We start from the raw sequence: 54,603 nt of genomic DNA on the forward strand, positions 1-54,603 counted from the left end.
TAGCCTGAGTCTGGGTCTGCACATTCTAGCCTTCTCGAGTAAGAGGTAGAAGGTTATGCTCTATCGTCTGATGCCTTATCGTCTGATCCTGCTCCAGCATTAGAAGACTTCACCTACACATGAACTTTCTCCTTGCCCCTTTCAGAATCCTTGCACATCATAGCCATTCAAGTCTCATCGAATGTGACATCCCTACTAATAAAGCACCTAGCTTCACCAGGTTCCAACCTCCACAACTTATACCCCTTCACTCCTTCAGTGTATCCAATGAAGATACACTTCTCTGCTCGTGCCTCCAACTTATCCTTCTTGGCATGTGCGAATGCCAAAGTGCCAAATATCCTCAGATTTGCATAATTTGCTGGCTTCTTACTCCACATCTCCATGGGAGTCTTAAAATTCAGAGCAAATGATGGAGTCCTGTTTATCAAATAAACTGCAGTGTTTGCAGCTTCTCCCCAGAAAGACTTAGGCAACCCAGCTCCCAGTAACATGCACCTCACTCTTTTCAAAATGGTTCCATTCATCCTCTCAGCCAGACCATTCTGCTGTGGTGTACCTAGAACTCTACAAAACTTATTGAATTGTTCAGAGATGAACTCTAGCCCATTATCCGTCCTCAGCACCTTCAATTTGGTTTCCAATTGATTACCTACCATGGTGTGCCACTCCTTAAATCTCTGAAAAGTTTCATCCTTGCTTTTCAGAACATAAATCCACACTCGCTGTGAGTAATCATCTATGATAGAGAGGAAGTAAGGCGCTCCTCCATGAGTCTTTGTTCTTGTTGGACCCTACAAGTCCGCGTGAGCATACTCAAATGGTCTACTGGATGCATGCTTACCGGTCTCAAACTTCAATCTATGAGACTTACCCAGTATGCAATGATCACAGAACTCCAGCTCTTCCATTCTATCATCTCCAAGCAGCTTCTGCTTGTTCAACTCCACCAAATCTCTCTCGCTTATATGTCCCAGCCTCAAATGCCACAGTTTCGTCTTGTCTTGCATCGTCTGGCTAGCAACAGATGTATGCGCGATTATTGTAGATCCCTCTAATAGGTACAGGCCATTCTTCTTTACCTCTTTGGCAACTGTAGACGCTCCCTTCTGAATCTTCACCACTCCTTGTTCGATCTTGGTTGTCAAACCTATGAGATCAAACATACCCATAGACAAAAGATTTCTTTTGAGTTCTGGAACATACCTCACTTCTTGTAACAACATCTCCCAGTTATCAAACATTTTTAGTCTAATCGTCCCCATGCCTTACACCTTACAGGCTTTATTGTTCCCAAGGAGAACTATTCCTCCTTCCTTCAGCTCCAAGGTCTCGAAGAACTCCTTTACTGGGCACATATGATAGGTGCACCCTGAGTCCATGACCCAACTCCTTTGTGTATCAGACGCAGATGCCACCAACACTCTAGCAGACTCATAATTTTCAGATGCTACAACAACATCAGCAGTTTCCTTCTTACCACGGGATCTCTCACCCCATTCTTTCTTCGGCTCTGGACAATCGGCAATGAAGTGACCCTTCTTGTGACAATTAAAGCATTTGTTGTTTGCTTTATCATCAGATGGTTGCTTCAACTTCTTCCCCTTATCTTTCTTTTTCTTTTTATCCCTCAACTTTGATACATTAAGACTCAACCCACTATCTTCTCCCTTCGACTCTTGAATTTTCTGCAACTCCTTAGTCCGTATTGAGGTTTGAACCTCCTCCAGGGTAATGGTTTGTTCCTTCCCAAACAGCAAATTGTCCTTGAAATGCTCAAACGTCTTGGGCAAGGCGTTGAGAAGAAGTAAAGCCTTGTCTTCATCCTCAAGCTTTACCTCGATATTCTCCAAATCATCCAGAATCTTGTTGAAATCTGCTAGCTGCTCCACCATCGTTCTTGATTCATTCATCTTGAACGAGTACAATTGTTGTTTCACTATGTGCCAGAGATTTTTTCATATATAATAATGACTCTAATTTCAACCACGTCGATGCGGCGGTCTTCTCCTTAGCGACTTCCCTAAGTGCCTTATCTCCAAGACACAGGATTATGGCGCTCCTGGCTTTGTTGATCATGTCCGTCTTCTCATTCTGAGACAGAGATGCAGGCATGTTCGACTCACCCTTCAAAGCTTCGGCACACCCTTGCTGTATCAAGATAGTCTCCATCTTGATCTTCCATAATCCGAAGTTATTATCGCCAAAAAATTTCTTAATGTCAAACTTGGTGGCCATCGGTAAAACTTACAAGTCTTTCTTTCGTTCTTGTTTCCCACAGACGACGCCAATTGTTAGGTTCGACGTTTAACAGTAACTCAGAAAAACGTAAAAGAATAAGAACTAAAAGAAACTTGCTTGTATTTACTCGAGAGAGAATCCCACTCATTCTATTTCCTTCTCTACATATTTATAAGCTCTATAGAATAGAGCAACTGAATGTACAACAAAATATATTAACAGAAAAAACTGTTTTAAGTAGTTACAACTAAAAGTATGATTTAAGAGTCTAAACATCACATATTTGTTGTCTCCTTGGACATTGCTAGATGATGCAAAGGCAACACCAGCGATGAGCACTGCCACAGCTGAGTAAGATTCGGTTATGTCCTTTATCCACGCAGCACTCTTGTTAACAAGTTCTACATGTTTTTCCTCGAAGATTTCCTCTGCAATTTTACCATCTTTGTTGGTTCTAAATTTGAAATGCAACGGCACCAGTTGTTCGATGTACTGTTTCATGATATGATTGAAAGGATCAAGCTATGTGTAAGTTATAAATATGTTATAATGACAGTAATTAGTTTATTAGCTGCTATATGTGTACTGTGTTCATGAGGGATGCATAGGGATAGGCATTTTACTTTTCAAATGAATGAGTTTATAAAAAAGATAGAGATGAATGAGTTTTTGAAAAGGTAAAATTACAAGGTATTAATTTAATATTATTTTTTTAAATGCCTGTTCAGAAGTTTGTTAAAAATGATTTTAAGCTTCAAATCCTTTGTTGTATTCTGTTCAAACATTTCATCCAAATAAAATGAAATGTATTATGAGCTTATTTGGAAGAATTCATAAAAATCATTTGTTGTATCCTTGCCACCAGTTTTCAGCTTCTCTGTCCAACATGAAAACTGCATATGTAACCCGTTGGTTGTCATTGCAATTCATTGCCAAGAAAATCTTCTCCAGTTTCTAGATCCACAATTCAGCACCATCAGGATCAAAGCCACCTTTGAAAGAAGGAGGGTTATTCTTTTGGAAATCTGCCAATCCTTGTGCAACATCATTTCTTATAGTAGCGTTGTTACGCAACTCCTGCAAGACTTGAGCAGTCGCATCAGCCATGTCTCGCATAGCCCCAATGGCAGCATTAATATTCAGTCTTCCAGCCATAACTTACTGCATACACACCAAAAAATCAATCCAATCTATACGTAAAGTAAGACTAGGCAAACTAAGAATTACTTTACGCACTAAATTTTGTATCACCAATTTCTTTCGAAAATAGTAACACAAGAGCACACAGACAAACATAATATACCTTTCCCAGGCCTATGGAAAGAACCGCTCTGATACCACTTAATGTGACACCCTTACTACTTACTAAGCAATAAATATAAATACAATCATAAAATAACTAAGCAGTAAGAACATCACATGCATGGGTATATATATATTTATTCAGATATAGTGAAATTAAATACATTACCATTACTAGAAGTCTTCATTTCATACATACACGTCATCTGTTAATTTATACAATCATCCAGTTATCTAAATATATACATAACTGAATTACATACGAAATAAAGTGGGGTCACGATATCAGAGATGACAACCCAAAACGAAGACCTCACGAGCTTTCCCCTGGATCCATGATCACTAAAGTGCCCATTTCCTCCCAAAATTCAACAACGGTAAGGTTAGACTTCCTATATACCCTTTTTTCTTTTCAGTCAAAAATACTTACACCTACGTATATGTATAGATTATTCCTTACTCGACTCTATCCTACTCTCCTTTTCCACTAGATTCCTACTCAGAGGAGGTAAAATTAGGAAGGAGTCCTGTTTGAGAAGCAGTCCTCTTCCTTCCGATAGCAGTAGAGGTGTTTGAACAGTGAGAAGAATCAGGAGAGTCTGAAGAACTAGAGGAAGACGAAGAGGAAGTGGATGAGATAGAGATAGGTCTTGCTAAAAGTGTGTCAACTAAACTAGTCCGTTCAACAGGTGGTAAATATGGTATAGAAGGACGTAAAGGTCTAAGAAAACCTGGAGGTAATACCGGGGGTGATAATACAGGGACAGGAGGTGGGGTAGGGGGTCGCACAAACTGTACATCTGGAGGAAATGGAAAAGTAAGTCTCATGGGTACTCGGATGGGGATAGGGTAAGCTCGTGGGCCTGGCCCATTTCTATCTAACAAAAAGGTAATAGATCCAGTGTGGGTGAATCGTTGTTGCTCCAAGTCGTGCACCCATCTTCCCTCGGGATCATATCTGATCGAGATGCTGAATTGGTATGGTGGTCGAGCCATCAATGTTCTTACCTAATAAACATATTCACACACAACACACATAGCAATAAAAGGGTGAGACAATTCGATTCAATCTCCAGCAGCAAAAGACATATAAGGGTTTCAATCACACAATTAATTATCAACACCCATAATCTACCAAGCAAATGCATATGCCATGAATGAGAAATGATGCAAGTCTATTATTATAACTTAGTACATTTTGACACATGCATGTGGGCCCAGAACCATCAATCTGTTTCTTTTACTCAGGGAAGGATCAGGAGTTTCACTGTTACTTAACTGCCAACTTTATTAATCTCATAATACAGTAACAGCTCTACTAATACAAGAATCTCTCGGGACCAGTCAGGATAGTAAAGTTTTGCAGTGAGAGTCCACAGCACAAGATGGCGAGCCTTGGCCACTGTCAGATTCAATCACACGTCACTATCCCCAAGACTACCCTGGAGCCGCCCCTAGATTTCTTATACTTCCCTGTTCACTCATCACACTATCACATGTTCATGATGCATGTCTTCATTCCTAATTAATTTAATTAGAGAAAAAATTTAATTTTTTTTTTGTTAAGTACAATCCTTAACTTTTTCTTTTCTCAATGAAATTCGACAGAGTCTCCTCTGTAAATCAGATATTCCAAAATTTTCTTCTTCCTGTAAAACAACCAGAAAAAAATCCAGAATACTTCTAATTCATTAAATTCCACCTCCATCACCAGAAAATCGTATCTTTCCCTCTTTCTTTAAATATGTTTTCATGCTTAAAAATTGAGGACTTAATCATTTTAAAAAAAAAATGATTCAAGCCTTCCAAATATCCAATACTACTTTCTCAGTAATATAATTTATTTATTTATTTTTATTAAATCCATTTTTCAAAGAAGTCAAAAGATACTTGCACTATATATAAAATACATAATTATATATATATATATACCTTAAAAACATATTTTCTTCTCTCCAACAAGTCTGAATGGACATTTAGATTATGTCAATCCATATGCTCACATCACATAAAACTAAATTACTTCCAATCTTTACCATTATATGGCATTCATACCAACAAGAATATCTACACAAACACATAATGAGAATTCAACTAATTATAAAGAAATAATTCAATACAACACTTCAACCATAAATCATTCCAATACATTAATTTAAATACACAAAGGACCTTACATATAAGGGAGAGTCCTTGTTCAATCAATTTCCTGGTCTAAAGCAACCTTTCATACATGTCCAGTACTATAACAAAATCTACTAAAAATTATGGGTTAGCTCTAAAACAACCCAAATTCATTTTATTTGATTAGAACAATAGAGAATTATTCCCTTATGGTTCTTAATGCCACCTATTGAAATAAAATCATCCCACCTCTTACCTTACGGATGTTCTTTGATGAAGGTATGGATGATTTTTTTTTTTCTGATTCTTTAGAAAAACTCGAACAATCCAATCTTCGAAACGATCAACCTAATCAATTAATCATGCCTAAACATAATTAATACTAAGGAGATGCTAATTTTATACTCTTATATGTATATGTAAAAATTGAAATTTTCTAACTTTTGCTATAAAAGTCCGATTAACACAAAATTAGTTTCTATCATCTAACTAATATAAAAGGAATAAAATGGAAGTGAAAAACACTCACTTCACCTTCTCTAAAACCACATGGCAGCCAACCCTTGTGAGGGTTTAGTGCTTTTTAATCACATTTTTGAAAAACTAATTATGTAAACAATATAAGCCATGCATAGTCTACATATAGTACAAAAGAAAGCAAGTTTAAAACCAATAATTTTGAAGCAAAGTAAGACCCATTTTTACTGTTCATGACAGCCAAAAAAACATGGAAAAATTAAAATTTTAATCGGATGAAATGATAATTAACAAATAATTAAGCTTAATTAAGGATATATATTAAAAACATACCTTAAAACAAGCTTAAATGAGTGGAAGAAAATGAAAATGGTGAAAGGGAGAAGAAGGGGTTATGGACTTGGAGAAGAAGAAGGTTCACGTAAGAAAGTGGTCAATTTAGTCAAATAGGTAAAGAAATAATAATATAATAATCAATTATTTTGCTATTTTAATGTAATTAAATAAAATAATTATGAATAAAACTCAAAAATAAAAATAATTGATGTCAAACAATTAAAATAATTATAACATAATTTTTGACATCAATATCTCATTGGTTATCACTTAAAAAGAAAAAGAAAAAGAAAAAACTAATCACACACTTCCTGTTAACACATAAAACAGTATCAACCAAAATCTAAAAATAAGCAATAATTACCAAAATAATTATTTTTACACTCCAAATATTATTTCTAATTAAAAATATAAATTTTATTATTTAAAATAATTCTTCGTAATTAAAAATGCTATTTTTATCCTCATAGAGCAATTTTAACCGGTATAAATGAACAATTATTTTTATTTTTATTTTATTTTTATTTTTATTTTCCAAAAAATTGAAGAATTATAATCTAAATTATAATTATATTAACAAATTAACTGTTTAGAAAAACGAGGATGTTACAATGGACACCTGCAAATATACACAAATGCTTGTCAATAGTTGCACTATTCCTTTTATAAGATACTACATGATAAACGTCACCATTCTTCCTATCTCCATGCTTCGACTCATATTATCATTTTGCTTTCACAGCTCTAAATAAATTAAATACATAGCATTAAAAATACGAAGGCTTTTTATTCTAAAAAATAAAAACACTTTTTAACTTTTTGGTATACTAAGTTATTTCAATTAAAAATAATGTTCTTATACTAATATATTCGAATTCATAACTATAACTATGAGTTTTAATATATGAGATCTTATAACACTTATTAATGAGGCCTTATCAATTAGTATTATATAAAAAATATTATTATAAACACTAATATAATTAAATTTTGTCTTCATAAAATAATAAAAGACTAATCAACCAATTAGGTTTTGTTACAAACTGACGTACATGAAATGTATTTTTTGTGCTCATTATTAATATGTTTGTTTTCATTTCAATTCTTTGCAGCTAAATCTTTGTATTTAAGTCCCATCTTAATCAAAATTAGCCTCGATCAATTTGATTTATCTGTCAAAAGCCAATTTATCATATGTTCGCCCAAATAGAGTTTTATTAAATTGTTCGAGCATTACAACATAAATTATTCAACAATTTTGTCTAAATTCCGAAGACACACATCCAGTTTTCATGCCATGTTTTATATTTCTTCCAATTTAATCTTTTTTTAAGAACTTATATATAATAAAAATTTTATTTAAAATTATAAAATTTATGTCATTGATGTATTGATACTATTAAATATTATATATTTTTAATAATTTTATATTATTTTGTTCAATCATATTTATGAAAAATAATTACCTCTATTTTGTCCTATCTATAAGAAATAAATATCTAATTTTATATGTATTAATTGTTAAATTCTTTTTATGTCTTTATGATTGTGAGATTTATGTTAACAAAGCACTCATCTATTAGGTATATAAGGTAATTAATATATTTATTTATTTAATGTATGAATCATCAATTATATCATGAATATTTTGAAATATAATATAAAATTAATTATTTAAACTTTTCATCCTAATAAATTAGTTATTTTTTTTGACTAAAAAAGCTAAAACAAAAATTCTTATCCTATGTACTTTTTTCCTTGATTTTTAAAATCCTTCAATTAAATTATCGAATTAATGATCATATTAGGTAACCATGCACAAAAGTTTAAGTGATTTGTTGCGTACTTTCTAACTGTTGTTGGGTAATAAAGGTTTGTGCTACATTTTTGTCTTCATCTTCATCAAACTTCAGAAAAGGTTGACCTCCCGAAATTCCCATGTACGATTCATAAGGTGTTCTCATAAAAACATTCAAGAGCTGGCGACTCCATCTGTGCTTTTGCCTTGTCTTCTTTATATCTTCTAATTCTTGAAATGATTTAAGTACATGGAACGATCAAGTGCAAGCAATTAATCCAACTTGATTTATTATCAATGAAGTAAGCATTAATTAATACTGTAATTAAGAATTAATTAATGATTAGGAAGAGAGACCAACATACCCTTTGTAGAGACACCCAATCCTAAGAGACTAAGAACTCTGAATACAAACCAAACAGTGCTCCTTACAGATCGAACTTTGAGTTTAATCAAATTTTGTTCTTGAAGGGCTTCACTTTCTAATGATATTGTGACTGGAAATATACAAGTTCACTGAGTAAATGTAACAATACATATAATGTAATGAAATATCCTTAAATTCTTGAATATATATAAAGTAGTCAATTATAACTTACAACGTTTGAGATATGGAGTATACCTTTGTGTTCATGGTCCACATCAGATTTATCTATTTTCATCATATATGATTTTATTTCTTTTTCAGCGTCTAGAGGTTCTACCGGTACACCTTTGGCATGAAAATAATAGAAAGAAACTTAGAAAGTGTGTTATGGTGGCTTTTGACACAAATTAAATAATCCAAATTAAATAGGGGATCAAAATAACTGATTGTTTCAAAAATTAAGAATGAAATTAACAAATTATAACCTGAAAGAGTAATCAAATGGTTGTTAATTTTAAATTATGTGCTATAAATGTCAGGAGGTAACACTCACAGTAGTATAGAATTTGCTTCCACAATGAGAGATTTAATCCACTCTTGAAGGCCGAAGGCTTATGCGCAAGAACTTTGAGAGGGGTGACTCCCTCTTTGTTACGCGTGTCCATAAGTACAGGATAGCAATGGGTTATTATAAGTGCTAAATCTGTTCAATCATACACAACAATCATGACAAATTGCATTTATACAATTTTGATAAACAATGATTGAAAATATTTATTAAACCCAATGTTCAAGAAACTGGTCTGGTTATTGAACTGGTCAATGTACTGGTTCAAAGTTCAATGGTTAAACTTTTTGAATGAAATAATATATTTAGATAAATTATAAGTAATATATTAAATAAGATACAATTAAATAATACGAATAGTGGAAATATAAATATATTTCTAATCATACATAAAGTTTTTATTAGAAATTATTTGTATTAATTTTGGCAATTTTTTATTTCTTAAAAAGATTAACTACATAAGAACCTTCGTGCATAAGAAAAAATAAATCTAACTAATCATTTCCTTTATGGTAATACAATAAATTTTTATATATTTTTTTTATATATGCACAAAAATATTTCTGCGACGGATAATTACAGAGTGATCATTTTAAGGTATAAATATTACAAAAATAAGGTAGGCCTCATCCACTTTTAAGAAAGCATAAATAATGTGAAATCTTTTGTTGGAATGTTAGTAGGAATTTTCGAAAGCAAAGAAAGAGTGTGGGGGAGGACCTAAGGTGTAGTAAGACTAAAGAATGAGCACTCACTTGTTGAATGGAAATATTAAAAATTAAGGAGCACTTTGGTTTAGAAATTATTTTTGTTTATATTTTCTACTTTCAGTTTTATTTTTCACTTTATTTATTTTTATTTTTATAAGTTTGTATAAAATTATACAAAAAATATTTTTACTATTTTCTGTATAAATATTTAAAAATAGAATGAAAATAACGTAAGAATCTTGTAGTTAAAACTAAAATAAAACACACAAGATATTTCTCAAAACAAAACAGCTCATAATTTTTTTTTGGTATATATATATATATATATATATATATATATTATAATTCGATCATTATGAAAATATAAAGTATGCAAGGTGATATTATTTGAAAAAATATATATAATTATATCTATTATTTTTTATATTATTTTGGAAGTCTAACTTAATTTATCTGCTACTTTTGTCAGGTCCATCTCTGGACTTACCAACATGTAAAAATAGTTAAATTTGTATATATTAGTTATAAAAAAAAATAAAAAAAATCAACATAGAATGTACAGCAAGCTTACCTAACAATTCTCCCCAAATGGCACGGTGAAGGATGGTATCACCATCACTGTTTGTCAGTGGAACTTCAATATCTTTGGAAACATGACGGAGATACACAAAGGTTTGTGTTTGGCAAGTGAGCACAGCCCTAAACAAAGGTGTCTCACCCTTATTGTTCATAGCCTTAATCAAATCCTTTCTTTCTCCATGTTCCCCTATGATGCATTTACACATACCAATGAACCCTCTTGAGGCAGCAAGATGCAAAGGTGTGTCCCCTCTCTCATTGGTTGATTTTAATGCACTATCACTCTTCAATCCTTCCCTTCCTTCATGTTCTATGATTGCACTTACAAGAGCATTGACAAGTTCAGCTTTTCCATCATTCACAGCCATGTGTAGTGCAGTTCCTCTACTTTCGTTTATTTTTATTTTGTGGAACACACTATTATTTTTATATGCTGGATATGCATAATCCCATCTTCCTTCCAACACGTTTACTAGGAACATTGATATTTGATCCCCAGAAACTTCCGCTCCTTCAATTGGCGTTGACATTGATCCTATGAAACATAGGTTGAAACGAAGGATCCATGTTTGAATGGAATCACAACATGTTGATAGCAAATGATCACTTAAATTGAAGTTAGGAAAATAATGGGTAAGGGAAATTTTGATAGAACATTATTAAATACTGTGAATCAACTGTGCCAAAAATTAAAATAATTAGGTGATGACACATTTCTGTGTATGGTTTTGTAAAAGTCAATAGTTTTGGGTCCTAGCACTTTAGGCTTGTTATATAATTTGAAAGAACATGTAGTCGCGTATCATGTGATGATGGGTAGAGTACCCTTTTATACTCAATTAATATTTTCGCTTAGTAAAAATAATAATTTCACATTACATCTTCTCAAGAACATCAAAGATCAAACACTAGCTGCCACAATTGGTTGTATAAGTAGATTGAGACTTTAATTAACATCATCATTAATCAATTATATATCCTACTCAAAAGCGTTTAACCTGCTAAATGATGACACGCTTTTTTTATTATTATTATTATCATATGTATCTCTAACTATAACAACAAAGAAAAAGTATGATAGAACACATTCAAAAGTTGGATGACAAGATGTTCAGGAAATTTCAACAAAATTTATAACAATCATAGTAACCTAAGCATAATTAAGGAAAATTTGGAAGTATTAGATAGTTGGTTTATGAATCTTATTATCTACATTCATATTGGACTTACCAGGTGCCCTCATTTTGCAAGGCTGAAACGAAGAATGAAAAGGGGAATGATAATAGACGTGAAATGTGAGGAACTGGGTTGAAAGCAATCCTTCCTAACAGCCCCTTAGTCCGAATCACACACTTTCCTATTTATTCTAATAATGATGAGGAAATGAGTGTCTATTACTCTTTTTCTTTTACGTATTATTATTCCTCCTAATTAATTTTTTAAGTATTTTATTGTTCTATTTATTTAATAATTGAGCAATGGCACTCTATTTTATTGTACCATTTATTAAACTGTTTTCTATATGTATTACTAGTTTCTTCTATATTCAACGTATAATATTACTTTTAATATATGTATACATTAAAAAGTAAGAATATTAAACAGAATTTTACTGCTGCTCATAAAAATACAGAATAGGATATATAAAATTATTAGATCACGAATGTGGGTGTTTAATTAATTAATTAAGTTCAACAGATAAGGCCGGTTTTGGGGGATCGGTATTCAGCTATTCTCTCTCACTTGTAGTGTAAAGATTCTTAAGAGTGTTTTTTAAGCTGTAAAGGAGAATAAAAGTTACATTACTAAAACAACAAAAGATTTATGCTCTACTTTAGCCAGAATGTTATAGTGTAGTGACACACAATTAAGGGTGTAATGTATTTATTAAGTAACAACATCATTTTTAAATTTTTTTTATATTAATATAAATTTAAAAACTCTTATACTTAATTTGAATATTTCGTTTAACAAGTTATAATTTATTATTTTACTAACAATTAGACGTAAATTAAATGAAAGACTTAAATCAAATGTGAGAATTTTTAAACTTATACTTATAAGAAGATTCTATTCCTTTTTTCTTTGTCTACTTTATTATATATATTATTAAATGTTATAAGTTTCTACTTTATTAGAGTTAGATAAAATTTTTAATTTATATAAGTAAATTTTAAAAATATTTTTAATTTAATCTAACTAATATTTTAAATTTACACTAATTACTTATACATCTTATACTTTATATGTAAAATATTTAAACCTTAAGAAAGTGTAAAGGTATTAATAAAAAAAAGTAATAAATATTTATTGAAAAATGACAAATAAGAAGGAACCAAAGCTTTTAGAAGTGGTAAAGAAGAGAATAGAAAAAGTATCTATTGAATGTTTTCTTTTTAGTCTTTATATAATATTTTTATGATTTTCAGATAGTAACTACTCATTTTTAATAAAAAAAAAATTATGTGTTTAACTTCCTAACATGTGCTTTGACACATATTAAAAAAATTGATTAGTGAATAAAAGGTGATTAAAAATAAAAATGCCAAAAAAAAGGTTACAAGTCACCAAATTGACCTAATTGTTAATGAATTAGAATTCAAGAAAAGACAAAAAAAAAAAAAGTATTTTACTACTCTAATTTCATTTTTTATATAAATTAATTTTATTGTGATTTTTTAACTCTCAAACGTCAAATATATATTTTTTCCTTTCACTACATTATCAAATAGAAAAGAAAGAAAAAAGATAAAGACAAGAACAACAACAGTAATTAAAAATAATAATAAAAATAATAATTGAACGAATAATATAATCAATAGAGAAAGACTTTAATTGACATTTAAAAATTAAAAAATAAAAAAAATAAAAATTAAAAGATCACATTGATAAAAAAAAATATAAAAAAATCAATGTAATATTTTCGTATCTTGCCATGTTTCTTGTGCTATTATTAGTACTTTCTTTATTTCATGCAATATGTGTTATAATTTGTTTCGACTCGTTATTCATTTTTAGTGCAATATGATTATTAAGGGCAGCAAAATTCATCCAAGTTATAATAACATGTGATTTATGTGGTACCTCTAAATTTAAAAAAATATTTTATATAATTCTTTTAATATCTTAAAAATAAAAGAATATTAATATCTTTTTTTAACTTAAATTCTTAACTCTATTATCTATAAATTTAAAATTAACTATTAAGATTGTTTTACACAAAAAAAGATAATAAATCTTCTTAATAGTAAAAGGTACTAGAGATTTAATCTTAATACAACTGCATTTTTAGGATATGGACTCAAAATTCTACTTAGGTTTGTAATAATTTTCTACCAATTGTAATTAATATACATGTTCTATGATAATTAAATGTTAAATATTAAAGTAATGCATTGATTTTTGTTGGGTAGTGTAAAGATTATTAAGAGTATTTTTATTTTTTTTTAGCTGTAAAAGGGAATAAAAGTTACATTACTCAAACAAGGAAAGATTGATGCTTCACTTGTTTTAGTGTAGAGACACACAAGTATGGCTTTAATGTACATATTAACATCATTTTTTCTTTGTCCACTTTATTGTATATTCTTTTTCTTTTATGGGTAGTCCATCTGCTTATATTCATGGTTGAGCAATACCATTATATTCATGGTTGCTACAAACAGCAAATTACACATCTCAGCCAAAATAACATGGAATTATAAACTACTTAGGGATGGGTTAAGAGAATAAGGAAAGAATTTGTCAAACTTATTTTGTATTTAATATTTCTTATATATTTTAAAATCGACCATTAAAACAAAAAATTAATAGCTAAGTTTAATTTACAAAAATTTTTAAGTTAAAAATTAATAAAATTTATTGAGTTAATTTTACTTCGATATATACTTTTTTTTTAAATATAAGTAAATTTGTTTAAAATTTTGTATGTATGAATGTTAAGGTAATTAGTATCTTTCAAATCAACTTATTAAATTCTTAGCCTAAGACTTTAATTTTAGTGCATTGTTAGTATAAATATTTTCAGTCAACTAATTAAAATACATTATAAATATGATTTTTATATTAATTATTACAGAAATCTATAAATCTTACTAAAATTGTAATATATAATTAGATGACAATGTAAAAAAATTATTACAATATTAGTTCTTTTAAATTAAATTTAATTCCTTATTTTAATTTTGTTTCACTATTTTACCCTGTCAATTAATTAGAATACATCATGGTTATCATTTTTATATCAATTATAACAAAAATAAATCTCAATATCGCAATTAATAATTGGATGACGGTTTAAAAGTTTATCCTATATCAATGTATTTAAATTAAGGCCAATTCTGAAGAATTTAATTTTACTACACTAGCAGTGTAAGAATTTCTATGCTATTAACTAAGAATATAATTTTTATATTAATTGTTATAGAAATCAATAATTATTGTTGATATGAAAATTTATTATTTGACAACTATGTAAAAAATATCACATCATCAGTGTATTTAAATCAAATTCAATTTTTAAGAGTTTAATTTTGATATGTGTAAACATTTTTTCACTATAAACTAATTAGAATACATGGTAAGTATGATTTTTATATTAATTAATACATAAATTAATAATTTTAGCTAAGATAAAAATTTATTATTATATGATAATGTAAAAACTGTAGATAAATTTAATTTAATTTAGTAATTAAAATTGTTAGTGTCACACATTTTACTTCATGAGATTTAAAATGTCTTTAATAATTTTTTGACATTTTCTCAGTCAAATAATTTAATCTTGGAGTCATATTATAATATATATTTTTATTTTATTTTAACTTTTATGAGTTTTAGTATAAATATTTTATTAAGATTTATTATTAGGGAGTGATTGTTAGTGATTGTTGCTCTTAATTAATTAATATTTATTTAAAATTTTCTTACTATTAATTTTAATATGATTGTAAGAAATAAAAGTGTATTTTAAATTAAAAAAATTACTTAAATAAAAGTGATAAGCACTTAGAGGAGACACATCCTCCTGATTATTTTTTCTGTAAGTATGTCTAAAAATTACTATCTATATCAATTCAACATCATATGGTTAACCTTACATATTGTCAAAGCTAGTAATAATATATACAAAACTTAAAGATAACAAAAAACAGATAAAATATGAATACTGTGTTCCAATGTTAACAAAGAAGACGTTATTCACGTACATATATGCCGAACTCATGAGTTTCAACTCAACCCTGTCAAGAAAATGAAGCAATAGAAGAAAGAAGAACTTCTACAAATGGTTGCTACTAATACTTGGTTGTGGCACTTTCTTGAAAATTGCTTTGACAAGATCAACATACAATGGAAATTGCACTACTGCATAGAGAGTCACAGGCAAGCAAGTGGCAACATAAACTGGGAAGAGTATGTGTTTGTATTTGTCCTTGAGCACAAAGAAATGAGCAGCACAAAAAGAAACAAGCATTGAAGCAATGGACACAAAGAGAGAACTTAAGCCAAAAAGAAGCTTCAGTGGCAAACTCTTGCGAAAATCTTCAGCTTGTTTTCGAGAAGTGAGTATAGCAAGGAACATTATTAGTGCAGTAACTGAGAAGCAAAGTCCAATTAGAGAAGCAATAGCAAATACATCAAATGTTGGTTGTCCTTCCAATGCAGGTTTACCTTTCTCAGTGCCACCAGGGACAGTGCTAGATGTTGCAAAGGAAACTCCAGCAATGAGAGCTGCAACAACTGAGCATGATTCTGATGTTTCCTTTAGCCATTCAGAACTCTCTTTCACAAGATCTTTGTGTTTTTGTTTGAAGATTTCTCCACCAGTTTTTTCATCTTTGTTGTTCCTAAAAATGAAATGCTCTGGCACTAGTTCTTTGATGTACTGCTCCATGGTAGAACCAAGGGATCAATATATATGTGTGTACATATATTGTATATGTTACATCAACTTAGTTTATCAACTGAATAATATATGTTTTGGTAACCAATGATTGATTCCTCACTTATTAAAAAATAGATATTGTCATATATTTAACAAATTATGTTAATTTAAATCGCGCTCATCTTTCTTCTAAGTGTATATTCAGCGAGCTGTTATGGCATGAGAGCTTATATCATATATTTGATTATAAAAGCTCATGAAACAAATTGAAAAGAGTTTATTCGGATAAGCTATATTGAATATACGATAAAAAAGCTTATAAGATTAATAAGCTATTTTCATTAGCTTTTCCAAACGGAGCTTAATAGATATTAACAAGTATGGTACCTATTTCATATTGAAAAAATGATTATTATACAGTCACTACGTGCATATACAGTTGGAGAGAAGAGAATGGAACCAGAAGAATGTAATACAAGTGATATGACAAGAAAAGAAAGATAGAAAAAATTCAAGAAAGGTTGAACATAATTTGTCACGTTAAAATTTAATTTGAGCTTTAAAAACGAAATATAGGCTTTAATTACTAAAATATTTAGTAGTGTTTGAAAGAAATTCATGGTACTAGAACAAATTGTAGTTTATGTAGCAAAGGCTCATGCTGATATTATAAATTTAAATACATACCTGATACCACTTGATGTCCCACATCATTTGCATGGCAGAACCAGCTATTTGCCAAGACTTTTCAATGTTGCTTGTTGTACCTGCGGCCAAGTGTAACACAGTGTTCTCCCTATTATCCACTTCTAAAATTAGGCTATCAAAGAGTTCCTTGTCCAAAACCTTCCTCAACACCTCCACAACCTGTGTTTGCCTATTCTTTACTGCAACAAGCAACACATTTTCATTGTTGGAGTTAGTCTCATGAACCGCACTTGGTATTGCAGATTGAATTGCATACACAATTTCAACTATGCCATTTTTTGCTGCTGCCAAAAATGCTGTCTCATGTTTGTCAATATGTTCTGCTGATTTGTATTTAATGTTCTCCATTGCTACAACCACTAAGCTTTCTTTGTCAGTGGTAGTGCCATGTAGGGCACTTGGTACTTTACTTTGAAGTTCATTCACAATTTCAACTATGCCAGCTTTAGCCACAGCCACAAATGTTGTCTCCTTTTCATCACTTTTTGTTGTAAATTCCTTTTTGCCATTTTCTTGTGAGTTCTGTGTTGACTTTGCAAGTTGTGGATGGACATCTACAAATATACACAAATGCTTGTCAATAGTTGCACTATTCCTTTTATAAGGTATATATTACATGATAAATGTCACTATTCTTCCCAGCTCTATGATTATTGGGAGTGAATTCTTTACAGCTAAATTTTTGTATTTTAGTCCCATCCTAATAAAAAATAGCCTTGATCAATTTAATTTATCTTTCAAAACCAATTTATAATATGTATGCCCGACTAGAGTTTTATCAAATCATTCGAGCATTAAAATATAAGTTATTCTACAATTTGTGTAAATTCTGAAGGTACACATCCAGTTTTCATGCCATGTTTTATATTCTTCTAATTTAATCTAATTTCTATAAGAATTTATATAAAATAAAATTTAATATCTTTTTTTTAAAATATCAACATTTTACTAAGGATAAATTTAGAGTATAATAAATACTCCAACCTATTACAACTCTAAAAGGAATTGACTCTTCATAAAAAAAAATTAACATCATTTAATCTATTGATACTATTAAATATTATAATTTATTATTCACATCACTCATTTTTATAAAAAACTATTACCAATATTTTCTTGAAATAAATATTCTTCTAAGTAGTGATACAACTATATTTATTAAAATTCATAATTGACATTACAGTTAAATTGGAGCAACACTTTATTATTAATCCACATATTCAATTTTAAATATCTATTTTTATCTATATTAATTATTAAATTTTTATATCTTTATTTATTATAAAATTTACATTAACAAATACTCACTCATTAAATATTTAAGTTATTAATATATTCATTTATTTAATATACAGGTCATTAATTTAATATTTATTAAAATAAATATTTTAAAATATAATATAAATTTATTGTATGTAACTAATTTTTATTAATTTTATTTTCAATAAAAGAATCAAAATAGTACTTTCTTATCATTTCTCATATTATAAAAATCCTTCAATTAAATTAGCGAATTAATGATGATTTTAGGTAACCATGCACAAAAGTTTAAGTGATTTGTTGCTTACTTTCTAACTGTTGTTGGGTAATAAAGGTTTGTGCTACATTTTTGTCTTCATCTCCATCAAACTTCAGAAAAGGTTGACCTCCAGAAATTCCCATGTACGATTCATAAGGTGTTTTCATAAAAACATTCAAGAGCTGGCGACTCCATCTGTGCTTTTGTCTTGTCTTCTTTATTTCTTTGAATTCTTCAAATGATTAAGTACATCGAACCATCAAGTGCAAGCAATTAATCTAACTTGATTTATTAAGGATCAATATCAATGAAGTAAGCATTAATTAATTAATACACTAATTAGGAAATTAATAATTAGGAAGAGAGACCAACATACCCTTTGTCGAGACACCCAATCCTGAGAGGCTAAGAACTCTGAAAACAAACCGAACAGTGCTCCTTACAAATCGAACAGATTTACTATACTTCTGTTTAATAAAATTTTGTGCTCTCTTCGCTTCATTTTCTAATGGTATTGCGACTGAAAAAATACAACTTTACTCACTAAACGTAATATATACATAATGTAATGAAATATCCTTAAATCGCTCAATTAAGAAATCAAGTCTATTCGAGTAGAGAATGATTCCACTTCATAGTGTGCAAAAGAAGTTGCAATTGGTACAATATTGATAATTTCATTCCATGCTCTACTGTTTGGAATAAGGATTCTGATAATCTTACTTTGCAGGTGAAAAAAAATATGTATATGAAATGCTATTCTCATTGCATGTCTTCCAGATAAACCAAAATCACTATACCCTTTTTTCTTGACGTACTGTTAGAATTAATTATTATTACCCTTATTAAATATAATCTGCATTGTTTCTAATTTTCCTTAACTTAAGTGAGGTCTAATTTCTTTCTGTCTCTCTCTCTTTATATATATATATATTCAAAATCACATTATTTACGCAAAATCTCACAAAAACAAAGAAATTAATACATTTTGTTATTCATTATTAAAGCAGCAAGAAAAAAGTAGCAGAATGAGATAGAATTCTCAAGCCATGTGTAAGACCAACATGTTTGACAATCACTGAATTCGGTAAAGTCAATTATAACTTACAATGTTTGAGATAAGGAGTATACCTTTGTGTTCATGGTCCACATCAGATTTATCCATTTTCATCATATATGATTTTATTGCCTTTTCAGCGTCTAGAGGTTCTACCAGTATACCTTTGCCATGAAAATAATAGAAGGAAACTTAGAAAGTGTGTTATGGTGGCCTTTGACACAGATAGAATAATCCAAATAAAAGTTATTTCAGTCTTCTACTTCATAAACTCATCTTTCACTTTTTTCTAAGAAAAAGAGTTCCAAGTAAGGTTAGATTTTTAGTTAAAATCACCAGCAGGTTATTCATTCAAAGATGTAGTTAGAGGATATAAAATGCAAAATTAAAATTATTGTAATCCTTTTCAATTGATAATTCATTATGAGTATATACCAATCACGTTGATATTAATTTTTTGTTAATTGATTGTTTATGTATACTCAAAATAATTCATTATTGTAAACGTTTTTCATTAATTTTGCTTTCATAGGACATTTCTAGTGAACTTTCTTTTTGGTTTCTAGTGTGTGAAAATTTTCTCAATGTGACAGGACTTCAACCTCACTGTTAAATTTGTTCAATTCTACATTAATAATTCTATGGAATAAAATATATTATAAAATACTCATTCCCCTCATTTAGTCTCTGAAAATCTAGAAACCGATGATTATATATTAAGCCAAAAATTACAACCACAAGCTGTGTGAAAGAGTAAAAATATCGCTTTAGTTTTTGAAATTAGTATCTCCAATCTATTTTATCTTCCATTTCACAAAATAAGACTCTAACTTTGACATCTATTAATTAATTTAGTATGAACGAGAATGTTGAACTAACTTGCAGATGATACTTTCGTTCTGGGAAAGGGTAATGTTAAAATGTGCAAACAACCAAAACAATTCTAAAAATTTGTTGGCTTTTCACTCTTAGATACATGTAGAATTTGTCAGTTTTGCACGAATTTCAAAATTTACGTAAAACAATGAGTTAAAAATATTGAATCAAAATAACTTATTGTTTCAAAAATTAAGAATGAAACTAACAAATTAAAACCTTAAAGACTAATAAAATGGTCGTTAATTTTAAATTATGTGGTATATATGTCAGGAGATAACACTTACAATAGTAAAGAATTTGCTTCCACAATGAGAGATTTAATCCACTCTTGAAGGCCGAAGGCTTATGTGCAAGAACTTTGAGAGGAGTGACTCCGTCTTTGTTACGCGTGTCCATAAGTCCAGGGTAGAAACGAGTTATTATAAGTGCCAAATCTGTTCAATCACACAACAATTATTGGAATGTTAGTAGTAATTTTTGAAAGAAAATAAAAGCGTGTAGTAAAGACTATAGATTAAGAAGCTATTTGATTGAGAAATCATTTTGTTTTCATTTTCTATTTTTGGTTTTAATAACAAATTTGTAACTTCATATTTATTTTACGTTCATCAACCAGTCTAATTTAATTTATCTGCAACTTTTGTCAGGTACATATTTGGATTATCAACATGTAAAAATAGCTTGCATTAGTGATAAAAAATATATGCTTACCCAAGAATTCTCTCCAAATGGCACGGTGAAGGATGGTATCACCATCACTGTTTCTAAGTGGAACATCTATATCTTTGGAGACATGATGAAGATACACAAAGGTTTGTGTTTGGCAAGTGAGCACAGCCCTAAACAAAGGTGTCTCACCCCTATTGTTCAAAGCCTTAATCAAATCCTTTCTTTCTCCATGTTCCCCTATGATGCATTTACACATACCAATGAACCCTCTTGAGGCAGCAAGATGCAAAGGTGTATCCCCTCTCTCATTGGTTGATTTTAATGCACTATCACTCTTCAATCCTTCCCTTCCTTCATGTTCTATGATTACATTTACAAGCCTATTGACAAGTTCAGCTTTTCCATCATTCACAGCCATGTGTAGTGCAGTTCCTCTACTTTCGTTTATTTTTATTTTGTGAAACACACTATTATTTTTATATGCTGGAAAAGCATAATCCCATCTTCCTTCCAACACGCATACTCGGAACACTGAGAATTGATGCCCATCAACTTCCGATCCTTCAATTGGTGTTGACATTGATCCTACGAAACATAGGTTGAAACATAGTTTGAATTAATGGAATCACAACATGTTGATGGCAAATGACTTCAATTAAAGTTGGGAAAATAATGGGTAAGGGAAATTTTGATTAGAATACATTGTTAAATACTGTGAATCAACTGTACCAAAAGTAGAAATAATTAGGTGAAGACACACATTTCTGTGTCTCGTTTCTCTGTAAAAACCAATAGTTTTGGGTCCCTCTTGTATACTCATTTAATATTTTTTGCTTATTAAAAAATAATTTCATATTACATCTTCTCTAGAACATCAAGGATCAAACAATAGCTACCACAATTTGGTTGTATAAGTATACTGAGACTCTAATTAATATCATCAATCAATTATATATCGGTCCTAATAAAAAAGCGTAAACCTACTAAATGGTGGCACGCTTTATTTTTTTTGTTACATGTATCTCTAACAATAACAACGAAGAATTCATTCAAAAGTAGGATGACGTACAAGATGTTCAAGAAATTTCAACAAAATTTATAACAATTAATCATAGTAACCTAAGCATAATTAAGGAATATTTGGAAGTATTAGATAGATAGTTTATAAATGTTATTATCTGCATTCCATTTTGGACTTACCAGGTGCACTCATTTTGCAAGGCTAAACGAAGAATGAAAAGGATGAGGATGACAGATGTGAAATGTGAGGTACTGGTTGGAAAGCAATCCTTCCTTTATACCCCCTATGTCCCAATCTCACGCTTCCCTATTCTTAGTAATAATGATAATGACGTGGAAGATAGACCAAATAATAATAATAATAAGAAGAAGAAGAAGAAACCGAGTCATGGTAGTCTACTACATTAATATTATTTTACCATTTATTAAACTATTTTCCGATTGTATTATTAGTTTCTTCTATATTCAACGTATACTATTATTTAAAATTCTATCTTCACCTAATATATGTATACATTAAAAAGTAAGAATATTAAATAGAATTCTATTCCTTGCTCATTAGAAAAGAAGATTTCTATTTGTATCTAAAGTTGGACGAAAATGTTACAAGTCAAGCATCATATTAACCCGAATTGAATTCAGGAAAATTTCTTGCATAATAATAAGCACAATTGCATATCGAGGTTGAGTAAAACACAAGCTCAAGCAAAACCCTAAGGTATTGTCTTTTTCATTTTAGCTTTAACCAAAGATAAGGCTTCGTATCTTGACGTCTGTCTTCTCGTCTTTTATCATACTTCAGTCCTTTTCTTGAAAGAACACTATATTGAAGTAATGCTCTAAATTTTGTCGGATGCTATAATTTTGAGTTTTAGTTTTGGCTGAAGAGAAGATATACAATATTACTCAAATGAGGAAGGAATTATGCTTTACTTCCGCAAGAGTTTGGTTGAAATTTCAAATATTGGTCTCTCTCTGTGTATGAATACACTTGAGTATATATACACGTACATAATATGGTTTTCTTTCTACATTACTTTATTGTATATTCTTTTTCATTTATAGGTCTTTCATTAGCTTGACATAAAAGTTTAATAAAGTAAATGAATGTGAACTTAATTGATTAACCAATTGGAATATAAATTAATGCTACATGTTGCAAAGATTATAGAGTTTGCACATCTTACCCAGAAATCAAGCAATTGTGGATGACCAATATAGTCAGCACGAGTGACAATACTCTGATCAAAGCCGTTTGACTGGAAATTAAGTTGTGTTATATTTGATTTTGAGGGTGGGTTGCACATTAATTTGGGATTTGGGTTGGTTTAGTCAACATAGATATAAAGATATATACAGAAAAATGTTTTAATTTCTATCTATTGCCTAATCTTTGATGTGGGTGTCTATATCATTATTTTAATTTAATTTTTAAAGGATCGAAACATCTTGTCCTTTTCATTTATATTTTTCTTTCTTTGAATTATAAAACGATACTTCATTAAACAAAAAGTTTACTTTTAAATAGTGGTGTTCTCTTTTGGTTGTTAATTTCATGAGACATTTTCTTCAATTAAAATAATAGGAAAAGAGCATACTCCGTGCTCTTGTGTCTACCTCTTTCTGTATCCCTTTATGTAAAAGAAATAATAACTTGCTTGAATTTTCAAATTTTTTTTTACTATGTTTGATTAATCATTTTATTTAGCTTGAGCATTTAGTAGGAGGGGCAATTAATTTCCAGCTGCGAGAATTTCCGTGGAGACTGCTCCGAATATATATATATATAAGATATATGCTATTCTCCCATTAGTTTAAATATAAAAACTCTTAAATTGAATTTGAATTTTTTATTTAATTTATATTTAATGAATTATAATTTATTATTTTATTGATCTGATCATGTAAGTTAAATAAAAGTTTTAAATATATATATATACACGGATAAGAAAGTTTTGTAATTACTACATAGGTGACAAATGTTCACTACTAGAAATATCCCATTCAGATAAAAAAAAGAGCTACTATATTAACCGATTTTAAAGAATAATATTTTTTTTTATCAATTCTTTAATTTGGTGTAATTATGAACTAGCGACCAATCTGACGAATGAATTAGTAGCTAAATTTTTATTCACCGGTAATGATTGATATAGAGATTATATATATATATATATATATATATATATATATATATATATATAATTATATTATAAAAATTGGATTATAAGATAAAACAAAGTTACTCAATGAAAGGTTAATTGATTTTTAAATTGTATAATTTGTTTATAACTTCATTTATTTACTTAATTTTCTTAATATAAGAATGAAATTTAATATTTATAAACTTTATTTAGCATATTAATTTGATGAGAGTAATTTTTAAAATAATTTGATCAATAAAGAATAAATCAAATTTATATCTCTCCTACTTAGAGTGTGATGAATGATATTTTACCGCAGTATATTTTATTCACGAGAAAAAAAAAATTATTGGCTCTTCAAGAAATACAACCTAATCAATAAACATTGTCTCAATATTTCTAACAAATTATATTAATTAAATATAATCAGGTGTATTTAAAATGAAGAATCAAGAATGTAGTGTAAATAGGTATACAAAAGAAAGTTGAAACACATTAAAAGTTCCTTTAATAAATAGGATAAGATAATAGAATAAGATAAGTTATCTGTATAATTTTACTTATGATATTTGTTCATTAACAGGATATCACAATTTTATCATGCTGAGTTATTCTATAGTATTGTCATAATTTAAATTTTTATTTGAAGGGGGTTTTGAGTTAGGAATTGTTAAGATAATATAACTTTTTTCTATTACATTTTTATTCATACTTTATAATTTTTTAAAACTATTTTATAAAAATATTTTTTTAAAAAAATATATAATTTTATTATTTTTATACAAAAACTATATGAACATTTTTTAATAAAAATTAATTTTAAGAAATTACATATATTTTAAGAAAAGTATATTTTAAAAAAAAAAACATTTATAAAAAACATTTTAATAACTTATAAACTATATTTTAAAACTTTTTATAATTTTTTGTTCTAATTATAATTCTTTTCTTAAAATAAATTTTAATTGTAAAAAATTGAATAAAATTACTATAATTTAATATCAAATTTTAATTTTCTATATACATAAAATTTTTAATTTTAATATTTTATATATACAAAAATATTTTTTAAATTTTAATATATATATATATTGATTGAAAAGTAAAAGAAATTAAATAAAAATTATTTTAAAAATTGTATTGATTTTAATTAAAAAATATTATTTTATTTAAATATAATTTATATTTTGTTTTATTATTTTTATATGTCTAAAATATTAAAAATAATGACATAATTTTATGTTTTACTATCTTTATATATATCAAACATAAAACAGCATAAGGAGTTATCATTCTCTTATCATATTCTATTTTTGTTTATCTTTGTATTTTATCATTTTTTTTTATCTTATTATGTTTATCAAACGAACTCTAAAATGATGATCACATTTGATGAATAAAATCATTAATGATTAATTGATAGGATATTATTCTACCTCAAGCAGAATTGACAAATAACTTTCAAATTAAATTCAACGTGATATTACTTTTTGGATTGTATTTTGATATCAGAATGACTCATTCATTCAATGAAATCATTAACATTTAGCAGTAAATAAACAGGTTAATAGATATATTTGGATTAAGTTACTTTTTTATTTTTTATTTAATTTTTATATTTGTAGATTTTTAATGATTTTTAAAATATAAAATAAAATGCTTAAACAAAATTGGGTGTTCCGCAAGTGTTGTGAGAACTTATCTTGAAACTAGTAGTATTCAAACCAAAATATGGAATAGGGACATAGTGTTCCATAGGTAACAAAGTACAAGACATTATTCATTACAAATTACCTAACTCCTGAGTTTCAGTTGAACAATACTACAATTGGACAAAGCAAAAGAACCAGAGAAGCACCTCTACAAATGGTTGCCCTTGTTACTTGGTTGTGGCACCCTCTTGAAAATAACTTTAAGCAGATCAGCATACAAAGGAAATTGCACTACTGCATAGAAAGTCACAGGCAAGCATGTGGCAGCATAAATAGGGAACAAAACGTTCTTGTATTTGTCCTTAAGCACAAAGAAATGTGCAGCACAAAATGAAAGAAGCATTGAAGCAATGGACACAAAGAGAGAACTTAGGCCAAAAAGAAGTTTCATTGGCAAACTTTTACGAAAGTCTTCAGCTTGTTTTCGAGAAGTGAGTATAGCAAGGAACATTATGAGTGCAGTGACAGAGAAGAATAGTCCAATTAGTGAAGCAATAGCAAATAAATCAAACGCAGGTTGGTCTTCCAATTGAGGTTTACCTTTGTCAGTGCCACCAGGGACTGTGGTAGATGTTGCAAAGGAAACACCAGCAATGAGAGCTGCCACAACTGAGCAAGATTTTGAGGTATCCTTTAGCCAGTCAGAACTCTCTTTTACTAGATCTTTGTGTCTTTGCTTGAAGATATCTCCTGCAGTTTTATTGTCTTTGTTGTTTCTAAAAATGAAATGCTCTGGCACTAGGTCTCTGATGTACTGCTCCATGATAGAATCAAGGGATCAATCAATAGAAGTGTATGTATATATGTCAAACTTTTACATCAAATTAATTTACCTATTGTATGTGTGAGAAATAAAGGGAAAACAAATGATAAATAATAATGGGCCAAAGCCAATTACAATTTGCAATGCTAAATATGGGTCTTTCCATGTCAAATTTGTTTTACTTATCTCTCCCTTTTGTATGAAATAAATATACAAGCTTTATCAAAATTTGTGTGCATTAATGGAGATATACAAATAATATTTTCACATATGGTCAGGTGTGAACATACAATTTGAAAGGATTCATCTCTCTTTTTGGGATGCACAAGTATTGATTAGTAATATATGTGTTTGGTTAATGGATTAACACATATTATTGTTAATCCAAAGCAATTATTGATCTTCTCAATCATTTCATACAAATTATGTTTACAATGTGCCCATCTCGTTCATAACAGATATAAAGGAAGTGAGTATTTATGATGATTGGAATAGACACAAAATTTAAAGATACTATTATCATGTTGAAATTTAATTTGACCTTAACAAAAAATATAGCTATAAGATAGTATATTTGGACTAATACTCGTATAATGAGAACTTTTGGAACAGTGTATTAGCAGATTATCAAAGTTTTTTAATATAACATTAAAATACATTACTTTCAGTTTATTTTAACTAGTTTCATAATCAAAATATTAATATACACTCATATAAAAATTAGAATCTAAAATGGGTGATGCCGATATTACATACCTGATACCATTTGATATCCCACATCATTTGCATGGCAGCACCAACAATTTTCCAAGTTCTTTCGCTGCCGCTTGTGGTACCAGCTGCCAAGTGTAACAAAGTGTTCTCCCTGTTATCCACTTCGAAAATTAGGCTATCAAAGAGTTCCTTATCTAAACTCTTCCGCAACACCTCAACAACATTGGTTTGCCTATTCTTTACTGCCACAAGCAACACATTTTCATTGTTTGAGTTAGTTTCATGTATGGCACTTGGTATTACAGATTGAAGTGCAAACACAATTTCCACTATGCCATTTTTTGCTGCAGCCAAAAATGCTGTCTCATATTTGTCAACACTTTCAACTGATTTGTATTTGATGTTCTTCAATGCCACACGCACTGTGCTATCCTTGTTAGGGCTAGTGTCATGTTGGGCACTTGGCACTTTAGTTTGAAGCTCATTAACAATGTCAATTATCCCAGCTTTTGTCACACCCACAAGTGTCTCTTTTTTCTCATTTTTTAATGCAAATTCCCTTTTGATATTTTCCTGTGGCCCCTGTATTGTGCTAGCCAAATCCGCCGCAAATTCAAATTCTGGGTATACATAATTGTTTGTGGATTAGTTGTATTATTCCTTTTTTGATATTACAAATTATTCTTTGTAGGATCTAATTGTTGAGAACAAATGAGAGAAACAATGTTGTATGTACAGTTTGACAATAATAAATCAACCCTATTGTTTAGGTTTGGTAATAAACTACACAAAAGGTTTATTTTTGTCATTGTTAATATGTTTGTTCTTAATTCAATAGTTCATACATGTTAAGATAGTCTTTATTTGAAAAAGTATATTTTTAAATTTTGAAATTTTACATACTAATAATATATATATATATATATATATATATATATATATATATATATATTTACTAGCAAAATTCTTTATTGCTATGATATTTTTTTTTGTTAGTATAAATTTATAGTGGATATGCTAATAGTTTAATTTATGTTAGAAAAAAAAAAACTTATACTAACAAGGGTTAGTTTAACATTAAATTGTGGGATATTTCTTTGGTAGTTATATTGGGATATATGAAATTAAGGATAAATTATATTTTATTTCATGTTAATTTATTTTTAAAATATTTTTGTTCATTTTATTTGCTTAAGAAGAGGGATTAAATTACAAAAGCGTAAGTTTCACTAATTCTTACATCATTAATAATTTTATAAAAAAATAACTTTAAACTATAAGTTAATTTACAAAACAAACAATAATAATTTTTTTAATAAAAACATTTATCATATTTTTTAACTTTAATATAATAAACTATTATTATTTTCTAATAAAAATTTATTATTTTTATGCCTTTAAAATTAATCATAAAGACTGAAATTAATATTATGTGTCAAATTTTGTTAAAATTAAATAATTATAAGAATGTAATCAAATAATTCTTATTTTTATATATTTCAAAAGTGTATATTACATTAATTTTGAAATATAAAATAATTTTGAATTATTATAATTTTGTACAGAAATAATTTATATGATAAAAAAAAACTTTAATCTAATAATTAATTTTATGGTAAAATTATTTTATAAAAAATATTAATTAATATAAAAGTCAATGTTATTTTTATTAAGTATAATTTCATCCCTCTGTTTGTTCGATTATATACACAATTAGCTAGCTTCTAAATTTTTGCAAAAATTTTACTAAGCTCATAACACACTCTACCACAAATCAGACAAGCACTTTTAATACTCCATATTATGTCGATGAACAAAAATTTAATAAAAATAAAATAATTTATTTAAATAATTAAAAGATAAAAATTAAAATTGAAAAATTAAAACCACACAAAAACTAAAATATAAAGAGTAAAAATACCATTAAACTTATACTTTAAAATAATAGAAGTTTATCTGCAACAACTTCTTAAACTGAAGTGTTTATTACTTACTTTGTGACTGTTGTTGGGTAAGAAAGATTTGTGCCATGCCTCTGTCTAGAACTTTTTCTTGTTGACTCCCAATATTTCCCATGTATGACTCATAAGGTGTTTTCAAGAAAACATTCAAGAGTTGATGACTCCATTTGTGCTTCTGCCTTATCTTCCTTATTGCTTTCAAATCTTTAAAATTATGTGCATGCAAGGAGCAAGAACAATTGTAACATAAACCCCTTCTTTTGATTAAGATCAATATCCATCATTGACTTAATTAACTACTAAATGCAAACAATATCTCTAGAAATTAATCAAGAACAGAGGGTTTTTTTTCAAGATAATCTCCTTTCAAAACTATTCAATTAGAGTATTGAATCCTAAAATTTATTAAATTAGGATACATTAAAATAGTACACCCTTTTGTGTCAAAAAGCTGAAGAGAGACTTACATACCCTTTGCAGTGACACCCAATCCTGAGAGGCTAAGACCTTTGAATGCTAACTGAAGAATGCTCTTTACAAATCCAACGGAGAAAGTACACTTTTGTGGAATTAAAGATTGTGCTTTCTCGGTTTCAATTTCCAATGCTATTGTGACCGCAATAATACAAGTCAATTCACCAAGTGTAACAGTACCAAGTAATGAAATATACTAAAATCGTTTAATCATACTTTAAGTCTATCTGCTAAATTAAAATTTCATCAAATAAAAATATAAGGATCATGTGATATTTGAAGTGGTAATTTCATTGCCACCATCATTCCTAATCGTGTAGTTTTAAAAAGGGAAATTACTAATCATAAGAATAGAAAGGAAAATCAATTATAACAGCAACAGGAAAAGCAGCTAATGAGAGGAAACATCATCACCTATGTGTTAGATATGTGTGACAGTTCAGTAAAGAAAATTTAACATTTGAGATAATTCAATGGAAGTTTACCTTGGTGATCATGGTCGTCAGATTTTTCTATTTTCTCCATATATGATTTTATAGCTTTTTCAGCATCTAGAGGCTCAACGAGCATACTTTGACCTTCAAAATAATAATAGAATGAATCTTAGAAGTGTGTTTTAATGGCTTTTAAAGTACCTTGACCATAAAATACAACTCTTAGAAGTGTCAACTTTTTTCTTTCGAAGACAAAAATTTGTGTGTATATAGAGGATAAATTTGAACAATTTTATAGTTCTATAAGAGTATATTATTCACATTAATATTGATTGTTCACTTTATGATCAATAATATACTCAACATATGAAGTCAATTAATGCTAATTTTTCATTAATTTTATTTCTATAAAAATAATTAGATATGACTTATGAACAAATTCAACTCATCATTTAATACTTTGAATCTCGATTTTTATGAAACAACTTTTTCATATGCTCCTAGTAATTCTCCAATTTCTTTATAAAGTAAGTATTAAATAAAAATATTTATTTTTTATCATTTTAAAAACATAAATCAGATTAAATACTTTCTTGATTTAGTAATTAAAAGAATTTATAGAAATAAAGAGTAAGAGAATTTAGAATTATTCTTTATAAAATAAACATAAATTAAAATCTCCATTCCCTATGCGTAATCTTAAATTAAAATTATCTACACTAACTATTATTGAGCCAAAAATTATAACCAGGGACTGAATTTAAAAATGTAGTGAATAACATCTAAAATGAAAAATGAGATGTTACTGTAAACAGAAAATGAAAATGGATTCACATTCACAGAATCACAATAAATTTAATTTATATGTGTATATATATATATGTGCGCGCGTGTGCTCCATCTAATTTAATGTAATACTTACAATAATATAGAATTTGCTTCCACCCTGTGAGATTGGTTCCACTCTTGAAGGCTGAAGGCCTACTGGCAAGAACTTTAAGAGGAGTGGCCTTGTCTTTGTTATATGTGTCAATAAGTTTAGGATAGCAATGGGTTATTATAACTGCCAAATCTGTTTGATCATAGAAATAACTAATGAGTAATGTTAATTATGCAATCATAATTTTGATAGAATTAAGCTCTTTCATTTCACATAAATCTGCTGCATAAATCTTTGTTTTGCATTGTTAGTTTAAATTCAAAATAGTGATATGTCACATAAAATCCGAAATTTTAACTAGACACAACATTTTTACATGTAAACATTAAAAAAGTGTACATATAAGCTAGCAAATAAGGATTTAAGAGTATTTGAGAGTAAAGTATAAAGTTGCAGTAGTTAGTTTAAAGAAAAAAAAAGATGCTTAATATTCTAACAACTTTATAATTTATAATTTATTGGTTAAATTTACTTGTGGGCCCATGAGAATATTGAATGAGTTTTTTATATTTTTCAAGTTTAAAAATACTTTTATGAACTTTTACTATTTTTAATTGTTTTTAACCACATATTTATAAGTTTTGTTAAGTATAAAAATCTATTTAAAATTTTTTTTATTATTTTAAGAACATATTAAATAATTAGAGTTATGACTTGGTTTATAAATTATCTAAAAAAATTTAATTAAATCTTTCTTAACGAAACTTTGAGAAATAACCCAATTAAAAATAAAATAAAAATTCAAAAACATAGTTACAAAATTTTAAAACTATAGTTACAAAATTTTAAAACATAAGAACTTTTTCAAATTTTTTAAAATAATTTAGAGATGTACCAATTAATTTAAACTCATCTATCATATATACATGTAAATTAGTTTCATCCCTACTATATCTCAACTCTTAATCTAAAAATCTAGAGCTGTAAATCCACACTTCATATTTAAAATGGTAACCCTTGTTTAACACTAACATTCAAATTCTGCTACAAGCAATAGGAATAACAGACTAATAAAAGAGATAATTATTTCAAAAAGTTGAACATGGAATTAAAAGCTTGCTTACCCAAGAATTCTCTCCAAATGGCAACATGAAGGATGGTATCACCATCATTGTTTGTCAGTGGAACTTCAATATCTTTGGAAACATGATGAAGATACACAAAGGTTTGTGTTTGGCAAGTGAGCACAGCCCTAAACAAAGGTGTCTCACCCTTATTGTTCATAACCTTAATCAAATCCTTTCTTTCTCCATGTTCCCCTATGATGCATTTACACATACCAATGAACCCTCTTGAGGCAGCAAGATGCAAAGGTGTGTCCCCTCTCTCATTGGTTGATTTTAATGCACTATCACTCTTCAATCCTTCCCTTCCTTCATGTTCTATGATTGCACTTACAAAGATATTAACAAGTTCAGGTTTGCCATCATTCACAGCCATGTGTAGTGCAGTTCCTCTATTTTCGTTTATTTTTACTTTATGAAACACACTATTATTTTTATATGCTGGATATGCATAATCCCATCTTCCTTCTAATACGCACAATCGGAACACTGAGAATTGATGCCCATTGTCAAGTTCCGATCCTCCAATTTCTGTTGAATTTATGATTAACAAGGATCCATGAGAAAACTATTTAAATTAAAATTAGGAAAACATAGAGTGAGGGAAATGTCATAAACCAACCAAACCAAAAGTATACACTAAGTAAAGACACATACAAAATTTAATATATATCAATCATGGTATCCTTTTTGTATAAGGAAAATTTGAAAATATTAATTAGCAAGGTAATTTATAAATGTTTTCATCTATATATACTCCATATTTTGGACTTACCATATGTACTCATTTTGCAAGGTTGAAACGAAGAATGAAAAGGATATTGATGATAGATGTGAAATGGGAGATAGAGGTGTTGCTAGTCTTGCTTTTATATACCAATGCTCCGAATCCCACGTTTCCTATTCAATTTTCTAATGAATTGGAATGAGCATATATTACTTTTTTTCTATTATTTGTTCTATATTAGTATTCCTTTCTAATAAACTATTTTTAATTTTTTATTATACTATTTCTTAAATAATTGTGTCACAGTACATAGCCTATATACCACTCTTATACACTATAAATTTCTAGTTTACAATAATAATAATTTTAAGTATGAAAATACTATTCAATTGTATTATTTGTTCCTTCAATATTCACCCCATGTCTATTTTAAATTCTATCTATACCTAATGTATTTTTAAATTCAAATTTAAAAAATAATAATATTCTAATTCAATTTATATCTAAAGTTCAAAAATGTTAAAAAAAAAACTTGGTTATATCCTCCTAATATAATCTTCCTACAATTTTATAAAGTAAGTATTAAATAAAAATAATTTATTTATTATTATATTAAAAACATAAAACATATTAAATACTTTCTTGATTTAATAATTAGGAGAATTTGTAAGAATAAAGAGCAGGAGGATTTACATTTATTAATTAAAAAAAAAAAACTTAGTTGTTATGGCATCAACCAAAGACAAGGATTCGTATTTAGCCGTCTTTCTTGTGGTCCTTATCTTATTTTAATCCTTTTCTTGAAAGTAAACTATATTCAAGTAATGCTCTGACTTTATCTGTAGGGGAGAAAGAAAAAGTTACAATATTTACTCGAATGAGGAAAGTATTATGCTTCACTTCAGCATGAAGATTCAAGTGTAGAGATACACAGAAGTTAGACTGAAATTCCTAATATTAGGTATATTGAAAAAAATTTATGTAGTCTAGCGCTAGAAGTAAATCTTGGTTATCTATTTTGTTTAATAACATTTTATATTCCTCAAGTTTTATTAATATAATCGGTGAATTATGCAATATTAATTTTATGATCACAAGTGTCAAACTTTAAACAAATTAAGCATCATATATATATAATTTTATAATTGACATTCATTTATATTTAAATAATATATTATACATTAAAATAAAGTAGTTAGATAAAGTATTAAATTTTAAAAAAATAATAAAATTTTATAAACTCCATCTATTTATTGACTCTTAAATCAATTGCGGTTTTCTTCTATCAGTATATTTTGTACATATTAATGGCATGTTTGATGTTTCTTTCAACACTTTACTGTGTATTCTTTTTCTTTTAATAGGTCATTAATTCATATGCTTGGCTTAAAAGTTTTTAACGTAAATGAATGTGAGGTAAATTGATTAACCAATACGAATACTAATTAATGGTAGATGTTGCAAAGAATCAAGATTTTGCATATCTTAACAAGAAAACAAGGTATTGTAGATGGCCAATATAGTCAAAAGGGTGTGACAATAATGTTCAGTGGTCCGATATAATAAAGGGGGGTCTTTGGAAGTTACCAAATATCACTGTTGATCTATGTTCAAACTGGTCAGAGCAATTTAACTTGAAAGTCACATTCTGCGAGAAGATCCTCAATTGAAGTGTGAAAATTGTGATGAAATTAACGAGTCATTATATTCTATTGAGATTCATACAATAAATTAATTTAAATCACTGAAAAGTACATGAAATGATTAAACTAAACAATATTAGTAGGACAAGATTTGCCAAGGAATCCAGAAAAGGCCAATCCATTCTCAGATTAATGTAGAGTCAGCATGAAAGAACTCCAACACTGAATAATATTCAATGAGCCACTCAAATGTAGTCGAAGTGGAGTCCCTCTTCAATCTGAGCCAAATTTCAAAGGCAACAAAAGTTTCCAAGTCTAAAAGGAAAAAAAAAAAAGAATGAAGCGAATCTATTGGTGTGTTACAAGAACCAAAGTAAGGAACCAATAACGCCATGCTTGCAGTAAGGGGAAACCAATCACGCAAAAGTTTACTATTTAAGTTACTATAAGTGGAACTTCAGGAGTCAAACAAGTGTTACTATTGGTGGAATTATTAAATATGCTACTGTCTCTGAATAAATTTTATGTTTTTTATTCTTTGGTTGATGGATAGATGATATATATTTTAAGAAACTATGGTCCCCCTTCAATGTTTTAAGTGACAATACTTTGGTTAGCTAGCATCACTCGGTTTTTATGACAATTGTATAACTTATCTCTATTGCAGCTACTTTTTTTTGGTTATGTAAATTGACATCTGGCAACATGAAGAAAAATAGTTGAATGTAATCTTTCTATGAACCAATGGACTTCATCATACTGGATAAGTTTTGCACTGGACTAACACCTTTAGCTATCTTTTCCAGTAAAACTGGCATTAAAAATTAATGGATATATGATACTGTGAACAAATGCACTAAAACCCATCTTTCATTTCAAAATGCAATAATCATACTGGGAACAAATGGGTACATTCCACCGCTTCAACTTTTGTATGATATCGATAATGATAACAAAAGCAGCATAGTTGTAAACACAAACAGTACCAAACTTGCTACTCCTAATTATACTGATTACTTCAACTGAGGGTTTAAGAACTATTACCTCAGCTTTTACAAAACCAATTTCTACAAAAGCAAAATTCCTATATTATAATGGCTACTACTATGTGCCTTCCCTCATCAACACATTTCCTACGCTTTTTAGCTTCATTGCACCTCAATGGCTTTACTCACCCATCCAAGGAATTTGCAAACCCTTTCCTAGCAATTGTAGCAACAACCAGTTCTTTTGTGCTGCTGATCCATAGCACCTTATAGTCACACATTCCACTGTTACATCTAGTTAACAAATATAAAGCGTGACAAGCTTGATTCACTTGAGCTATATGAGGTCATTCCACAAAGTTACCACCACAAAAACATGATGTGTGCAAGAACAACAAATAGAGGGCACTCAATCAAAGAACCAAATGTTTCCCTCCTCTAAATATAGCAATTTATGGTAAAGACTAAGCACTTGCATGCCTCCAATGGTCAGCTTGCCCCAACTTCAAATATTTCTTCTAACTTCATCCAGTTTTTAACCATAGTTGCAGAAAGCATATTTCAAACATCTCACACCAGCAAGGGAGTGCAATCTAGAAGAATGTTTTGGGCATTTCAAGAATGAAGTTCAGGGACAATGCAAGCACTAACAAGCCGTCTTTTGACCTTCAACCTCTTGTTGAGTTCAATACATTACATGAGAACACCAACGGGCCATCCAAACTCCCACATGGGACATTTTACCTTCGGTAGAGAATGGTTAGTACACAACCAAGCTGTGTGTCAAATGGCGATTTATTAAAACTCAGGAGCAGTCTTCGCTAGTTACCCTTTTTACTTTTTAAAATACGTTAAGAGAAGCAATTCACCCCCAACCCAATAAACTATAACAACCACGTTGTTTATGTTGGGCTCATATCAACTGCAGTTTAGTAACACGGCACCAAGAATACAAAGAGACAAGAATTTAACATAGGCAAGTCACATACCTACAGCCACCAAGAGAAGATAAAGTAACAAGTGTGTTTTATTGCAAGACTGATAATGTTTTTGCTGCACCACCAGAAGATAAAGTAACAAGTATGTTTTATTGCAAGACTGATAATGCTTTTGCTGCACCACCTATTTGGAAAAGGTGAATAAACAAGGGACTACTATGTCTATCAAACATTCAACTTTGCCGAGTCTCTTAGGTAAGACAGCTTTGTTTCCTTTCGTACAACATGGGAACAGAAATAGTTTTGTAACTGAACTCAAGCTGAAATGCTTGTGAAAACTCTTCAATCAAGGACTTATATGTAATGTGAATAAGACTAGCATCGTCCACACAATACAAATCACTTTTTCTATGACCAATACATAGCTTACCTTCTCTCATCAACCCTTTAATGCTTCCCACTTGACGGTCCCGTATTCCACATGGGATGATCGATTTAAAGGGAGACAAATCTGTCGTGACATTAAGAGCTACACCATGATAGGTTATCCAGTGAGACACTCGTATACCAACAGCTGCCAGTTTCTCATTTCCTGGAAACGAATTACTATGTAGAATAAGAAGAAAGCAAATGATTTTGGAAACTTCTTGAAAAATTCAACAATTTTGAATCATGACAAATTCACAAGCATAATTGAATGTGTTTTACAATCTTATAGCACAGCTACCATCAGTAGAGCAAAGTAACTAAAGGTTGTATTAGTGTCTGCCTTAAATCAAAAGTAAAAAGGGTTAAAAATCTGACACCACTTCTAGGCACAAGACAGCAGCATCACAAAGTTTTCTGAGCTGTGTCAATCAAATCCTGTTTGGTAGATGATGCTGGCACCAAGAAATCAATCTATAGAATAGACACAATAACCTAAGGGGGATGAATAATTAATACTGAATCACAACAGTTAAACTAATTGTTGTCTCTGCCATGAATATTTAGAGACTGAGACATACAATTGTAAACCCAGTAAACACATTTTATAGAAAGCAACATCTAAAATGTTAAATATGATCAATCCAACTTACTTTCAACTATGCAGAGTATCAATAATAGTAAACGGGTAATACCTGTAATCTAGATGTAATTTCTATGATGTATGTATGAGACTAAATCTTATCAATCAAATCAATCCCTCAGGGCAATGTTGTAGAAAAAGAACTCAAATGTTATAACCAAGAATGAAAGATCTTGGAAGATATTTAATAATTTTTTTATTAAGATAAGACACATCCAAGGCTGTATCATTATTAACTGTACATATGAATAATAACCACGATAGCTTAGATCCAGAGCAGGAAGTGAGGATAAAAAACCATCAAAACTATATGTGTAATATCAATATGATTTATAGACTTACCAACCCAAACACCAGTTAAACCTTCCAGCCTAGAAGCCTGAATAAAAAATGTTGATGAAAGAACACGAATGACAACCTCTTCAAGAGTCCTAAGGTACCAATGAAGATCCATCATGTGTCTTCGGAGGTTGATGATGGGGTACATAACAAGCTGTAATGCAAAATACAGTTTAAGTGTTATGAACCATTATTCAAAATAAATTACAAATAGGAAGTTGGAAAACTGTAGCAAGTAATTTAGAGCAAGCACCTGGCCAGGACCATGGTATGTGACTTCTCCACCACGTTCAGTGCGATAAACATGAAAGGGGGCATTGTTCATGTCAAACTTGAGGTTCTCCTCAGTACTGGCGGTACCCAATGTATAAACAGAAGGGTGTTGCAGAATAATTAGGGTATCAGTGCAGTCTCCTTCCTTTTCAATCTGTGCCTTCTTGTCCTTGACAATCTCCTTTTGCCAAGCCCATGCCACTTCATAAGGGACTTGCTCCTGGTGCAAATCAAAGAGATCACAGCTGCAAAATTTCCTTTGTGGTCAGGTCTTTCAGTGTTTGGAACTTGGAAGTAAGATGTTAATGGAAACAAAAGAGCAGATCAGTGCAACTTACATCCTTCCGTGGCCATTGGTTACAAGACCAGTGAGTTTGGATGGTTTGGAATACAAGATTGGCTTGTGCAGGTTAAAGTAGGGCCTTTGAGATAGAGAAGGGCACCCCAATGCTGTTGATGGGACTATGCTGAAACAATATGCACCCAACAAAGTCATGTCTAATTGGCTATAACTAACTCTGTGAAATGGTACCTAGTGTATGTGTAATGCATAAACACCGGAGCAATGAAAGAAAATTGGAGAGAATGAGGACATCAATGAGCTCAACCCAAAATCCAAAAGACTGAACATTGGCAGCCGTGTTGGTATTAATACACAATACAAGCCTGCAAACAGAACAGGAGAAGGGAAGGGGGATGATCTTTCTTAACACCCTTCTGCAAATGATAAATATATTAATTTAGTGACTTTTTTTAATTATGTCATAGTATTTCAAAACATAAAAAATTAACAAGTCAGATATATCAATATGCCTCAAAATTTGAGTTCGGAAAGGACTTCTAATATCACACATCTAATTGATTCATCAACCTTGCCTTTTGTATTTCAACTAAAACAGAATTAGTAAATGCAGACAAGCACAGCACCAAACCAATCATCAAGATACAAGCAAACAAAAAATATGAAAGTAAGATTTGATATAAGTGTTCCCACTTGCTAACATAGACATTAATCAAGTACCAAAAGATCTGAACTCCTATTAATGAACTTAATAGGATTTAACAGGTCCAAAGGTAACAAGGATCTATGCCTCATTAATATATGAATCAAGTGGGAGAGAGGAGGCCCCAGAAGGAAAACCCTAATGGGAACTAATAAGTTGATTTTGCATGGCTATGACTCAAAACGCTTCCATGGATGATAAGGAAGGCGATCTTAAGGGCCGTGCTTATACATCTTACAACAGTGCATTACAAAAAGCCAATCAAACCACCAGAAAATTACCCAATTTTGCTTACGACACTGCATGTTAGAATCTCAGAAAGGATGCTACATGGCACAATAGGTCAGTAAACAGCAAAAGACCAACAGTAATAAAACATTTGACCATCCCTCAGATTTCACTTCTCTTCAAGGGAATTCAGTCCACTACTTTCAAAATTATAAATCATCATAGGGAAAGCCATTCATAACAAGGAAGGGCAATTGTGATCACCCAACCCAACTATATATGCACCCTTTAATTGAAAGCTTTGCAAAATAAAAAAATTAAGGGAATAGCTAGATGCATCCAACTGTATCCTAAAATTATGAATTAAAAGGGAAAATGTAAAATTTTAATGTACAGTAAAAAAAATCTGAATCAGCGTAACTCTCGAACCATCAAAAATGAAATTACCATCTTAAATTATTTACCAATCAAACTGAAAAAATAACAAGTTTTTCCCATCAAAAGAAGGGGGAAAATAGAACATAAAATTTAAAATAGAAATTAACCAGTCACAAACACAACACTGATCCTACTCCCAAAATAAATAAATAAATAAATAAATAAAAACACTATGGAAGACATATCATGAAGGATAACAAGTCACATTGAGCTCGATCGTAAGGGTCTATACTAGTATAACCCCAAAGTAATTTTCCCTCCACACTAAACAACACAAAAAACAGAGTTCATTTTCCACTCTTCAGAAACACCAAGAAAAACCACCCAGAGTAAAAAAAATTGAACTTTTTAGCATGCAATACACAAACCCCAAAAATAAACTCCTAACAACAGAAACTCTAAACACATCAGCTTCACGATAGAAACAGTTTCTTACAACCAAACGTAGAATAACATACCATTACGTAACCCTACCAGAAGCAGCACATCAGAACAACAAAAATGAGGGTTTGGTCAGTATTTATAAGAAATAGCATAGTGTGATTTTCCAAGTTAGTCCCTGGACACTTAAATGACGATTCAGTCCCTAGCCAGTACTAGGGTGGGGTAGACTCGTTCGTTGGATTCAGTGATTCAACTATATTGTCGGTGGAAAAACCAATGCTCTCTGAACACCCTTGGGAGCAGTAACACAACTACCCCATAAACCCAAAAACACAGTGCTCTGAGAAAGGTACCATTTTTAGGTTTTTTTTCTCAATCTCAACCATGGAAGTGAAGAGGAGGCAGAAGATGGTGATGGGTCTGATTCTGTTGTTGTTCTTTGCTTCGGATGCGAGTGCTTGGACTGGTGAAATTCATGGAAGAGTTATTTGTGATGTTTGTGGGGATTCTTCTCTTGGACCTGAAGACCATGTTCTTGAAGGTTTTTCTCTCTCTTCAATTGGCGTTTTGTTTTGCATATTTGTCGTTTTGATGGAGTTTTCGAAATGGGGTTTTCCCCCTTCGATGGAAGTTGTTAGCTTTTTGTGGTTCATGGCCTTTCCATTTTCCATCACCAATTGTTCAACTTGGTGCTCAGCACTTGTGTGTGTTGGTATCGGTGGTGTAGTTAGTGATTAAGATTTTAACCATTTAGTGCATGAATTTCTTGCTTGTTTTTTATGTTGTTTGACCAGTGGAAGAAGTTTGCCATACAACACTAAACTGATTATTGCCATGAGGAAATGATTATGATGATCAATTATCCTGAATTGTTTGTTTTATATCCACTAATGAACAGAAGGATGATGAGATGGCTTTGATTGGTTTGATCAATGGATTTGCATATATTCATAAGAATGGATAACCTGATTAATCTCAGTTGGGTGTGGAAAATTTTTCCCCCCAATTCTAAGTGTAATTTGATTTCTGGAAGATTTATGATCCTGATCCAATCTTACATGTTGATTTTTGAATGATGGTATTGTAGGTTCGAAAAGAAAGGTTTCATAATAGTCGCTTCCACTTGGTCACTTTGCCTTGCCATATGTTTGAAGTTTATTTGTATCATTGACTAGTATTCTCTAATCATTGTGAAGATGTTTAACTTTTCTTTCGTACCCTTTCTTCTTCTTCTTTTTTCGTACCCTTTCTTCTTCTTCTTTTTTTTTTGGGTAAGAAAACTGTTTTATATGTTGCGTTAAGTTGATCGAAGCTTGCGGATATCTTGCATAAATGTAGTAAACATGCTAATTCTTAGGAATTGAAAACTACTAACAGCCTGTTTGGAATACCGTTAGCCTTACTTACAATCGATTTTCAATGAAAAATCAACAATGATAAAAATATATGCACATTCCTATTTGCAAGATGGACAGCAGCTAAAATTAATAAATTTGTCGATTCTAAAGTAACCGATTTTGCATCCTTCACTAAATAGGCACTAAACTGATTTTGGATGATACAGAGAGTAAAAAGTTGAAACTATTGCAACTTACAGTCACCATAATGTAGGAGTAATGTTTCAGTCATGTTATACATCTCAGATCAACAAATGCAGCAATTGAAGTTTCTTCCTTTTCCACATTCTCTTAGTTGATTTCAGTTACAAACAAATAATTTCAATTCTACCAATTAATTTTGAATTAAACTTGTTCTAAATTTATGAATAGAAACCTCACCAGAAGATCATCCAGTGTCTAACTTGTTTTTTCTTGCTAGGCTATGAGAGGTATTTGATAACATGATTAAAGATTGCTCCTTTATTCGCTGACCTAAAATTATTGCAACCAAGCACATTCCTGACAAATCCGTTGAAGATAAGATAGGATTATATTCTAGCACATTACCCCTTTACTGGTGCATTCCTAAATCTTTGTGTAACCCAAAATGCAGTTTCCATAGATTGATTTATAATATGGTTCTATGTAACATATTGACTATTATTTCATTTTCTTAACAAAAGAAAGTAATTGAGTGCCTCAATGCAGGTGCTGAGGTTGCTGTTCTATGCATCACCAAATCTGGGGAGGTTCTAAATTATCAGGCATTCACAGACGCTAAGGGGATATATACAGTGGCAGAGACAATGCCTGAGAGCGATCGTTGGGATGCGTGTCTTGCCCGACCCATCAGTAGTTTCCATGAGCACTGCACTCAACTTGGTGAGGGTAGCTTGGGTGTGAAATTCAGTTACAATCACCCATCAGGATATTCACACACTGTCAGGACCTTTGTTTATAGACCCATCAGTGTTCCAACATACTGCATTTGATATATACTAGCTTTTTCTCAATCTAGTGGTGCTTATGCTTGGTAGAACTCAAATAAAACTAATGAATGTATGAGCATATTTTCTTTATACTATATTTTCTGTAGTGGTGTCTGGTATGTATTTATTATTTCAACATAGAGCTTAGTCAAAGTAGAGCATGAAACGTATTTAAATAATTGTATATGGCAATTTCGTTGAGAGTAATGCAAAATCCTTGTTAATGGCATTATCGTTGAGAGTAGTCCAATGATCCCAACTCCCAAGGCTTAAATATGTAATTTTTTTTTTCATGCATATACATGATGAAAGATAAGATTATATCAATGTAAGATTCAACATTCTTACATCATTTAGTAATTTTATGTATGATATGATTTTTATCAATTTAATTATTGAATTATAATTATTATGTGATGCTTCAATGGACATAGTTACCGAATTCTCTCATTGGCTGTGTATCAAGATCACGTACCATGCCTTCAATATTAAAATTACCTCAATCCCTTAATATGTTTTCAACAACTTTATGTAACTAAATTGTACCTAGTTTATTGGGTTGTCTTTTCATTTTCCTTGTTAATTTACATATATCCCAAATATGAATATAAGGACAAAAATTATCAGTTCACCTCACTTTAGGTTTTTTTATTTTTCTGGTATATTAGAAACAACCAAGAAGCATAAAACTTTAAATCTGCTTACTTGCCTTTTTAGCTACGGTGATGATGATTGTTTGTTTTTGTATATACATTTACTTTCCTACATTTAACTTGTGTTAGGCTAGTATAATATTGTTTTCAGGTTAACATATTTTTAAAAAAATAATAATAGGAAATTCATGTGACATTTTGAGTGAGAGAGTTTAAATATAAAAATAAAAAATAAAAAATGCCATATGACACTTTAAGTGAAAAAAATTTAGTAATATATATAGCTAAATATTTCCTATTAAGTTATATTTTCGTAACTTTATGTTTGGTATGAGCACAATAATTTTGTGAAATTAAGTATTTTAAGATTTGACTTAAGTACTCTATGAAATTTTCAAATTTTTTATCTTCAGTTTTTAGTAGTGTTTCCCATCAAGATCTTAGACATACTTGATAGTTTAACATTGGAACAAAAAAGAACAGTTTTTGTACCCATAACAATAATTTGTTATAAAAAAAATATATAAATTTAAAGAAAGATCATTAATTATATTATCTTATGATTAAAACATCTGAAATATTAAGAAAATAAATTTATTATTAAAATCATAATGTTGATCTCAAATATTATTTTAATTAAATAAAATTATCCTGCCAACTCCCAAGCCTGCCCTGTTTCTTACAGCAAAACCAATATCCAGTGATCGTTCTCCAACTCTTCTGCACAAAACATACCATACCCTTCAAATCCCTCAAAATTACAACTTCCTCTTCTCTTCTTCTACTCCTTCCCGTTCATTCATTCATTCATTCTCTCAATGGAGGACCGCCACACCGGTTCGGTTCAATTTCAACGACCCGACCCATTTGGCCGGTTCGGCCGGTTCGGCGGCAAGTACGTGCCGGAAACTCTAATGCACGCTCTCACCGAGCTAGAAACCGCATTCCATTCACTCAAAGCCGACGAAGACTTTCAGGTTCCATTCTCTTCTCTTCTTTCACTTTTCTCATTCTGCATTGCTTCGTCACCGTCGAAATCCAAAGGCCCACTTGGATTTTTCACCTCTTTTTTGAAGAAAACGCAAAATGGTATCTTCAGGGACCAAAAAGTTTCTGACTTTTGCAGAAAGAGCTTAGTGGGGTTCTGAGGGACTATGTGGGTCGTGAAAGCCCCCTTTACTTCGCTGAGAGGCTTACACAGCATTACAAGCGTGGTGGTGATGATGGTGAAGGGCCTCAGGTGTATCTGAAGAGGGAGGATTTGAATCACACGGGTGCTCACAAGATCAACAATGCTGTTGCTCAAGCATTGCTTGCAAAGAGGTTGGGAAAGAAAAGGGTTATTGCTGAGACTGGTGCTGGTCAACATGGGGTTGCTACTGCCACTGTGTGTGCTCGGTTTGGGTTGGAATGTGTTGTTTATATGGGTGCTCAGGATATGGAAAGACAGGCCCTTAATGTGTTCAGAATGCGACTTCTTGGTGCTGAGGTGTGTTGGCATCTTGTACTTTATTGTTGGTGTTAGTGTATCATTTTACTAGGATGGTTACATTTGGTGTAGAATGAGAATGATAATATTTGTGAGAAAATTATCTTTTGTTGATAACTTTGATATTACTTGTTTGTTAGGATGAATGAATTGTCTTCTATGTGCCTTAGCATAATGGCTATCAACAGTTATTTTTAAGAGACAACTTTCAATTTGTCCTCGGGATTATATGACAGTTTAGTTGTTGAAATTATAAAAACTTCGTTAGTCTGTAACCTTGCAAAACAGTGATAAAAACTGAAGTTATGGATGACTTTTTATGAAGTTAGGGACTAAAAAGGGGTTTCAAAAATCTCAGGACTAACATGCCCCACCTATACAATTCTGAGGACTAACTTGATTTTATTCTTATTTTATTAGGGTGGTGCGTTTTGTGTACGAACTAAAAATTTATGAGCTCTTGTTAATTATCTAATTGACTGATCCTGATGGCAATCAAGTGTAAATGGTTGGGTACAAAGTATCCTAGACTAAGTTTAAACTTAAAAAGTATTAACATTGGAAATATAAATGGGGAAAGGCATCTTGTTGTGAATGCAGGGTGTGTCCATCGCTAGACATTAACTTCAAACTATTTGTTTGACAATTTTAACATAAATTTGCTTATCCATAGTGTTCGATCGATCTGGGTGGACTTAAATGATGGGGTAAGGCTTGGTTGTTTGATCAATTTATCAGTGTTCTTCTTTTCACTGGGCTTGATGATTGGGTAATTTTGTCATGTAGGTGAGAGCTGTCCATTCTGGGACTGCTACATTAAAGGATGCTACATCAGAAGCTATAAGGGATTGGGTGACTAATGTGGAAACAACACATTATATTTTGGGTTCTGTTGCTGGGCCACATCCATATCCAATGATGGTAAGAGAGTTCCAAGCAGTGATTGGCAAAGAAACAAGAAGGCAAGCATTGGAAAAGTGGGGAGGGAAGCCAGATGTTCTGGTCGCATGTGTTGGTGGCGGTTCAAATGCCATGGGACTTTTCCATGAATTTATTGATGACAAAGATGTTAGGCTGATTGGTGTGGAGGCTGCTGGGTTGGGCCTAGAAAGTGATAAGCATGCTGCCACATTAACGAAGGGAGAAATTGGGGTCTTGCATGGAGCTATGAGCTATCTTTTGCAGGATGATGATGGGCAAATAATTGAGCCTCACTCTATCAGTGCAGGGTAATTCATCTGGTTTCCCTTTTACTTGTTTGTCCAGAATTTGTTCATTCCATTTTTTCTTTCTTGTTAACGTTTATAGGTTGGACTACCCTGGGGTTGGACCAGAGCATAGTTTCTTGAAAGATGTAGAGCGTGCTGAATACTACAGCGTTACCGATGAAGAAGCACTGGAAGGTAGGACTACCCTATATTTATCGCTTTGTCAAATGTGTAATGATATCTTTGGTAGAAAATGAGTCTTACACTTCAATTTTATTTGCCTTGGTTTGTTTTTCTCTTGTTTTTGTATATTTATCGCTTTGTCAAATGTGTAATGATATCTTTGGTAGAAAATGAATCTTACACTTCAATTTTATTTGCCTTGGTTGGTTTTTCTCTTGTTTTTGTATGACTTTTGTTCTCTTTATAAATCTTCAAATACCTAAGATACTAATAATCTAAAACGTAAAATGGAGAGAAGCATGAACGAGAAAAGAATGAAGTGTCTCTAAGAAAAAGTTATAACTGTCTCCCACCTTTATTATGGTGGCTTGTTGTTAGCTCAGATAGAATATGTATATATGTTAATGGTAACTGTTGTTAATTGTTGTGAATCACACTTCCAGGTTCAATAGTCATTTCGTTATGCCATTCCAGTATTCTTAATTTGGTGTTTCCCTTATCTGTTTAATTTGCTGTATTGTTAGCATCGGGATCCATATATGCTGCTGCAGTTTGAGGAGATCTTTTGCAGCGATGTCGTTGGCACATTTTCCTGTATTTTAACTTATTGTGTCAGAACATTTGAATGAGACAAATCATAAATGTGAGCACCTTATCAAGCATTATATAGGTTATCAGTTCGAAAATAAGATTATATTTTCTGGAAATAAATTCTTTAACAACCAAGTTTTAATATGTTGGCACTACTTACTGCCCCAAAACTACACCTTATGGCTTTATGGGCAGACTGGCAATCAGAGTTTCTTAATTTATGTCCCTTCTTGTCTATGAGCTGTGAGTCTGCTTGTAATAATAATAAAAAATCATTGAACCTGGTGAAAATTTTAATGAATTTTGAAAGAAAGTAACCTATATTAACAGATTGTTTGGGCAACCTGCTGTTTATTATCATGTAGAGCCATTATCTATGTAATATATTCTTTTGCTTTTCAAGATCAGAAATTGAATTGGGGTCCTTTTTATATCTGCAGCCTTTAAGAGAGTATCTCGGATGGAAGGTATAATTCCAGCTTTGGAGACATCTCATGCTTTGGCTTATTTGGAGAAACTCTGCCCTACCCTTCCAAATGGAACTAAGGTGGTGGTTAACTGCAGTGGCAGAGGGGATAAGGATGTTCAAACTGCTCTGAAGTACTTGAATGTTTGAATGTATGGATCCTGGTTCTACTAGACATGCTATGATGCTATGACATGATTGAGTCTTCAGCATAGATCAACAGCTTGGCTCTTGAATGGCTTTCTATCTTATTGATATTGCTATGAAATTCCTGAGTTTGAGGTGGATTACTTGTGAAAGAATGGATTTTAGGAATACTTCAGTTTGTGAAAACCAACATGTGATTTAGAATTTTTAGAAGTGCCATATTGGAATAAAGGATATTTATTGTCGTTGTTTTTATTTGTTGCAGCAAAAAGAACATCGGTTGGCTTCATGCAGGCATACATTAGGCAAAGAATGTATGACAGATAAATAATTTAGATCCCTCTTTTCATGCTTTTAAGATAATGAAATGCATATATATTTTTTTTAATTCAATGCTTATTTTTTAAAGTAGTAAAAGAATTATTTAGAGAATTTGTAGGATACAACAAAGCTCGTGATAAATGAATAATAGATAAAACGCAATCAATTTCTAAAATTAATTCAAATAAGTCCATATAAGTTTTCTTCAGGGACGGGGGACCAATCTCAGAAGTTAGAACATAAAAAAAATAAAAAAAAAGGTAGTATTTTGGACTATTTCTTTCTTTGCCAAAGTTCAGAATACTATATGTACCTTGCTTCTTTCCAAATGATTATTATAAATACAATACTTTGTCATCCCAAATAAAAAAAAAAATCATATTTTTTTAATAAAATAAAAGAAATTTATTCACTATTTCCTTTTAACTTTAATGAATACATCTAAATAATATAAGTTATTATCAAGCATATTGATGAATTAATATAAAATTATTATTTTTTATTCAATAGTTATATCCTAAATGTTTTGTTATTGGATAAACTTTTACTTTAGTGTCTGAAATATATAATGTAGTTAAAGTTAGTCTTTAAAATTGTAAATTTACAAATCTAGTTTCTTAAAATAAATTTTGATATTTCAGTTCATATTTTAGGACATGTTAAAAATAAGTAACAGATTATTGATTTAGAATATTAAGTAACATGTAAATGTTCACATTAATTCTAAATGGTGTTGTTTTACAACTTCTTTTAATTAGGTTTCTTTTACTTAAAACTTCAGATTAAATCTTAACTTCTTTTCGCACTACGTAAGTTCTTTCTTTTCAGCTATTCATCTTTGAAGTAATTGAATGAGAGTTTCATTGTGTATTAATAGTCAATCTTAGAACTGAAAACAACACACGAGTCCATAGCTGTATTAAGCATCTGAGTATTAACTTGGTTGAAGCAAAAGTGGTAAACAAATTTTTAACTAGAAAGCTTAAATGAATTCATCGTTACAAATACGCAATAAAGTAATCCAATTTCAACACAATGAACCTAGCCATTGTCTTCATTCTTCAACAATTTTGAATCATGCATTTTGGGTGTAATTATGAATGGAAAGAGAATAAGAAGATGTGTTTAACGAAATAAAAATTGATCTAAAATAAATAAAGTTAGAGAGAAGAATGTTGTTTAAGTTGGTAATGTTGGAATAACAATGCGTACTCATAAATTTTGATGTTTAGTTGAATTCAATGAGAAAAATTAAAGAAAATGAGATTATAGTAGGATATAATTTGTTAATTATAATATAATAAGTTAATTTTATGAATAAAAATAAAGTATTACACAATGTAAATAAATACAATGTCATTTGAAGTTCACGTATATATTTATGTCACTTAAAATAATAAATTAATAATCTACTATTTATTTTTAACATTTCTTAATATTAAAGACTAAATTAATTGATAATTGTAAATTTCAGAGACTAATATTTTAAAATTTAAATTTAAATGACTTAATTGATTATGTATATTTAAAAGATTAGAGTGAAGATTTAATATATGATAGTTTTACTGCATGAGTAAAAGAGACACGCAGTTAAAATAAAAATAAAAAATATATATAAAAGTTCAACACAAAAATTCGGTGCTAATCGTAATCGAAGTCCTCATGTTAAGTTAAGAAAAGTCAAACGGTCTTCATCTGAAATAGAAAAGTCAAACGGTCATAGCCATTTATGAGTGGGCCCCAAATAGCTAACGTGGCGAAATCTAGTTCGATTCATGGACGTGTCAGTATAGAAGCATAATGACGAAACTAACCTCACCTCACGGAGGCAGAGAGATACAAAACCGTCAAAATAGAAATAACTTCCGCCCTGTCGAAACCGTTGGGAGGGAAAACGGAAATGGAAATTGTTGTTCCTTCTCCAAAAGGAACAGTGGAATCAGCATCTTCTTCATAGTGAGAACTCAGAACAGAGAGAGAGAGAGAGAGAGAGAGATTTTGTACAATGATCGAATGGACGAAGCAGCTGAATGCTGCATTTGGAGTTTCGTTTCTTTGGCTGATTTGCTTGATTTACTTCACCCAGGTTCCAATTCTTCATCTTTTGTTTCCGTTTAATATAAATTTTAAATCGTTTTGTGAAATCGATGGTGGTTTTTTTTTTTTTTTGAAATAAAAATGAAATAGTTTGTAATTTTTTGTTTTATCGAAACATGAAACCTTAAAAGATAAGGAAAAATTTGTTATTCTTTAGTTTATATTTTTTTTTTCTTTTTAAGATCTGATAGATACTTATTTGTTATGTCACATTAGGTGTTATTGGTCAATTTTTTTATTTTTTTTCCATTTCCGGATTAATCATGATTCTATAAGCTTGTGAGCTGATAATAGATTGACATGCTGACATAAAGTTTTATAATGGTAATTGATGCATTGCCTTTTGGTTGCCTTTTAACTTAATTAACTCTATTAATGCAGGGTTTTAGGTCTTTTGTGTGGACATCAATATCTTACCAGCTTAAAGATATTCTTAAGTTGTCACCCTCAGCTTCCCAATTTATGCTCTCAGTGGCATTTTTCCCATGGAGCATTAAGCCATTATATGGGTATATATCATTGATTTTATTTTATTTTATTTTATATCAATTATTCATATGTAGAAACACATAATGCATGAAGGGAGATTTGTGCATGCATACAAAGTACAAAACTGATATTTCTATACCTATATCTTTAGGTAGATTAGCAAATTATATTGATGTGAATAATTTTATTGTGATGTTTTTCTGTGCTTATGTTTCTTTCTTCGTGCCTACTGAGAAGATAAGACAGAATGATAGAAGTTATCTTTGGATTTTGAATAATGAAGAAAGGAAAGGAAAGGGAAAAGTATGGGTTCAAATTAAATTATATATGCTGTTCCTAGTCTGTGAATTAAAAATTTTGATGTCATGAAATCATGCAGGCATGGTTTTTAAAATAACATAGATATTCCCATCAAATGGGAAAAGAAAAGTGCCACAAATGTTTAAGAGAATGCAAAATCCTAAGGTACATCTGAATGAATAAGCTTAGCATTTGCAAACATAACTTAATTAAACACTTATTCAATAAGCTTTTTTTAATATGGTGACTTGTCATAATTTGACCATTAAACTTCTTGAAATAAGCTGAAAAATAATAATTTTGATTAGGGAGACTGAATAACTTTGAAATAAGGTGAAAAGAGCTTATGGAAGCAATATTCATAAGCTATCTATAACTAATTTTTTAAATTCTGCATGAGTAGTAGTTGCATAAACAGAAATTTTACTATTACTTTTCAATAACTCTTCAGTTGACTGTTAACCATTAGTTAGCTTCCCATATAGTTAGCTACTTAACTGCTGCCACATGTAATAATCTCGCTTATGGAAAGCTATCAGAAAATTCTTTCTTGAAATTAATTCCTCCTCTTTACATCTAGTTCCAAGTTCTTTCTTGTTTGACCAACAGAACTGTTTTGACCATTAAAATCCACAGCTTAGTTTGTTTAGTTTTTGTGTATGTGTATTATTTAATCAATTTTATACTACCTCCTTACAATCTGATTTGGTTACTGATCAACAGAATACTTTCTGATTGTATTCCAATTAAAGGAAGACGACGTATTCCCTACTTAGTGATTGCAACTGTGCTCTCCCTAGTGCCATGGTTTATTTTAGGCTTAAATGCAACCTTGAGGGATTCAACATGGCACCTGATGGTATTGTTGACAGTGCAAAACTTGGGCTCAGCAATGGCAGATGTAGTTGTTGATGCAATGATAGCTGAAGCAGTAAGATTTGACCGGTATGTTTGCATCACAAGTTCCTTATTCTTATTTTTGCCAACAAACTTCATATTGAATACTATTCCTGCATATAGATATTGTTAATAATGCAAATTGTAGTATCATTTTTTTAGCCTATTTTGATTTTCTATATCTTCATAACACGGATGGAGGGTGAAATCAAATACTGGGTGTTCAATAGTGTGCATGTTAGTTCTTGATTGCTGAACACAGTGAAAAGCAAAGGAATGAAAATTTGAAAAAGAATGGGGAATGAGAGTGGTATGACTTCTAAATATCAGACAATTTCCTTTTGTTATTTTTGTTTTTTTTAAGTTTTACATTTTATGAGAGTTGTTTATAATTGTTTTCTATCCTGTTCAAGTTTGCATTTAAAAGACTGTCTTTTTTTTTTTTTTTTTTTCAATTTTGTCTAATATTTTTTTTTCTTTTGGCACATGATATTTTTTTTGTTTTGATTTGATATTTTTCTCACTAGATAATTGCATTCAATAGTTTTTTTTTTTTTTTTTGGTGATATATGGACAACCAATCTCTCAAAGTAATGGATTATGAAGGGTGTTTGGTGTTCATTTTGTAACTTTAGTTCCTAACATTTTACCTTAGCTTTATTTCGGTTATTAGATCCATAGATAAGGTTTTCCCTGGAAGGATTTCCCTTTATGAATCATAATGCTGGCTTTTGTGCTAACCTTTTGTGTGACTATCAACTGTGTACTTTGTTTATGTAAAACTTTGCTGAATGCTTTTCTTCTTACACTCAGTGATTAAGTATCTCCATCATTGGTCAGGGCCTCATTTTCAGGAGATCTCCAGTCTGTATCTTGGTCTGCAATGGCTTTGGGAGGAATATGTGGCAGTTTGTTAGGAGGATATGCATTATCCAATTTACGGATAGATGCTATTTTTCTTCTGTTTTCTGTACTACCATGCATACAGTTATTATCATGCTGTTTTGTAGAGGAAAACTCTGTAAATAACAAAGTTATACCAGAGGATTCAATTGTAAGGGATTCACATATGAATGGAAGTACTCTAGATGAAGACATTCCTTTAAACAAAAGGTCCCGCAGCAGCACAAGAAGAAGAAAGAAGGGCAAAAAGAATGCAAAAAGTAGATCAGAATATACCAGCAAATCAAATACTTTTGAGAAAGGAGACTCCCTTGCATTAAAGTGGTTCCATTCTTTGAAAGAAGCGATTTATGATTTGTGTCGTGCATTTAGACAGCCCATGATTTTGAGGTAACTTATCTCATATATTTAAGCTTTTTGATTTTTACTCCTCTGAATTAATGCTATAAAATGGTCGTTGGTTATTAATAATCTTTGTTTTATGTTGATGAGGACAGACCTATGTCTTGGTTTTTCCTCGCTCTCATTACCATTCCCAATCTTTCAACTGTCATCTTCTACTACCAAACAGAGGTTCTAAATCTAGAACCATCTTTCCTTGGGACTGCACGGGTTGTTGGATGGTTGGGACTTATGTTGGGCACCTTCATTTATAATCGTCACCTAAAGTATATGACCCTACGAAGAATTCTTATGTAAGCAACTAATCATTATTTCTCATTGGTGGATACTTTACTTATGTATCTTTACCTGACTGATATATTCTCATCATGATTACAGGTGTGCCCATATTGGGTTGGCATTCTTGAATCTTCTTCAGATTGTTGTAGTGTCTAGGAAAAATCTTGCATTTGGAGTGTCAGACAAGATTATGGTGCTCTTTGGCTCTGCTCTTGCTGATGGAATCAATCAGTTCAAGTATGCAATGCTATTCTTTTCAGTTTTTGTTTCTTATTAAGTATTTTTAAGTTATAGATGTGCATAGTAGGATAGATGAAAAATATATCCCGGAAAAACATAAAGAAAAACATGAAAAACATGTTATTTTATTAAATATCAACTCCGTTGTCATCTCAAAATAGAGATGAAAACATTTGGTATGGATGGCATGTAAATGATGATTCTCTTTATTTTTGTTACATTTATATTACCAATTTAACATTTTTATACTTTACAGTTTACATTATCATTGCTCACATTCATCTCTACCAAGCACATCAAAATAGGCTTAGAAACTAGAAGCTCTTTTATAATTGATTGTGCCTATCTTTTTTCATGTGCATTTTGGTCTTTTCAAATGTGCAACTGCATTGTTGCATGAGTTTTTTTTGTAGGAAGCGTAATAATTTGTACCATATTTTGTGTTACATCCTAAGTTCCAATTCTTATCCATTTTTTTTCCTTGGGAAAAAACTGCAGGTTTATGCCTTTTCTGATCTTGTCTGGACAACTATGTCCTCCAGGAATTGAAGGGACTTTATTTGCCCTTTTCATGTCAATAAACAATTTGGGAACAACAATAGGATCTTTTGTGGGTGCTGGGTTGGCTTCTATATTGAACATTGAATCAGGATCATTTGACAATCTTCTCTTGGGCATCATCATCCATGCCTTGTGCAATTTTATTCCAATTTCTTTTCTGTTTCTGATACCAAAGGAAGCCACAGGTTTATCAGCATAGCTTATAACTGCCAATAAACCTTTGGGATTGACTTCCTTAGTTTTTGTAGGTCTATGATAATTGATATTTTACACTTGTAAACGGGAAAATTTTAGGGGAACGAGGCTCATATTAATCTAATTATACAATTCTCTTTGAGAATAACACTGATTATACTGATTGTATATACTCTTGTACAACAATTTTGTTCAGCAAGTCTATTTTACACCTTGATGCTGAACGATTGTCAATGTATGTGAAAACATGTTAAAAATCTTTTAAATATGGATCTAATGTAGAAGCTACACTAACAACATTGAAGTATATGTGAATCCATTACCAATTAAACATGAATCCA

General features: G+C 30.4%; 10 protein-coding genes and 2 non-coding genes across 16 annotated transcripts; 3 read left to right on the top strand and 9 right to left on the bottom strand.

Moving 5' to 3' along the window:
- Positions 1-794: 794 nt before the first annotated feature.
- Positions 795-1,265, bottom strand: LOC113854254 (uncharacterized mitochondrial protein AtMg00300-like). The gene has a single exon (XM_027485156.1). The coding sequence runs from the start codon at positions 1,263-1,265 to the stop codon at positions 795-797; it is 471 nt and encodes a 156-aa protein (XP_027340957.1).
- A 2,773-nt stretch (positions 1,266-4,038) lies between these two features.
- LOC113854260 (RNA-binding protein 26-like) lies at positions 4,039-4,539 on the bottom strand. The gene has a single exon (XM_027485167.1). The coding sequence runs from the start codon at positions 4,537-4,539 to the stop codon at positions 4,039-4,041; it is 501 nt and encodes a 166-aa protein (XP_027340968.1).
- Positions 4,540-8,306: 3,767 nt separating this feature from the next.
- LOC113854263 lies at positions 8,307-11,032 on the bottom strand. The gene is made up of 4 exons (XM_027485170.1): positions 10,495-11,032; positions 9,199-9,348; positions 8,644-8,775; positions 8,307-8,509 (listed from the first exon to the last, which is right to left on the bottom strand). Exons 1-4 carry the CDS (start codon positions 11,030-11,032, stop codon positions 8,307-8,309), a joined length of 1,023 nt encoding a protein of 340 aa, XP_027340971.1.
- A 4,748-nt stretch (positions 11,033-15,780) lies between these two features.
- On the bottom strand, positions 15,781-18,756 carry LOC113854265. Its single transcript, XM_027485171.1, has 3 exons — positions 18,663-18,756; positions 17,074-17,648; positions 15,781-16,386 (listed from the first exon to the last, which is right to left on the bottom strand). The coding sequence occupies exons 1-3, from the start codon at positions 18,754-18,756 to the stop codon at positions 15,781-15,783; spliced, it is 1,275 nt and encodes a 424-aa protein (XP_027340972.1).
- A 2,436-nt stretch (positions 18,757-21,192) lies between these two features.
- LOC113854266 lies at positions 21,193-21,798 on the bottom strand. Its single transcript, XM_027485172.1, has one exon. The coding sequence runs from the start codon at positions 21,796-21,798 to the stop codon at positions 21,193-21,195; it is 606 nt and encodes a 201-aa protein (XP_027340973.1).
- A 4,444-nt stretch (positions 21,799-26,242) lies between these two features.
- Positions 26,243-32,820, bottom strand: LOC113854267. Its single transcript, XM_027485173.1, has 6 exons — positions 32,445-32,820; positions 31,363-31,512; positions 30,492-30,584; positions 30,004-30,138; positions 27,614-28,191; positions 26,243-26,848 (listed from the first exon to the last, which is right to left on the bottom strand). Exons 1-6 carry the CDS (start codon positions 32,818-32,820, stop codon positions 26,243-26,245), a joined length of 1,938 nt encoding a protein of 645 aa, XP_027340974.1.
- A 2,872-nt stretch (positions 32,821-35,692) lies between these two features.
- LOC113854895 (octanoyltransferase LIP2p, chloroplastic-like) lies at positions 35,693-40,582 on the bottom strand. Of its 4 annotated transcripts, XR_003502807.1 has the most exons (7): positions 39,379-39,408; positions 39,013-39,051; positions 38,758-38,886; positions 38,400-38,664; positions 38,150-38,300; positions 36,923-37,330; positions 36,751-36,859 (listed from the first exon to the last, which is right to left on the bottom strand). XR_003502807.1 is itself a non-coding variant. In XM_027486214.1 (6 exons), exons 2-6 carry the CDS (start codon positions 39,048-39,050, stop codon positions 36,990-36,992), a joined length of 909 nt encoding a protein of 302 aa, XP_027342015.1. In that variant the 5' UTR covers positions 39,051-39,136; positions 40,548-40,582; the 3' UTR covers positions 35,693-36,989. The 4 variants fall into 4 exon arrangements, 3 of the variants coding, with proteins under 3 accessions (XP_027342015.1, XP_027342014.1, XP_027342016.1); XM_027486214.1 differs by lacking the exon at positions 39,379-39,408 and adding an exon at positions 40,548-40,582 and having other exon boundaries at positions 35,693-37,330; positions 39,028-39,136; XM_027486213.1 differs by having other exon boundaries at positions 35,693-37,330.
- LOC113856725 lies at positions 39,205-39,300 on the bottom strand. The gene has a single exon (XR_003502958.1). It is a non-coding gene; the product is annotated as a small nucleolar RNA Z266 (small nucleolar RNA).
- On the bottom strand, positions 39,808-39,881 carry LOC113856727. The gene has a single exon (XR_003502961.1). It is a non-coding gene; the product is annotated as a small nucleolar RNA R21 (small nucleolar RNA).
- Positions 40,583-40,690: 108 nt separating the features above from the next.
- On the top strand, positions 40,691-43,147 carry LOC113853997. The gene is made up of 2 exons (XM_027484770.1): positions 40,691-41,014; positions 42,561-43,147. Exons 1-2 carry the CDS (start codon positions 40,858-40,860, stop codon positions 42,842-42,844), a joined length of 441 nt encoding a protein of 146 aa, XP_027340571.1. The 5' UTR covers positions 40,691-40,857; the 3' UTR covers positions 42,845-43,147.
- Positions 43,148-44,160: 1,013 nt separating this feature from the next.
- Positions 44,161-47,827, top strand: LOC113853996 (tryptophan synthase beta chain 1). Its single transcript, XM_027484769.1, has 5 exons — positions 44,161-44,471; positions 44,621-44,983; positions 45,770-46,212; positions 46,292-46,386; positions 47,406-47,827. The coding sequence occupies exons 1-5, from the start codon at positions 44,313-44,315 to the stop codon at positions 47,579-47,581; spliced, it is 1,236 nt and encodes a 411-aa protein (XP_027340570.1). The 5' UTR covers positions 44,161-44,312; the 3' UTR covers positions 47,582-47,827.
- A 1,955-nt stretch (positions 47,828-49,782) lies between these two features.
- Positions 49,783-54,366, top strand: LOC113856106 (probable folate-biopterin transporter 4). 2 transcript variants are annotated; one of them, XM_027487782.1, is made up of 7 exons: positions 49,783-49,985; positions 50,378-50,505; positions 51,509-51,730; positions 52,523-52,975; positions 53,083-53,280; positions 53,366-53,503; positions 54,005-54,366. In XM_027487782.1, the coding sequence occupies exons 1-7, from the start codon at positions 49,905-49,907 to the stop codon at positions 54,264-54,266; spliced, it is 1,482 nt and encodes a 493-aa protein (XP_027343583.1). In that variant the 5' UTR covers positions 49,783-49,904; the 3' UTR covers positions 54,267-54,366. The 2 variants fall into 2 exon arrangements, with proteins under 2 accessions (XP_027343583.1, XP_027343584.1); XM_027487783.1 differs by lacking the exon at positions 49,783-49,985 and adding an exon at positions 50,865-50,950 and having other exon boundaries at positions 50,474-50,505.
- Positions 54,367-54,603: the final 237 nt, after the last annotated feature.

This window comes from Abrus precatorius, unplaced genomic scaffold (genome assembly GCF_003935025.1).
Source record: "Abrus precatorius isolate BTA unplaced genomic scaffold, Abrus_2018 Scaffold11, whole genome shotgun sequence".
Classification (NCBI taxonomy): domain Eukaryota; kingdom Viridiplantae; phylum Streptophyta; class Magnoliopsida; order Fabales; family Fabaceae; genus Abrus; species Abrus precatorius.

Excerpts from the sequence above, each read along its gene's own strand:
- LOC113854254 (XM_027485156.1), bottom strand. The coding sequence starts at position 1,265 with ATGGGGACGATTAGACTAAAAATGTTTGATAACTGGGAGATGTTGTTA.
- LOC113854260 (XM_027485167.1), bottom strand. The coding sequence starts at position 4,539 with ATGGCTCGACCACCATACCAATTCAGCATCTCGATCAGATATGATCCC.
- LOC113854263 (XM_027485170.1), bottom strand. The coding sequence starts at position 11,032 with ATGTCAACGCCAATTGAAGGAGCGGAAGTTTCTGGGGATCAAATATCA. Across the intron at positions 9,349-10,494 it reads CATTTGGGGAGAATTGTTAG|ATTTAGCACTTATAATAACC; the intron begins GTAAGCTTGCTG and ends ATGATTGAACAG. Across the intron at positions 8,776-9,198 it reads GAAGCAAATTCTATACTACT|TCACAATATCATTAGAAAGT; the intron begins GTGAGTGTTACC and ends GTATATTTCCAG.
- LOC113854265 (XM_027485171.1), bottom strand. The coding sequence starts at position 18,756 with ATGGGAATTTCTGGAGGTCAACCTTTTCTGAAGTTTGATGGAGATGAA. Across the intron at positions 17,649-18,662 it reads TACCCAACAACAGTTAGAAA|ATGTCCATCCACAACTTGCA; the intron begins GTAAGCAACAAA and ends GTATATTTGTAG. Across the intron at positions 16,387-17,073 it reads GGGACATCAAGTGGTATCAG|TACATCAAAGAACTAGTGCC; the intron begins GTATGTATTTAA and ends ACCATGGAGCAG.
- LOC113854266 (XM_027485172.1), bottom strand. The coding sequence starts at position 21,798 with ATGTCAACACCAATTGAAGGATCGGAAGTTGATGGGCATCAATTCTCA.
- LOC113854267 (XM_027485173.1), bottom strand. The coding sequence starts at position 32,820 with ATGGCTGTGAATGATGGCAAACCTGAACTTGTTAATATCTTTGTAAGT. Across the intron at positions 31,513-32,444 it reads CATTTGGAGAGAATTCTTGG|ATTTGGCAGTTATAATAACC; the intron begins GTAAGCAAGCTT and ends ATGATCAAACAG. Across the intron at positions 26,849-27,613 it reads GGGATATCAAATGGTATCAG|TACATCAGAGACCTAGTGCC; the intron begins GTATGTAATATC and ends ATCATGGAGCAG.
- LOC113854895 (XM_027486213.1), bottom strand. The coding sequence starts at position 39,050 with ATGTTCAGTCTTTTGGATTTTGGGTTGAGCTCATTGAT. Across the intron at positions 38,665-38,757 it reads ACCAATGGCCACGGAAGGAT|CTGTGATCTCTTTGATTTGC; the intron begins GTAAGTTGCACT and ends GAAATTTTGCAG. Across the intron at positions 37,331-38,149 it reads TTTAACTGGTGTTTGGGTTG|GAAATGAGAAACTGGCAGCT; the intron begins GTAAGTCTATAA and ends ATTCGTTTCCAG.
- LOC113853997 (XM_027484770.1), top strand. The coding sequence starts at position 40,858 with ATGGAAGTGAAGAGGAGGCAGAAGATGGTGATGGGTCTGATTCTGTTG. Across the intron at positions 41,015-42,560 it reads TGAAGACCATGTTCTTGAAG|GTGCTGAGGTTGCTGTTCTA; the intron begins GTTTTTCTCTCT and ends GCCTCAATGCAG.
- LOC113853996 (XM_027484769.1), top strand. The coding sequence starts at position 44,313 with ATGGAGGACCGCCACACCGGTTCGGTTCAATTTCAACGACCCGACCCA. Across the intron at positions 44,472-44,620 it reads AAGCCGACGAAGACTTTCAG|AAAGAGCTTAGTGGGGTTCT; the intron begins GTTCCATTCTCT and ends TGACTTTTGCAG. Across the intron at positions 46,213-46,291 it reads CCTCACTCTATCAGTGCAGG|GTTGGACTACCCTGGGGTTG; the intron begins GTAATTCATCTG and ends TAACGTTTATAG.
- LOC113856106 (XM_027487782.1), top strand. The coding sequence starts at position 49,905 with ATGATCGAATGGACGAAGCAGCTGAATGCTGCATTTGGAGTTTCGTTT. Across the intron at positions 49,986-50,377 it reads GCTTGATTTACTTCACCCAG|GGTTTTAGGTCTTTTGTGTG; the intron begins GTTCCAATTCTT and ends CTATTAATGCAG. Across the intron at positions 53,281-53,365 it reads ACCCTACGAAGAATTCTTAT|GTGTGCCCATATTGGGTTGG; the intron begins GTAAGCAACTAA and ends TCATGATTACAG.